This window comes from Taudactylus pleione, unplaced genomic scaffold, assembly GCF_031769625.1.
Source record: "Taudactylus pleione unplaced genomic scaffold, aTauple2 ptg000138l, whole genome shotgun sequence".
NCBI classification, from domain to species: domain Eukaryota; kingdom Metazoa; phylum Chordata; class Amphibia; order Anura; family Myobatrachidae; genus Taudactylus; species Taudactylus pleione.
This window is the reverse complement of record NW_028284540.1, coordinates 9202485-9274573: the sequence shown is the minus strand read 5'-3', so window position 1 is coordinate 9274573 and position 72089 is coordinate 9202485. Positions and strand designations below refer to the sequence as shown.

At 46.2% G+C, this 72089-nt stretch overlaps 1 pseudogene; it reads right to left on the bottom strand.

Annotated features, from left to right (window-relative positions):
* Positions 1–55059: 55059 nt before the first annotated feature.
* Positions 55060–56140, bottom strand: LOC148522827 (uncharacterized; annotated as a pseudogene).
* Between the last annotated feature and the right edge of the window lie 15949 nt (positions 56141–72089).

Here is a 72089-nt window from a genome sequence, read left to right as displayed (position 1 = left end):
ACACACAAATCCCTTATTTACTATCATTCGATGTGAAATCAAACTTCAAATCGAACTTCAAATCCCCAAATGAATAGACCTGCTTCATGTTTTCGATTAGAGCATAAGCAGGTCGAATTGACACAGATACATGCAGGATTTGAAGGGATTTGAAGTGAGGGATCTGAAGTGAGATGCCTGCATGTATCTGACTGTAAAAAGGAAATAAAGAGTTAAATGTAGAAAAAAAAATACGTGAGGTACCCCCCCAAAACAGGACCAGCCCCATACTTTGTAAAGCCAGTCCTGGTTGTTTAAGTACAGGGAAAAAAATACATAGGCTTCCATTGAACTTAATACAACCAGTACTGGGCTCTGGGAACCAGTCCTGGTTCTGGAATTACAGGGAAAAAATTGTGTAGGATCTCCCTGTAATTCCCAGAACCAGCACTGGGCCCTTTCTAGCGGGGGACTGATGCCACAGCCAGGGGAGCCCCCAGCCTCAGCATCAGCCCTGACCACTAGTCAGCCCAGGCCAGGGATCCCTGGGTAGTTGGGGATCCCCCAATAAAGGGGTCCCCCTCTCCAGGGCACCCCTAGCCTAGGCTGATAGCCCGGGGCTATCCCCGCCACCCCTGGGCGGTGGGTGGCGGGGTTGATTGTATAAATGTAGTGTAAAAATAGAAGAATAAAAACATTGTCTTTACGCTGCAGGTCCCAGCAAGCCTCCTCTGCATGCTGGTACTTGGAGAACCACAAGTACCAGCATGCGGGGCATTAAGGGCCCACTGGGACCTGTAGTTCATCTGTAAAGAATTGTTGAAATAAACACACACCATGACAGTAAAGTTTTAATCCATACATACATACATACACTCACACCTACTCACCTACATTACCTGGAGTGGTCCACTTGTCCAGAAGGCATCCAAGGTCTTCTTAAAATAAAAAAACTAATAAAACCAACCCATGCACAAGATAACAACCAGGTTGGTTGTTATATCCCTAATGAAGCGCTCAGACGCAGCTTCCTCCTTTGAAGGTCCGTGTCTGAGCGTTCATTGGCTGAGAGAGGTCAGCCCCCGCCTCTTAGCCAATGGACGGCTTCCTCCATTGAACTCAATGATGGGAACCGCAGTATAAACTTTAGTTACCCTGTGGCTCTCCATTGAGTTCAATGGAGGGAGCCATTCATTGGCTGAGAGAGGCAGGGGCTGACCTCTCTCAGCCAATGAACGCTCAGGCATGGAACTTCAAAGGAGAAAGCCACATTTGAGCGCTTCAGTAGTGAAGTAATAACCATCCTTGTTAAGGATGATATTACTTAGTGCGTGGTTTACGCCTTTTTTATTTTAAGAAGACCGTGGATGCCTACTTTGGACCGAAGAGGACCGAACCACGCATAGGAGATGGTGAGTATGTTTTTGTTCCCACAGGTACCCTATGGAATTTCTACTGGAGAAGGGGTCCGATACTGCAGGGATACGTAGGTGAGTATGTGTACATGTGTGTGTATGTGTGAGTGCATGTATGTTTATTAAAATTATACTGTGTACGGTGTGTGTGTATGTTTTTTTCAACATCTCTTTACAGGTGAACTACAGGTCCCAGTGGGCCCTTAAAGCTCTGCATGCTGGTACTTGTGGTTCTCCAAGTACCAGCATGCTGGGGTGGCTTGCTGGGACCTGCAGTTCTACTGTAAAGACAATGTTTTACATATTCTATTATTACACTACACCTACACTATCAACTCGCCACCCAACCACGCAGGGGTGGCAGGGATAGCCCCGGGCTATCAACCTAGGCTAGGGGTGCCCTGGAGAGAGGGACCCCTTTATTGGGGGGATCCCCAACTCCCCAGTTGGGGATCCCCTGGCTGTGGCATCAGCCCCACTGTTAAAAAGGGTCTGGTGCTGGTTCTGGAACTTAACGTGGAACCCTACGCAATTTTTTCCCTGTAAGTCCAGAACCAGGACTGGTTCCCAGAGCCCGGTGCTTGTTGTATTAAGTACAGTACAGTGGAACCCTACGCAATTTTTCCCTGTACTTAAACAACCAGCACTGGCTATGAAAAGTCCGGGGCTCGTTGTGTTTTGGGGGGATACCTCACGTAATTTTTTTTAACATTTAATTCTTTATTTCCTTGTTAGAGTCAGATACATGCAGGCATCTCACTGATGTCTGCACATGTATCTGTGTGCATAGAACTGCTCATGCTGAAAGAGAAAGCATGAAGCAGTTCTATGCTATCGGGGATTTGCAGTTCATTTTGAAGTGGGATTTGCCGTTTGATTTGTACATGAACATGTCAAATCGAACAGCAAATCACTGTTCAAAACCAAACCAAATTGAATTCGATTTGAGAAATGCTTCTCAAATTGAATATTAGTAAATGAGGGATTTGAAGAGAGATTTGAACTTTCGATTTGAGGCAGTTTGAGGTGAGCTAAATCGACATTCAAAACGAAAGTAAATTTACCCCTAGGTATTAAAAGGCCACATAACAAAAGTTTGTAAAGGCCCCTATGTACCACCTAATGGTGAAAAATGTATATAACATGTAACTTCAGAAAGATGGGCCCCCCTTAGCTGTGGGCCCCATACCAGCTGCACCCTTTGCACCTATGGTAGTTACGCCCATGCTGACTAATATAAAAAACTCAAACCACCTTAAACACCTTTTAATAAAGAGCTGAAAGAAGTGTGTTAACCAAAAAGCATTTCTCTTGTCTTATACAAATTTTTCCAGATAACTTGTGTAGAGAATTAAGTCACCCTTCCCCCTATTCCACCCATTTAGCTTAGAAGTGGTGGTGTGCGGGACATGACCCACTGTTAAGGGGGTGCGTGGGGACTCGCTGAAATTCTGGAATCTCAGGAACAATTTGAGAAGGTATGTAGGTCATACTTGCCTACTCTTCCAATTCAGCCGGAAGCCTCCCAAAAATTGGGTGGCGCTCCCGCCCCCGGAAAAGCAGGCAAGCCGCCAGGCCAACCACAAGCACCTCCGAAACACCATGCAATTACAACACAAACCTCCACAGAGGGGAGGGGGGCTGGCACACCATCCCCTGCTCTGCCCCCATTGCTGGGTAATATTCCCAGCCACTACCAATGCTATGCCGACCTGGCTGCTCCCTCCTGTAGGGGGCAGCCAGAATGTTGGCAAGCATGATGTAAGTATATGTAAGATATGACTGAATCTGCATATGGTTTATGTGTTTGCATTTTTGTGCACATGTGCAGTAAGGAAGCTCATTCAGACCAGCTCGCTAGATGCGTCGGCTCGCACTCAACGTATGCATATCCTGTACATGCCCAGCAAGGCAGGCAATCGCACGGCAAGGCATTAGCACACCCACTATGTCTTGGCGTGTGATCACTTTGTGTATGCAGACGCCCACCAGCCATTCATTAGACGCCCACTTGTGCACGTCATCTCCTGGAAGTGCATGAAACCATTGGTTCATCGATCACCATCATATGAGATCACAGCGCTTGAGGTTGACTATACCCTGCAACAAGCACTGCGATCACTTCAGTGTGAAATTCAACAAGGTGACGTGTACAATGACGCTGCCTGTTAATTATGCACGCCTCTGAAATGGCATTGAGATGCTCAGGCATGCCTGCATTCACACCCCCTATCCCCCATTTCTAGTGGCCTGCCCCTGTTACAACCCACAAACGGCCTCTCCTGTCACTCATTCAGATGGGCGGTCTATGCTGGGCGACCGAACGCTTCCTGATCTTTCGCAGTGGTACTTGATAATTGGTGAAGCCACTGGCTGAAGTAATAAGAGTTGATACTTGATAATTGGTGCAGCCACTGGCTGAAGTATGAAGAGTTGATACTTGATAATTGGTGCAGCCACTGGCTGAAGTAAGAAGAGTTGATACTTGATAATTGGTGAAGCCACTGGCTGAAGTTAGAAGAGTTGATACTTGATACTTGGTGCAGCCACTGGCTGAAGTAAGAATTGATAGTTGATAGTTACTTGACTGGGGAACTGGATACTCGACTTGAACAGGAGACTCACAGCAGAATCGGCGGAAATACATGTGAACACTATCACCGGCACCTGAGTAACACATCAGCAAGGTACATAAAGGAGGACGCACCAATCCTGTTCCAGCAGAGGTGATATCAGCCAGATGGCCACCCCATCAATTTGGTGGTTCAGAATTTTCTTTAAAAAAAATGAAAGGGGCATGCAGAAGATGCTCTCTGTGGCCATTACAATTTCTGGACATTCATAAACCATAAAATTAAAAATGTCAGGCAGTAATGCCCCAAAAACCACATAATGTAAAGAAAAGAGGTGCAAGATGGAATTGTCCTTGGGCCCTCCCACCAATCCTTATGTAGTATATATGAAACAGGACATCCAGTTTAACAAACCAATGAAATGTACAGCAACTACTTCCAGTTCCTTGTTCAGCTGTTTACGGCATTCAGGGTCTCCATGGTGTATAAAATTCAGGGGCTGACAAAGGAATAAACCGGAAGTAGCCTCTGTGCGTTACACGTGCGGTCCAGCAACCAAGGAGGTAGACAAAAAAGTTTGGCGCCACTGTTGACACCATCTAGTTGTGTAAGCTCATGCATGAGCAAGTATAAATTAAAATTTGTTCTGCAGAGTTGTGTTTTTGCATCCCAGTATAGTCGCCATCTTTATGGACCTGATTCTAAATCAGATGAATCTCTCCTCATGGATGCAGATAGCAATTTTTACCATATTCAGACTAATAAGAAGCCTGGCTTAATATCAATAGTAGAGATGTGCGGGGGTGCTGGCAGTATCCTTAGTGCAGGGTGTCAGCAAAGCAGGGGTGCCAGCGGTGTCCTCATTGCATGTGTGGTGACAGTGTCAGCAGTGCAGGGGTGCTGGTGGTGTCCTCAGTGTGGGAGTGCTGGCAGTGTCAGCAGTGTGGGGGTGTCGTCAGTACATGGGATGGCAGTGCTGCGGTGCTGGTAGTGTCCTCAGTGAAGGGTACCAGTGATGTCAGCAGTGCGGGGGTGCCAGCGGTGTCTTTAGTGCAGGTTTGCTGGCTGTGTCGACAGTGCAGGGGTTGCTGACGGTGTCCTCAGTACATGGAATGGCAGTGCTGCTGTGCTGGCAGTGTCCTCAGTGTAGAGTACTGCCAATGTCAGCAGTGCGGGGGTGCCAGCGATGTCCTCATTGCATGTGTGCTGACAGTGTCAGCAATGCCGGGGTGCTGGTGGTGTCCTCAGTGTGGGAGTGCCGGCAGTGCAGGGGTTGCTGGCGGTGTCCTCAGTACATGGAATGGCAGTGCTGTGGTGCTGGCAGTGTCCTCAGTGAAGTGTACCAGCAATGTTGGCAGTGCAGGGATGCCAGCGGTGTCTTTAATGCAGGTTTGCTGGCTGTGTCGGCAGTGCAGCGGTTGCTGACGGTGTCCTCAGCATGTGGAATGGCAGTGCTGTAGTGCTAGCAGTGTCCACAGTGAAGGGTACCGGCGATGTCGGCAGAGCGGGGGTGCTAGCGGTGTCCTCAGTGCATGTGTGCTGACAGTGTTGGCAGTGGAGGGGTGCAGGTGGTGTCCTCAGTGTGGGAGTGCTGGCAGTGTCGGCAGTGTGGGGGGTCACTGACAGTGTCCTCAGTACATGGGGCAGCAGTGCAGGGGTGCCGGCTGTGTCAGCAGCAGGGGATGCTGCCAGTGGGGGTGCCAGCGGTGTCGGCAGCGGGGGGTGCCGGCACTGTCAGGCAGCGGGGGATGGTGGGCGCCATCTTCTTTTGCTTCCTGTGTGCATATTAAATGGCCTTAATGCTGATTGGCTGAGAGTCGTGACAGACGGCTATCTCAGCCAATCAGCGTTAAGCCTGCTCAATAAAAAACATCACGACCTGTCAGCTGGATCGCAAGGTTTTGCCTCGGGTGAGGGATCCGGGGCAGGCAGGGAGATCCAAGCTTGGCTCGGATCGCCCCGGATCCCCGAAATTCTGTTTGGTTCGGTTCTGCTGAAAACCAAACCCGCTCATCCCTAATCAATAGTGGTTATAAATTCATACAGCATTTAAAAGGTACTGTAAACTCCACGCGAGAGCCATAGTAAATGATGTTCAGAGACTTAGATTATATGCTACATAATAAAATTCCATAATTCCTTAGTATGTAGCAAAATGTGTGTTATAAAATCAAATTATTGACCTTGCAGATGGCCCAAGAAGAATGGTGTCCAAATCTGCATCTAACAATAAACCAAACAGGACAATGCTTTTATTCTTCTTTGGTGTTTTAGGTGTAGAACCATGAGAGATCTTGGCTTGTAAATTGTGGCTTGTAAAGTGTGGATTTGTATAGAAAGACAGAACAGAAGGAAAAATTTTCGCTTTTATATAGTAGATAGTAGAGATAGAAAATAAAAAATATTAGATAAGCTAAATCCTTTTATAATTTTGTACATGACCTGTAGAGGGCAAATGTTATGCAAAAATTGTGTTTTTTAATTAATTAAAAATGAACAGCAATTAATTTCGATTTAAAATTTTAGTTGCCTCCGCTGTGTTTTAATACGCTCGTATGTAAAATTCACGATCTTGGCTTGTAAACTGTGGATTTGTATAGAAAGACAGAGGGACAAATTTTCACTTTTATATAGTAGATATAATCATATATCTTTTTGGTATTGATGAAATTATAAAAGCTTACCAAAGGGAAATCACTAAACATATGTACACTTTGACAGTTATTTAAAATATGCACATAGTGATAATCATCACAAGAGTAATCACGAGAGAACTACACTCAAACTCATGAACATCTGAGAGCAGTTCCTAAGCATATTGAATTATTAGTAACTGGCTGAAGTACCCAGCGTTGCCCAGGTTTAAATCTTCAATATATTTTTATTATATTATATATTAAGTTTTATTCTAATAAAACTTCTATCCAGTGGAAGGCTCAGAACAGGCTCCCTGGGTCAAAGTTCTTTTCGGTGCAGTCTGCCTTGAGGTCCAACCGGGACACCAACCACTCCATTAGGCATCCCAGACCAATTGCCACCCCTCTGTGAAGGTTTCCTCCAAATCCATTAAGTGGAAGGCTCCGAACAGGCTCACAAAGTCAAAGTTCTGGCCAGCATCCCTGGGTCATAGTTCTGCCCAATGTACACCAATGGGAGGTCCAGCCTCCCAGCAGAGTGTGCCGGGCAGTTACCCAGCAGAGTGACCCAGGGCCTTCCACTGGATGGATTTGGACAACATAACATCATAAAACTAAATAACTTCAAGATTTAAACATGGCCAATGCCAGGTACTTTAGCTAGTATATGCTAGTATATGTACTGTATATTTTACTGTACATATATTTTACTCTATTATACTATTACTCTATTTACTATATGCTCTATTCTATTTTACTCTACTATATGCTGGTGTGATTGTTTACATTAAACTTGGTCACTGGGATGTTGCTTATAGTTTAGGACGATCACTGGGATGCTGTCTTTGCTGTATGGCATTATTGTGGCTGCTATTTTCAATGTTTAGTGTTCACCTGAATACTGTTTGTACTGTGTAACATTCACGTGAATGCTGTTCGTACTGTAGGGCGGTCACTTGGATACTGTTTGCAATGTATGGCATTCATTTGAATTTTCTCTTTATTGCATGTCGGTCATGTGGATTCTGGCCCTCATTCAGAGCCGTACGCTCTGAGCAGAGCGCACGCTCTGAATGAGGGCCGCCCTCCCTAAAAATGGAGCGTCCTCCTGCACGCTCGTATAGCTGTGGGTCACCACCCACAGCCTATACGAGCGTGCAGTTTGATGGCCGCGATGGTCGTGACCATCGCGACCATCGAAACTGCGAGCCGGAGCCTGCGGTTGAGGTTTTCAACCGCAAGCTCCGGAGTGATTTTGGCTCTATCAGAGCCAAAATCACTCCCACTGACATCACTAGTGATGTCAGTGGGCCGGCTTCTGACGGGAGGCGTTCCCATGGGAACGCCCCCATCAGGGAGGCACACCCCCGACACGCCCACCAAAGGGGGCGTGCTGTCAATCAACATCGACAGCACGCCCCCTTTGATCAGACACAACGAGCGAAGGACTTTCCTTCGCTCGTCGCGTCTGGTGCATGCGCACGACGGAGCTCCCTCCGTCGTGCGCATGCTCAGTGCAGAACATCGACCCACTTGCGAGCGGACAGCCGCTCGCGAGTGGGTCTGAATCAGGGCCTCTATCTATATTGTATTGTGGCAAGAGCTAAAAGTTGTTAACCCTGCCTATATTTGTGTTGACCCACCGATATTTGATTTGGTCCTGCCTACATGAGGCCACTTTCACATTTTTAATCCACTTTTCAGTTCCCACCCCCTGCATACTAACACGACAGATCATAATTGAATGCAGTAACTTATATTCTATATAGCTCTAATCATGCATGTGTTCTCATACAGTATGTGATATACCAACCTTATACTCCCCATAGATGACATAGAATTTGTGTATTCCATGCACTTTTGCACCAAAAGCATGTAACCCCCAATACTACACCAGTGGCCTGTTACCCTACACTATTGCACCAGCAGAATGAGACCACACACTATTACACCAACATAATGAGACCCCACACTATTGTACCAGAAGATTGTGTGACCCCCATTCCCTTTGACCATACAATGTACCAACTTTCCACCCAAAATGTATACAAACATGCAATCAGCACTGTCAAGCACAACATTCCATAATGTCATTATTCCCAGCAGGCTACAATGTTATTAAAGTTTACAGTAAAGGTCACAGCTGCTGTAATTACACAATGTACTGTAGTAAATACTGCCTAGAAGCACTAAATGCTGGTATCAAGTTGTAATGTTTCTTAAATGTTAATTCAAACTATTTTAAAAGCTCTAAAATTTACTCCTGCCACCATTACTAGTAGGAGGCACCTTATAGTCAGTATCAGTTTGGAAAATAGTTTTTTTCACTGATATCTGCTTGTACTTTGCAGGTTTTTTTTGTGTAAAAGTTAGGCGAGAGCTTTGTACTGACTTTGTACAAATGTATACAGAGTATTTAAGTCTGTAACCTGTAAGTGGCCTTTCCTCTATGCTACTGTAAGTAATTGATGCTGTCCATGAACGCTGTAATATTGCAGAGATATGGGGCAATTCACCCAATATGATGAATACATGGTCCCAAATCATGCCCAAATAGAGAAGTTATAGAAATTAACAAGCAAATTGAAAAATAAGGTCAGAAAATAACTGCAGCAGGCCTGAGTGTGTAATCCTCTTCTGACTGCACTAATTATAAGTTAACATGATCAGGCACAGCATGTACCAAATATCCCTATCTCAGTGGTCAGGGAATAGGGGTAAATTACCCCACATGGGGTAAAAATGAAATTCCTGGGGGTAATGGATGAACAGCCGGGCACGCATATGAATCATTCTATAATATAGAATGATTCATATGCATGCCCGGCTGTGCCGCAGGGAGGCTCTAAGCCGGACACCCGCTGTGATGTTATTACCAGCGGGCGCCCGGCTCCTTTCCTGCAGCGCGCGTTAACCGGAGGCTGGAGTTCTCTTCTGAACTCCAGCTTCCGGCTCTCTCCATGCGCACTATGGGAGAGACGTCATGATGTTTCTCCCATAGCTCCGAGGAGCAGCCGGGCGGACAGGACGGCGGCGAATGCAGGAGCGGGGAATAAGGTAAGTGTTTTTTTTGTACAAGCGGCACTACAGGGGCATTATATGGGGGCACTACTACAGGGGCACTACTACAGGGGCATTATATGGGGGCACTACTACAGGGGCATTATATGGGGGCACTACTACAGGGGCATTATATGGGGGCACTACTATATGATTTCCTTCCTTTCAAATCAAGGGGTAAGGTCGGCGTATCTAAATATATTTTGGGGTAAAAGGTAAAAAAGTTCCCTGACCCCTGCCCTATCTTATCTGTTTTGGTTTTCAAAATTGTCAAGTGGTAAAATTGTCAAGTGATCCTGTGGTTTGGCCAAGAATTAAATTATGTGAATGATCACAGATTATCAGTTGAATATAAATCATTCTTAATTTGGACTTTACACATAAATCCATTATGAGGGTTGTGCTTTGATTGACTTTTTGTTTACAGGAATACAACACAACGGACACACGTGGTTAGCTTAAACTTTACCTGTTGTCAGGGGCGGCTTGAGGACTAAACGTGGCTTGGAAAAATGTCTGGAATTGGCATCATGTGGGCATCACCATATCAAATGTAGGTGGAGCCGAAACCAAAGTAGGCAAGATTACTACATCACTATACCTGGAGAATATTAATAGCTGTGGGTAACCCCTTTAGCACTGGTGCCCTAGGCTTTAGGGCAGGAGTAGTCAACATACAGCCCTTCAGCTATTGTGGAACTACATATCCCTGAATGCTCTGACACCATTTTTCTATTACTGTATGCTAAAACTGTGGTACGGCCAGGGCTGTAACTAGGGTAGTGTGTACCATGGCACAGGGCACCGCATTTCAGGGGGCGCTGTTTGGGCCTGTCAATTTTCCTATTTATTATCATTCTCACTTGTAGCTTCCTCTTCTTTTATCCCCAGCATCTCCTGGCCTACCCTATCTCTTCCCTGGCCCTTCCCCATGAGGCCATGGCCCTTTTTCAGGTGCACTATCTTATGTCCCTATTTAAAAAATGGAGGCGGGGGAGGGCGCCAATGCTCTCTCTGGCACAGGGCACCAAAAAGTCTAGTTACGTTTCTGGGTAGGGCATGCTGGGATGTGTAGTTCCACAACAGCTGCAGGGCCACATGTTGCATACCCTTGCTTTAGGACATTGCTAGAGCAGAGCAGGAGTGTCTCATTATTCATTTCCAAATCTTTAAACTCCAGATACTCACAGATCCCATAGGAGGGTGACTGCAGGACTGTCCCAAGGTTGACAAAAATAACAATGCGCAATATTCAGTTTTATTACAGATTATTTTGACACTGTATAGGTAACCAGACAATGACACCCCTCGCTCAGCTAAATAAAATGAGCCACTCATATTATCACGATTCACCGAGATAATGTCATCTATCTTCCATATGACCCAGCAGCACTGTTCACCACACCACCCCTTCACAAACGTGCCCAACTTCTAAACTTCCATCTCTGCAGGGCAAATAGACAGCATAAGGATTGTGCAGCCAGAATAAAGAACACATTACTCATACCTCACCCTGCTCCAGCAGTACATAGTTACTAAAAAAAACTGTATTCTGTGTAGAGGTGAGCGGGTTCGGATCTCACAGGTCTGAACCCACCCGCCTGACTCGGATCTCAAAATGAGGCAAAATGTCATCACCCCGCTGTCGGATTCTCTCGGGTATTAAAGGTCCTGCGATCGCTGCCATTTTCATTCTGGCTGTGGAGAGTGAAGAGGAAGGAGGGGGCTGTGATCGCTGTGCTGTGCTGTTGTTGTGTGTGCATAAGGGCACATTTGTCACTTGTCAGCGGCTGGCTGCTTAATGTCCATACTGCATAGGGGCTGGCTGTTGTCACTTGTCATAGAAGCTGGCTGTTGTCCACTAGTCCATACTAGGCCTGGCTGCTGTGCTGGGCTGTGCCTGTTGCCCATAAGAGCTGTGTTACTAGGAGCTGTGCTGCAGACAGAAGAGGGGGGCTTCAGGGACTCCTGTGTCACAGCAGTCCATAAGGAGTGCTGCTGTGTTGTTCAGGGGGTGCTTTCTCCATCAGGGTTGCTTTTCACCCCCAGTGTGTGTGCGCACATAAACCTACACTTATCAGCAACGTAGCTGCACAGGGGTGCTGCCTGTATTGTTTATCAAGGGGCTGCTGCTTCATTCAGGGGTGCTCTCCACCCCCCCAAGTGCAAAAATAAAAATAAAAATTGTGTGTGTGTGTGTGTTAGCCACACTTATCTGCAACGTAGCTATGCAGGAGTGCTGCCTGTGTCATTTATCAAGGGGCTGCTGCCTCGTTCAGGGGTGTTCTTCCCTCCAAGTGCAAAAAAAAAATTGTGTGTGTGTGTGTGCGCATTGACCAATGCAGCTGCACAGGGGTGCTGTCTGTGTCATTTCTCAAGTGGGTCCTCTTCCCCAGTTTTTAAAATATATATATTTTTTGTGTGGTTGTGTGCATTAGCAGCAACTTAGCTGCACTATAATTGCTTGGTGACACTGCTGTAAGACCACAGTGAGTATGGAGGATAGTCACATGACAGGAGAGCAGGATCCACATACCAGTCTTGCAACTGCTGGCAGCAGTCATGATGACGATGCAAGGCCGTCAACAACATCTATGAAGGCCGATGCCCTGGGGCTTAATTCAAGCCATGTAAAATCAACTTTTACCCTGTTAAAAAATAAAAAATCTAAAGCTATGTCAGCTTTAGAGAAACAAAAAATTGGCAATATGTCATTCACTACACGAAGTGGCAAGGAAAGGATAAGGCCTTGGCCTTTATGGCTGGTGGTTCTAGTTGTGATGATTTAAGCCCTTCTGCTTGTAGGAGAGGTACAAAAAAAATTAAAATGGTCTCCGAAAAGTCACAGATCACTGAGAAGAGTCCAAGTGTGTCCGTGGTTGCCATGTGTGAGCCTGACCTTTCTAATACTGTACTTGAAGAGGATCCTCCTTCCGCCATTTGTTGGCCTCTGCAAATGTGGGGATGTGCAGCACAAGTCAACATGCTGATAAAGAAATCAAGGATACTTCTGTGGAATTGCACCAGGAGGATGAGGAGGATATTTACATAGTTGGCGATAACAACAAGGATGATGAGGATGTTGATGGTGATGAGGATGTTGATGCAGAGGATGTTTGTGTAAAAACTTTAAATCGGGCAACAGTTGTTGCCCATGGTGGGAAAAATCCCATTGTTGCCATGCCTGGGCAAAGGACCAAAAAATCCACTTCTCATGTGTGGAATTATTTCCACCCAAATCCAGACAACCTTTGCCTAGCCATTTGTAACCGTTGCCTTGTAACAGTGAGTAGAGGTAAGGACCTTAACCATCTAGGAGCCTCCTCCCAGTTTCGTCACTTGCAGTGCATTCATCAAATTGGAAAGGGTATTTCAAATTCTGAAACTTTGGTGACAAAAAACTGAACAACAATCAGTCCAGTGTCACCTAGCTGCTCCCTTCTATCTGGATCCAAGTGCCTGTAATCTCCACCACCCACACCTGCATCATCATCAACATCCTCATTCATGATTGGAAGTAGTCCTGCATCCAATTTCATAAGAATGACTGACTCCTCTCCTAACCGTGGTTCCTCAGAAGGATCCTTGAGAGCTATGCCTGCTGCTGCTGTTGCTGTGAGTGGATCTTCATCCCAGAAGGGGACCAGGAGGAAGACTACTTGTAGTACTGTAACCAAACTATTAACTGTCAAACAATCCTTTGCAAGGGCAAACAAGTATGACAGCAGTCACCTAGTTGCACAGCGGATTACTGACGCCATAACAGCTATGCTGGTATTAGATGTGCATCCAATATCCACCATTAATGCAGGGGGTTTTACACAGTTAATGGAGGTTCTGTGTCCCATCTATATTCCACTTCTCTAGAATAGCAATTCCCAATCTATACAAGGACGGTAAAAAAAACCTTATTAATGTCCTCCGAAATGCCATTGTGCCCACTGTCCACTTATACACAGATATGTGGACAAGTGGGACAGGGAAAACTAAAGATTACATGACTGTGACAGCCTACTGGGTAGGTGTATTTTCTCCAACAGTGCAAACAGCAGCATCTAATAAATGCCAGCTCATTCAGAGGCTACTCTGTGTATCACCGGTTTCACTAAGAGACATACCGCTGAGAATCCCTTAGAAAAACTCAGGGAAATCATTGCAAAATGGCATTTGTGATTTCTGACAATGCCAGCAATATTGTGTGAGGATTACATGTGGGCGAATTTGAACACTGGCCCTGATTCAGAGCCGGACGCTCTGACAGAGCGCTCGCTCTGAATCAGGGCCGTCCCTCCTCCTTTTTGGAGCAGCCTCCTGGCCGCTCACATAGCTATAGCTAGCGGCCAAAATGATGGTCGCGATGGTCAAGACCATCGCGACCATCGGGCTTGCGACGAGACCCTTGCGGTAGGGTCTCGCTGCCACAAGCCCTGGAGTGCTTTTGGCTCTATCAGAGCCAAAAGCACTCCCACTAACATCACTAGTGATGTCAGTGGGGCCGGTCCCAGATGGTAGGCGTTCCCATGGGAATGCCTCCATCTGGGCAGCCACACCCCCGGCACGCCCTCCAAAGGGGGCGTGCTGTCAATCACCATCGACAGCACGCCCCCTTTGGTGCGAGACCCATAACGATGGCTTGGCTGTCGTTATTCGGGTCTCGTGCATGCGCACGACAGAGCAGCCTCCGTCATGTGCATGCGCACTTGGGCAACATCGACCTGCTTGTGAGCGCTCAGCGCTCGCGAGCGGGTCTGAATCAAGCCCACTATCCCATGATTTTCTCACACATTTTGGTAGTGCAACATTTTTGAAAAAATGACAGAGGCCTGCAGGAGATGCTCTCGGTTGCCTGAAAGATTTCTGGACATTTCCGACATTCTGCAACTGCGTGTTGAAGATTGCAGAACCAACAAGTACTGTTCAATTTGCCCTGCCATAAGCTGAAGCAAGTAACTAGGTGAAATTCTACCCTCTATAGGCTTCAGCGGATGGAGGAGCAGAAAATGGCCATCCAAGGCTACACTACGGCCCATGACATAGGGAGAGGATCGAGAATGCACCTTAGTCAAGCGCAGTGGAAAATAATTTCTGTCTTGTGCAAAGTTCTCAAACCCTTTGAACTTGCCACATGTGAAGTTAGTTCAGACACTGCCAGTCAGGTCATTCCCCTAATCAGACTTTTGCAAAAGCAGCTGGAGAAACTGAAGGAGGAGCTGAAATGGAGTGATTCCGCTAAGTATGTTGGACTGGTAGATCAAGCCCTTCATTTGCTTCACCAGGATCCAAGGGTCCTCAATCTCTTGAAATCAGATCACTATATTTTGGCGCCCATACTTGATCCTAAGTTTAAGTCATACCTTGTGTCTTTCTTTCCAAAGTTTGCTTTACACCATTACAGGTCCTACTTCCTTCGAAGAGATTAGGACTGTGGATGGGGAAGTTTGTCACACTTTTTGCGAGGCCTGCTCAAGGAGAGGTTAGTTGGAGGATGATGTGTGAACAAACATTATTAAAATCCCGGGCAATTCCGGGTACTCCAGCTAGTATATACAGTATATATATATATATATTATATATATATATATATATATATATATTAGGGATGTGTGCCGACCCCGGTATTTTGGTTTTGGGTTTATCTCCTTCATAATTTGGATCTGGATTTGGTTTTGCCAAAACCGCCTTTGTGTGTTTTGGTTTTGGAACTGTATATTTTCTTTCAAAATGTTATTAAAACTGCTAAAATCACATAATTTGGCCTCTTTTTTTGTTTCTATAGTATTATTAACCTCAACATTAATTTTCACTTGTTTCCAGTCAATTTTGACAACCTCACAACTCACAATATAGTTTTCATCCAGTTTAGGCCCAAAAGTTGTACAAAGCTAGCTCGCTGACTAAGCTAAGCGACAGCAGTGGTCAGCACAAACATGTGGCAGTTTAACACCCAACTTGGCACATAAGGAAACATATGTTTTTATTAATCAAGAGGCCTGAGGGAGATGGCGTATGTATGTAGTTGAAGGCAGGGAAATGAAGGGTTGATTCCTAGTAGAGATGTGCGGTATGGTTTTCCAGGAATCCAAATCCACCCGAATTTCATGAATCCGGGCAAATCAGAGTTGCTGTTCTAATCTCCTGAGGAGATCCAGGTAAATCCAGGTCACAGCTCTGATCTTTTTGCGGTTCGGAATTCGGATTTTAAATCTGAATTTCAGGTTTTGGATTGCATAAATTAGATGATTTTAGCTGTTTTTAAAACTTTTTAAATATTTTTTACTTAAAAAATCCAGATCCAAAACCAAAACCAAAAATCCAGATCCAAAACGTTGAAGGAGATACAGATCCAAAACTAAAACCAAAACATGGGGGTCAGCGCACATTCCTAATTCGTAGTTAATTTTATTTAATTTTTTTATTCCAATTTATGAGGGAGGAGGGGAGAGCATGGGTGAACAATATGTCCCTTGTTTTGCCCACAAAATCAACTTGGTGGTTCAGAATATTTTTAAACTTAAAGGGGCATGCAGGAGATGCTGTCTGTGGCTATAAACATTTCTCGACATTTTTGGCATTCAGCAACTGCATGTGAAAGATTGCAGCAGCTGTGGCAGTTCAACTTCCAACATGGCACATCAGGAAACAAATGTTTTTATTATCCAAGAGGCCTGGGGGAGTTGGGCTATGTATTTATGTAGTGGAAGGCAGGGAAAGGAAGATTTAAATAGTAGTAAATTTAATAAAAAAATGTATTCCTAAGCAAATTTATGAGGGTGGAGGGGAGGCATTTATGAAAAAAATACAAAAAATATTGAAATCATTCATCCAGTCCTTGCCCCAGAAGAATCCTTGAACTCTACACCTGCTGCTCCTGCTGGGAGTGGAACTTCATACCAGAAGGGAACAAGGAAGACTACTAGTACTACTTTAAAAAAATTGACTGTTAAACAATCCTTTGCAAGGGGTAGCAAGTATGACAGCAGTCACCTAGTTGCACAGCAGATCACTGATGCCATAACATCTATACTGGTATTAGATGTGCATCCAATATCCACCAATAATGCAGTGGTTTTAGTTTTAGACAGGTAATTGAGGTCCTGTGTCCCCGCTACCAAATCCCATCTAGATTCCACTTCACTAGAAAAGCAATTCCCAGCCTGTACAAGGACATTAAAAAAAAATAATTAGTGTCCTGAAAAATGCCATTGTACCTACTTAACCACAGTTATGTGGACATGCGGAACAGAGAAAATGCAAGATTACATGACTGTAACAGCCCACTGGGTGGGTGCATTGCCAACAGCAGCAGCAGTGACTAAGAAACAGCAGCTCATTCAGAGGCAGGCTACTCTAGGATCACCGATTTCACTAAGAGGCATACCGCTGAGAACCTTTTAGAAAAACTCAGGGAAGTCATTGCAAAATGGCTTACTCTGCTTAGACTCTCCTCAGGATTTGTGATTTCTAACAATGCCACCAATATTGTGAGAGCATTACAGCTGGGTGAATTCCAACATGTCCTATGTTTTTCTCATGCAATCAACTTGGTGGTGCAAATGTTTTTATTTTATATGACAGGGCCCTGCAGGAGATGTTCTCTCTAGCCTGAAAAATTTCTGGACATTTTTGCGATTCAGCAGGTGATTATATAGAACATTGTAGCAACTGCAAGAAATGTTGAATTTGCCCTGCCACCAGCTGAAGCAAGAGGTAGTTACAAGGTGGAATGCCACCCTTTAGTGGATGGAAGAACAGAAAAAAGCCTTCCAAAGCTACACAGCGAACTATGATATAGGAAGAGGAGAGGGAATGCATAGTGGAAAATACTTTCCGTGTTGTGCAAAGTGCTGAAACCCTTCGAAGTAGTCATCTGTGACGTGGGTTCAGATACTGCCAGCTTGAGTCAGGTAATTCCCCTAATTAGACTGTTGGAAAAGCAACTTGAGAAACTGAAGGAGGAGCTGAAATGAAGCGATTCTGCAAAGTACGTTGGACTTGTAGATAAAAGGCCTGATTCAGACCCACTCGCGAGCGGCTGTCCGCTCGCAAGTGGGTCGATGGTGTGCACTGCGCATGCGCACGATGGAGGGAGCTCCGTCGTGCGCATGCGCGAGACACAATGAGCGAAGGACTTTCCTTCGCTCGTTGTGTCTGATCAAAAGGGGCGTGCTGTCGATGCTGATTGACAGCACGCCCCCTTTGGTGGGCGTGCCGGGGGCATGCCTGCCAGACGGAGGCGTTCCCAAGGGAACGCCTACCGTCAGAAGCCGGCCCCACTGACATCACTAGTGATGTCAGTGGGAGTGATTTTGGCTCTAAAATCACCCCAGGGCTTGCGGTTGAAAAACTCAACCGCAGGCTTCTGTTCGCACTGGCGATGGTCGCGATGGTCAAGACCATCGTGACCATCAACCTGCATGCTCGTATAGGCTGTGGGTGGTGACCCACAGCTATATGAGCGTCCAGGAGGACGCTCCATAGTTATGGAGGTGGGCCCTGATTCAGAGCGAGCGCTCTGGTCAGAGCGTCCGGCTCTGAATCAGGGCCAAAGTCCTTTATTTGCTTCACCAAGAACCAAGGGTTGTCAGGACCTTCCAATTGGATCAATACATTTTGGTGACCACGCTCGATCCTAGGTTTAAGTCATATGTTGTGTCTTTCTTCCCAATGGACACAGATCTGAAGAGATGCAAAGACCTATTGGTAAGCAACTTGTCAGCTCAAGTAGCACGTGATGCAGCAATGGCTCCTCCTTCAGTTTCTCCAGCAAGTGCGGCTGCCAAGGAAAAACTAAACTTTCCCAAAAGACCCAATAGTGATTAAGATGAGTCAACACAACTAACTTCTGACATTTGGTCAGGTCTAAAAGATTTGCCTACAATTAAATTAATGAGACCTCTATCGTGACTCCATTTGATACGGTCACCATTCAAAGATTCATGTTCCTGACGAAGGTGCTATCAGCACAGAAATGCATTGAGCTTTTTAATCATGGCTGACAGATTTTACAATCCCATATATTTCCAACAGATTTGCTGCCACAAGTTCAGTCAAGTTCAGGCATATTTGTAGTCAGGTTATTATATCTCCGGACAGTGACATTTCCGATTGCACCATACCATCTGCAGTGCACACACCAGTCGGTCAGTACAGTCCATTGAGCCCACTTAGTGGGCACTTAGTAGACTTGAGAATGACAATAAAACCGTCCTTTAATGATCCAACATTTCGGGGTCTCCCCCTTCGTCAGGGACAATAGCAGATACAATCACAACATGAAATACATACATATATAGCACAAGTAATCAAACAGTACATTACTCACCTGCAGAATGCCAGTGTCAGACCGCCCAAATCACACACCGGACATCCGCGTCGCAGGGCACGTGACGTCATCAGCTGGCGTCTGCCTGTGAGTATAGCTGCAGCATCACGTTGCAAAGCAACCACTAGTAATGCTGTGAACAAGAAAAGTAAACATATAAAACATGGTTGGTGATAGTGATTAATCACCCACGCATTAAATACATACTGTACAGACCAGTAGTAAGTTAAAAACATTGTATCAACACATAAATTTTGAAACACATCAAAGCTGCTGAGCAATAGTAGAACAATACATATCATGACCTCAATAGATCTAACATAATTACAGAAAACATTGTAATCCTAAGGTTTCATTTAATCCCTTAGGTGAAATGGTATTCAGAGTAAATATCCACTTACTCTCTTTCTGCATTAAAATCTTATTTCTGTTACCACCTCTAATCAATGGGGCACATGATCTATTATAATAGCTCTAATAGAAGCCACTCCATGTTTTAAATGAGCACAGTGGCGAGCCATTGGCTTCTCACTAGTGCCAGTCTCTAAAGCTTGTCATATAGCCGTCCTATGTAGGGCCATGCGCTCTTTGAACTGGCGCTGGATTTTCCCCACATAGGACAAGCCACAGGGGCAAGTCAGCATGTAAATCACATACATAGTGGAACAAGACAAAGCAAATTTGATTTTATACTTTTTCCCAGTGTGGGGATGATTGAAAGTACTACCTACCTGGAGGGTTCTACAAGTGACACACCCTAGACAACGGTGACAACCTACTTTAGCACTGTTTTTATCTTACTACTGCTCTGTACAATATGTTTTAACTCGTGGGTGATTAATCGCTATCACCAACCATGTTTTATGTGTTTACTTTTCTTGTTCACAGCATTACTAGATTTGCTTAGCAACGTGATGCTGCAGCTATACTCACAGGCAGATGCCGGCTGATGCCGTCATGTGCCCCGCGACACAGATGTCCGGTGTGTGATTTGGGCGGTCTGACGCTGGCGTTCTGCAGGTGAGTAATGTGCTGTTTGTTTACTTGTGCTATATATGTATGTTTTTCATGTTGTGATTGTATCTGCTATTGTCCCTGATGAAGGGGTAGACCCCGAAACGTTGGATCATTAAAGGATGGTTTTATTGTCATTAACAAGTCTACTGAGTGCCGCCTTTCTTCTCTAATATATATATATATATATATATATACTCCTCCAGGCGCTGCACTCAACGGACCTAGAAATAAAGTTTCCTTCACAAGCTCATAACTGCAACGTTTCGGGCTTTATTGCCCGTCGTCAGGCTGCACATATATAAACAAGATAAGTGTACTTGCTTACCTTAAATACCCGCTGTCATCCCTGGACTCGCGCCGGGTCCCATCGGCCGCGTCCCGTCCCGTGTGCAGGACTTCCGGTCACGCCGGAAGCGTGTCTGCACAACAATGACATCACCGTAACCATGGAGACCCGACGCCTGCCGAGGGAGACATAAACAAAACACCACGTGATTGTTCATAATAGATACAGACAATACAAAAACATTAAAAGACATACAAATAGACACATTATAAAACTAACAGTACATATATTCAAATAGATCCAATCAGAGTGTACCTAAGATCCAAATGTTCACTATTATTTAGACCTCTACTGCTGGAATATAACTAATATTTATTGTATATCTAATTATATCAAAACTACATTTTAATGAAAGATACCATAATTTAACTGATCATTAAGACCCTTGGGTCTAACAGTATCTAAAAAATGAATCCATTTCGATTCCAACCTTAATAACCTCTTGTTTCTATCGCCCCTTCTGCCATCATCTAAGGCTTGATCTATTACCATATATTTTAAACTGGAGAGATTGTGCCTGGCTTCCAGGAAGTGCCTGGCTACAGGCTGTTCAGACCCCTTCCCACTAATAGCTGATCTGATAGCCGATGATGTCATTGCTGTGCAGACACGCTTCCAGCGTGACCGGAAGTCCTGCACACGGGACGGGACGCGGCCGATGGGACCCGGCGCGAGTCCAGGGATGACAGTGGGTATTTAAGGTAAGCATGTACACTTATCTTGTTTATATATGTGCAGCCTGACGACGGGCAATAAAGCCCGAAACGTTGCAGTTATGAGCTTGTGAAGGAAACTTTATTTCTAAGTCCGTTGAGTGCAGCGCCTGGAGGAGTATATTATTTTTTGCAGCTGGCACGGCGGCAGTTGATCTTCAAGGGAAGGAGTGTGCTGAACCCGGTCGGTGATATATATATATATATAATACAGTCAGGTCCATAAATATTGGAACATTGACAGAATTTTCAGATTTTGGCCTCTATTCACCACTACAATGGTTTTGAAATGAAACAAACAAGATGTGCTTTAACTGGAGACTTTCAGATTTAATTTGAGGGTAATTACATCCAAATCGGGTGAACGGTGTAGGAATTACAACAGTTTCAATATGTGCCTCCCACTTTTTAAGGGGCCAAAAGTAATGGGACTATCAACTCAAAAGCTATTTCATGGACAGGTGTGGGCTATTCCCTCGTTATTTCATTATCAATTAAGCAGGCAAAAGGTCTGGAGTTGATTCTAGGTGTGCCATTTGCATTTGGAATCAGTTGCTGTCAACTCTCAATATGAGATCCAAAGAGCTGTCACTATCAGTGAAGCAAGCCATCATTAGGCTGAAAAATCAAAACAAACCCATCAGAGAGATAGCAAAAACATTAGGTGTGGCCAAATCAACTGTTTGGAACATTCTTAAAAAGAAAGAATGCAACGGAGAGTTCAGCAACACCAAAAGATCCGGAAGACCACGGAAAACAACTCTGGTGGATGACAAAAGAATTATTTCCCTGGTGAAGAAAAACCACTTCATAACAGTTGGCCAAATCAAGAACACTCTCCAGGAGGTAGATGTATATGTGTCAAAGTCAACAATCAAGAGAAGACGTCACAAGAGTGAATATAGAGGGTTCACCACAAGATGCAAACCATTGGTGAGCCACAAAAACAGGAAGACCAGATTAGAGTTTGCCAAACAACATCTAAAAAAGCCATTACAGTTCTGGAACAACATCCTATTGACAGATGAGACAAAGATCAACTTGTACCAGAGTGATGGGAAGAGAAGGAAAGGAACTGCTCATGATCCAAAACATACCACCTCATCAGTGAAGCATGGTGGTGGTAGTGTCATGGCGTGGGCATGTATGGCTGCCAATGGAACTGGTTCCCTTGTATTTATTGATGATGTGACTGCTGACAAAAGCAGCAGAATGAATTCTGAAGTGTTTCGGGCAATATTATATGCTCATATTCAGTCAAATGCTTCAGAACTCATTGGACAGCGCTTCACAGTACAGATGGACAATGACCCGAAGCACCAGGCAAAAGCAACCAAAGAGTTTTTTAAGGCTAAAAGTGGAATGTTATGCAATGGCCAAGTCAATCCCCTGACCTGAATCCGATTGAGCATGCATTTCACTTGATGAAGACAAAACTGAAGGGAAAATGCCCCAAGAACAAGCAGGAATTGAAGACATTTGCAGTAGAGGCCTGGCAGAGCATCACCAGGGATGAAACCCAGCGTCTGGTGATGTCTATGAGTTCCAGACTTCAGGCTGTAATTGCCTGCAAAGGATTTGCAACAAAGTATTAAAAAGTGAAAGTTAGATTTAGGATTGTTTAGTTTGTCCCATTACTTTTGGCCCCTTAAAAAGTGTGAGGCACATATAGAAACCGTTGTAATTCCTAAACCGTTCACCTGATTTGGATGTAATTACCCTCCAATTAAATCTGAAAGTCTGCAGTTAAATCACATCTTGTTTGTTTCATTTCAAAGCCTTTGTGGTGGTGAATAGAGGACAAAATATGAAAATTCTGTCAATGTCCCAATATTTATGGACCTGACTGTGTATATATATATATATATATATATATATATATATATATAAAAAAAAGAAGTAGCGAGGGCACTCACCTTTATTTGCACAATAAAATCCTGTTCCTTCACATACCACCAGTATCATATAGCTGTATAGTTCGACGTTTCGGTCCCCATACGAGACCTTTGTCAAGGTGCATCCATAGCCATATATTAATCAAGCCATAAGGAAAGTGTAACAACAGTCACCACAGTACACCACATATATAACACACATAATGCTTACCAGGTGGGAGGCCAATCGATCAGTGTGAGACTGCACATGCTGCACTGACACACACGGCCACATGGCCACGCCCACTAGCACAAGCTAACTCCAAGCCGCATGTTGGAGAACCAATAGTATGGCAGTAAACATCTGTGACATCATACAATAAAGTCACATGTGGTAGGGCTGTATTCTGCAGCATCAGCACACATATCTCAATGTTGTCTTAGTTAAACCACAACAATAAGTTGCTAGGCAACACCACGCAATGTGCGGTGTAAAACATCCACAATGCGTGTCATAAATTTTAAATGGACCATAATAATGCCACTCTGTTGTGAAGTGTAAAAAAACTCACATAATCAATATGGCACTCCCTATAGATAAGCAAAATACACAAAAACATACATAATCGTATAAAGACAAAAATACAAAAATTAAAACATTCATGTTATATATCAGCAATCCCTAAAAATGAGAGAAACACATTAAATAGGATTTGTTCGTTCAGGCCACGAGGTGATACTGTGTCCAGTTCATATATCCATTTCGCTTCACGCCATTTAAGTGCCAATTCTCTGTCGCCGCCTCTAATAAGCGAGGGCTGCCAGTCAATGACCATACACCGTAAACTAGACAGTGCATGTCCTTGTGCCAAAAAATGTTTTGCCACTGGTTTGTTGGTAGTTCCCATAGTTAATGCTTGTCGCACTGAACTTCTGTGGTTAGCCATCCGTTCACGGAAGGATCTTGTCGTAATACCAATATACACCAGGGAACAAGGACAAATAAGCATGTAAAACACAAACTCACTAGTGCGTGTGAGTCTGTGTTTAATTTTTATCGTCCTGCCAGTATGTGGATGCTTAAATGAATTTCCAGTATTCATACTGCGACACGTATATAGTGGAAGTACGCCAGAGATGGCACTGGTGAGCAGCAGATTCTGTGTGGGGCAGGAGAGATCCACCCACACAGAGGAGAAAAGGATTCTGGGAAGATGTGTAGTTGCTGCCTTGTGGAGAGAGCTCAGGTGTGGGCTGATGAGAAGGCAGACCAGTCAGGCTGCCGTTGGAGACAGTCTATGTGGGACTGTGGCATCCAGAGAGCCCAGTGAAGCTAAACCAAACAATTGGGAGCCAGGAGGCCTGAATTCGGACCTGCAGGAGGCAGGGAGGACCACAAACCTCTCAGACTGTGTGACACTAAAGCAGCTTAGCTGCAGGATGAGGAAGCCAGGGCCTATACCTGTGGGATACAGGGAAGGCCACCAAGATTGACTGTGTTTGTATAGCTGTGGCAGCCAAGCCAGACTGGAGCTGGTGATAGACCTGCAGAGAAGCAGGCTGAGACTTTATTGGCAGACAAGCTGCACCCTTATAGAGAGGGTTCAAGAAGTGAGCTAGTATCCTAAGAGAGGGCTAGGTTGTTTTTTATATTCTATTAATGTTTCCTGGTTTCCAAGCTGGAAAGTAAAGCATCATTGAACTTATTTACTTGAAAGTTGTGTGTGGACCCTCATTAACCACCTAAACACTGCACCAATCCACCCTCTTCCATGCTAATTACCCCAAGTTATCACAATATAATATATATATATATACATACATACATACCTCTGATGATTGTATTCTCTAATGGGTTATTTTAGACAATATATTTTATATTAATACACTGCATTTGGGTGTTTCCAGTATGCAGTGGTTAGTACCTACCAAAAGTGGTTCATGGAAGAACAACTGGTGAACCTGCAACAGTGTTATGTGAGCCCAAGGCTGAATATCCTCAGGAAGGTTTCTGTGCAAACCGAAATGTTGATAAAGATGGTATGACATTTGTTTTAATAAATGTTCTTTATTTCATCAATACTGTAAGTCTGGAGAGTGCACTTAACACTGAAACTGCACAAAACAAAAACTTACTTACAAAAACTTCTGAAACTGAATCAGCATCACGGAGATTTTCAGAAACTTCAGTGAGTCACCCCTTATTCAGAGAGTCTCCCTGACCTTCAGGGAGATTAAGCAAGTATGGTTATGCCACACTTTGGTGCCCCAGTTTCTAGCATGTACTGCGAATGCCCGCATTGTAGTACCACATATTCCTTCCCTAAGGTTGCATAGGCCCACAGCAGTGTCCTTAAGCCCCCAAAATGGTGCCTCAAAAGCAGTGGTGGATTTTGCCTAGGAGCCCCCCCCAGTAAAATCTGCCACCTCATTGTAGTCAATGCAGTCCGTGACTGCACTCTCTACATTGTGACTGGCAGTGGCTTCCTATTTGAAGCTCCATCTGCCAGTCAGATACAGGAAGCTCCATCTGCCAGTCAGACAACAGGAAGGTGTCTCCTCCCCCTGGGACTGCCAGTCTGGTCTGCTATTGCAGAGAGCGGCTTCCGGGAGGAAGCCAGACCTACCCGGCTCCTAGGGGCTGCAGACGATGCAGCCCTTTGGAAGCCAGTGAAAATGCGCTTGCACTGCTCCCTGCCGCTAATATGCATGCGTCAGTCCCGACACATGTCACAATGATTTTGCAGGCACTAGGACCTGGCCAGTAGCTACGCTGGTGGGGAGTCCCCCTCGGGGTGAGTTTGCTCGGCGGCGGCAGCCCCCCTCCTCTAAGAGGTTAGGAGCCGATGCTGCTGAAAAGTGTGTCTACAGTCACTCTCCCCCACCTCTTCAAACATGAGACTCAATTTTCACTTCTTAGGTGTTCCTCCCGCCTCTTAGGTGTTCCTCCCTTTTCATTCCTCCCTTAGGAGTCTGGCAGAGGGCACAAAATTTTGATTTATTTGCCCACATTTTAACATATTTATTATTTACTACATCACTCATTCTCTCTCTATATAAACGCATGCACGCACACACACAATAAGATATATAGCCACATATACACACACACACTGTATATATACAGTATACAACACACTAACCCAGTTACTGCCCATCTCACAGCACTCACTGACTCTCCTCACAGCATCACATACCGACCCATTCACTGCCCATCCAGCACCCTTTTCCCAGCACAGCACCCCTCTCCCGGCATAGCACACCTGGCCTCATTCAGCACCCCTCTCCCAGCACAGCACCCCTCATCTAGCACAGCACCCCTGGCCTCATCCAGCACCCCTTTCCCAGCACAGCATCCCTGGCTTCATCGAGTACTCCTTCCCAGCACAGCACACCTTATCCAGCATCCATCTCCCAGCTGACTTACTGAAGACAAGAGTCAGGGCCAGGCAGCCGCACTTGCCCCGCTTGTTTTTTCTTGTTGGACTTGGTGAGTGTCTGCTGGAGTCGTGAGATGTGACTCATGAGCTCTGCAAAGGCCCATGGGAGGAGCAACTGCGGCTGGGCGTGCACCATTTTACTTGTAGACAGACGGCTTGATTCAGAGCCGGACGCTCTGAAAGAGCGCTCGCTCTGAATCAGGGCCGGCCTTCTGGATTTTTAGAGCAGCCTCCTGGCCGCTCGTATAGCTGTGGGTGACCACCCACAGCTATAGCGAGCAGCAAGGAAGATGGTCGCGATGGTCAAGACCATTGCGACCATCAGGTTTGCGATGAAACCCTTGTGGTAGGCTCTGTTGTGCGCATGCACACTGTGCCAACATCGACACGCTTGCGAGCGCTCACGAGCGGGTCTCAATCAGGCCCAGAGTAAACTTCTGTGCATTCATGCCTAGGGCCGGCTCTGGTTAGGTCTGAATGTTAAGGCGCACCCCAGCTATTACTACTGATGCGGATGAGAGTGCAGAACTTTATATACGTATATACAGTATAAACTAGATAAATATTGTGAAATTACTTTTCCGATATGCCGTGAAAAGCGACGATATTGGAAAAGCAATTTCGCCTAGTCTATATAAATAGAGCTCAAATCACTTTCATTTAAACACAGGTCTCTGTATTACATTGCCCTGTTCCATCTTTGCTCTGGCTAGTCATGCTATATTTTTGGCATTTTGGTTTTTGTTGAACATTATTATACTTTTAGTTGCACCTGTTCTTGCAGAAGCATTTAGTTTATGTGGTCCATAAAATTATAGATACATAGCAAATGACTTTTATAAAATCTGCAAGTTCTTTCATTAGGTGTATAAACATCTGGCCTGCGGTGCAGTGAGCACCCAACGGATATGAAATTCTCTTTTGTTTATGAGACAGGAAATATAGTCTGCAGAGTAAAAGCTGTAATCTGTAAATCGGCTAAATGAGAGATCTGAAGCATTAACAAATACAATGAGCTCACAGTCTGTGGGGAGCACCGGGAAACTGCTTAGTGAAGGGATTTCAGCTCTTACATAACTTAATGTGCTCCCAGTACTGAGACAATAACTTCAGATGAAAAACAGGCATTGCCAGGAAGACGTCATTTGTGATTGCATCTCCCTCCGCCTCTCTCCAAGAAACAGATAGATCCACCTTAAGGCCTTTTACATGAAAAAGGGATTGTTCATCAAATGAGAAATAAAAATGCAATGAGCTTTTTATCCTTAAAAATAAGTATAAAATAAAAAAATAAAACAAACAAAATAAATCCCTGATTTGGTATAAAATACAGCAGATGAACTATTATTTTATTTAGAGAAAAATATAATAAATTGTTTTCTCTGCGATTGTTCTGCAAACCTCCAAACATACTAAAGACCAAACCGCTGGCTTTCAAATTGCCACATTAGACATCACTGTCCCAAGTTTTTTTTTTAATGTTAAGAATGCAAAACATTAAATGTATGAACCTGCGGTTTATCCAACAGCAGGAAAACACAACATGAATACAGATGGAAAAAAGAGCTAGTTTGGGTACACATCTGAAAGATATATCAGCAGGTGATGGTTGTTCATACACACTGAACAACCATCACTGCCATCTGTATCTGGCTGGGGATCCCGCTGGCCGGGGGATGCATCTCGACCCTCTCCCCGTCAGCCTGTGCAGCAAGTGTATGGGGGGGGGAGGTCATCTGGCCATCTGTACACACAGCACGATGCACCAATATATCTGCAGATATATTGGGAATCGTCTGTGCAGCAAGGTTGACACGATATGTCTGCGAGCGACATCGTTAACAGACATATTGATGTACACACAGGGCGACACACACACAATTTTGATTGGCCAATATATCTGTCAGTGTGTACCCAGCATTAGAGTGAAAAAGGTTGAAATTGCATGTTGCCTAATGCTGGGTACACATTGGCCGATATATCGTCCGATCACTTGAACACCCGATATATTGTGTGTACGCCGGCTAGTGTGTACCAGCGATATGTCTGTGAACGACGTAATTCAGACATATGGTGTGTCGGCTGTGCTGCACACCAGATGCCCAATATATCTGCAGTGATTGACAGCTCAACTGGGCGGGCGCATGTAAATGCCCGCCCAGTTGTGATGTCAGTCACAACAGATTGTGCAAACTGTATGCAGAACATATGTTTTGCACAGTCTGCAGATATATCTGCAGATCAGTTGATCTCCAGATATATCTATCAAGTGTGTACCCACCCAGGGCCGCAACTAGGGGGGGGCTAGAGGTGCACGTGCACCGGGTGGGTATTGCGGGGGGGTGAAAAATCTGTCTCGGCCATCTGAAAATGTCCGCCACCAAAGAGGAGACAAATGCTAGAGGTCCTTACTGGACCTGTAGTGTCTGTCTCCTCCTTGGCGGCGGCCATTTTTGGATGGCCGTTTTCAGCAGATTCCATGCGGACTAGCCATCCGCATGGACTCTGCTGAAAACGGCCATCCAAAAATGGCCACCGCCAAAGAAGAGACAGATGCTAGAGTTCCTACTGGACCTCTAGTGTCTGTTAGCAGAGCGCAATGCGCACAGCGTTCCCGGAAGTGCCGGGAACGCTGGCACTGCAGGGAGAGGATGCCGAGAGCTGCATCTTCTCCCTTCAAACCGCCCTGGAAACGAGCATAAACCCCATGACAACGAGCATGTTACTCCTGGCAACGAGCATGAAACCCCTGGCAACGAGCATGGAACCCCTGGTAACAAGCATGAAATCCCCTGGCAACGAGCATAAACCCCATGGCAATGAGCATGTAACTCCTGGCAACGAGCATGAAACCCCATGGCAACGAGCATATAACCCCTGGTAACAAGCATAAATACCCTGACAATAAGCATGAAACCCCCTGGCAACAAGCATGTAACCCCTGGCAACGAGCATAAACCCCCTGGCAACGAGCAGGTAATTTTAAAGTAATTAGAAGCATTACTGTGGGGAATAAAATGGTGTCGGGCAAATATGTAAGTGGCACTTTGGTAATAGGCATTGCAGTGTGTGGCATAATGTGTAATGGGTATTATGATGTGTGGAATAATGTCAGTCACTATACCAGGGATGTCTGAGTAGTGCACTGCCTTATCGAGGAGCAAGGACAAAATCCAGGTACGGGAAGGAAGGGGGCGCAAAATTGCTGCCTTGCACTGGGTGACAGATATCCTAGTTTCGGCCCTGTACCCACCTTAAGCTATCTTGCCTGTCAGAACATGGTAAAATAAAGAACTAAATAAAGATCAAAGAAAGACCTGGCTGCCTATCTACTAAATAGGCAACCTTACAGGACATTACTGAACCTCATTTCACGTTAGGAGTTCCTCAGGAGCATCTGCTTCATTATGAGGGTTTCTTATTTTCTAACATGGATTATGTCAGTAGAAGACTAGAAGAATATTCCAAGTAAGTACTTATCAGCGACACTGCACAAGAAATAATATTTTTGTGGCATAATTAATTAAGTAATTTATGATGACCATATTATTTCTTACTTATCTATGGTGTGTGATGGACCTGGATAATCTGTACCCACCTGCCCTCCAGGGGGAAACGCAGGATAATTAAAGGGGGGTTTCCGAATCTTTCCGAATCTCCAAAATCAGAAAAAAAACATATTTTAATAAACATTATATATATATATATATATATATATATATATATATATATATATATATATATTAGGGGTGTGCACCGGCCACTTTTCGTGTTTTGTGTTTTGGTTTTGGATCTGGATCTTTCTTCGTGTTTTGGATCTGGATTGGTTTTGCCAAAACCACCCTTCCGTGTTTTGGGTTCTGGGTTTTGTGTTTTGGATCTGTATTTTTTTAAAAAAAAGCATAAAAACAGCTAAAATCACAGAATTTGTTGGTTTCTCTGCTCCTATGCTATTATTAACCTCAATAACCTTAATTTCCACTCATTTCCAGTCTATTCTGAACACCTCACACCTCACAATAGTGTTTTCATGTACAAAAGGTTGCACCGAGGTAGCTGGATGACTATGCTAAGCGACACGAGTGGGCGGCACAAACACGTGACCCATCTAGGAGTGACACTGCAGTGGCAGACAGGATGGCAGTTAGAAAAACTAGGCCCCAAACTGTACATAATGCAAAGAAAAAAAAGAAGTGCAAGATGGAATTGTCCTTGGGCCCTCCCACCCACCCTTATGTTGTATAAACAGGACATGCACACTTTAACAAATCAATCATTTCAGCGCCAGGGTCTGCCACACAACTGTGGCTGAAATGATTGGTTCGTTTGGGCCCCCACAAAACAAGCTGGCAATTAATGTGTCCCTGCACAAACTGGCTCTACGGAGGCAAGATGTCATCCTCATCCTCCTCATCCACCGATTCCTCACCCTCTTCAGTGTGTACATCCTCATCCTCACAAAGTATTAACTCGTCCCCACTTGAATCCACCACCACAGGTCCCTCTGTACCTTCTGGAGGCTGGTCTCCCTGGAAGAGCTGATAATTCATTTTGATGAACATCATCTTCTCCACATTCTGTGGAAGCAACCTCCTACGCCTTTCGCTGACAAGGTTCCCGGCTGCACTAAACACTCTTTCGGAGTACACACTGGAGGGGGGGCAACTCAGGTAAAATAGAGCCAGCTTGTACAGGGGCCTCCAAATTGCCTCTTTTTCCTGCCAGTACAGGTATGGACTGTCTGACATGCCTACTTGGATGCTGTCACCGATGTAATCCTCCACCATTCTGTCAATGGTGACAGTATCGTATGCAGTGACAGTAGACATGTCAGAAATTGCTGCCAGGTCCTTCAGCCGGACCAGATGTCCAAACTTGGTCCTGCCTGCCCTGCATCACCGCCAGCGGGTTGCTTAGGATACCTAAGTTTTTTCCTGGCAGCCCCAGTTGCGGGAGAAAATGAAGAAGGAGCCGTTGACGTGTCACGTTCCGCTTCAGCTGACAGTGTGTTCACCAGCAGGTCTTTGCACCTCTGCAGGCTTGTGTCGGCCGGAAAGAGAGACACCACATAGGCTTTAAACCTAGGATCAAGCACGGTGGCCAAAATGTAGTGGTCTGATTTCAACAGATTGACCACCCTGGAATCCTGGCAAAGCGAATGAAGGGCTTCATCCACAAGTCCCACATGCCGAGCGGAATCGCTCCGTCTTAGCTCCTCCTTCACTTTCTCCAGCTGCTTCTGCAAAAGCCTGATGAGGGGAATGACCTGACTCAAGCTGGCTGTGTCTGAACTGACTTCACGTGTGGCAAGTTCGAAGGGCTGGAGAACCTTGCACAACACGGAAATCATTCTCCACTGCGCTTGAGTCAGGTGCATACCCCCTCCTTTGCCTATGTCATAGGTGGATGTATAGGCTTGTATGGCCTTTTGCTGCTCCTCCATCCTCTGAAGCATATAGAGGGTTGAGTTCCACCGCGTCACAACCTCTTGCTTCAGGTGATGGCGGGGCAGGTTCAAGAGTGTTTGCTGGCGCTCCAGTCTTCGGCACGCAGTCGCTGAATGGCGAAAGTGGCCAGAAATTTTTCGGGCCACCCAAAGCGTCTCCTGCACGCCCCTGTCGCTTTTCAGAAAATTCTGCACCACCAAGTTTATTGTGTGAGCAAAACATGGGACGTGCTGGAATTTGCCCAGATGTAATGCCCGCACAATATTGGTGGCGTTATCAGATATCACAAATCCCCAGGAGAGTCTAAGTGGGGTAAGCCACTGGGCGATGATTTCCCTCAGTTTCTCTAAGAGGTTGTCGGCGGTGTGCCTCTTACTGAAACCGGTGATACACAGCGTAGCCTGCCTTGTAACGAGCTGGCGTTTCTGAGATGCTGCTACTGGTGACGCTGCTGCTGTTGCTGCGTAAGGTGATACATCTACCCAGTGGGCTGTCACAGTCATATAGTCCTTAGTCTGCCCTGTTCCACTTGTCCACATGTCCGTGGTTAAGTGGACATTGTGTACAACGGCATTTTTCAGGACACTGAGGACACTTTTTCTGACGTTTCTGTACAGTCTCGGTATCGCCTGCCTAGTGAAGTGGAATCTAGACGGGATTTGGAACCGGGGACACACTACCTCCATCAATTGTCTAAATCCCACTGCACTAATGGCGGATACCGGACGCACGTCTAACACCAACATAGCAGTCAAGGCCTCAGTTATACGTTTTGCTTCAGGATGACTGCTGTCGTACTTCATCCTCCTCGCTAAGGACTGTTGGAGGGTCAATTGTTTAGTAAAAGTAGTGGTGTTCCTACTTCCTCTCTGGGATGATGAACGACTCCCAGCAGCAGCAACAGCAGCAGCGGCAGCAGTAGGCGTAGCAATGCAGGATCCTCCAGAGGAATCCCGGATAGGAGAGTCAGTCATGCCAGTGACATGGCCTGCAGGACTACTTCCGATCCTGACTAAGGAGGAAATTGACGAGGAGGGAGTTGACGGTGTGGTTTGCAGGCGCTTGGATACAACAGGACAACGGGATTTAGGTGTCCCTGGACTGCTTACGGTCTTAGCCAAAGTTTCTGAACTTGACAGTAACTTTTTATGAACGCGCTGCAGGTGCCGTATAAGGGAGGATGTTCCTAGGTGGTTGACGTCCCTACCCCTACTTATTTCACCTTTACATATGGTACATATGGCAAGACAGTTGTTGTCCGGATTTGGATAGAAATATTGCCAGACCAAAGAGGTGGAATGTTTGGTCTTCTGCCCAGGCATGACCGTGATGGGCTTTTTCATCCCACGGACAACAACTGTCTCCCCCGGAGCCTGATTTAAACAAACCACATCACCATCAGAATCCTCCTCGCCAACTTCCTCCTCAGCGCCAGCTACACCAGTATCCTCATCCTGTTGTACTTCAACAGTGACATCTTCAATTTGCATATCAGCAAGTGGACTGTGGGTGCTCCTTTCAGCACTTGCAGGGGGCGTGCAAATGGTGGAAAGAGCCACCTCTTCCCGTCCAGTGCTGGGAAGGTCAGGCATCGCAACCACCACCACACTTGGACTCTCTTCAGCTGATTTAAATGTCTTTTTCAAGGTCATTTTCCTGAACTTTGCCATTTGGGATTGTATGTGCCCTCTACTATGACATTGGGCATCAGCCTTGGCAGACGACGTTGATGGCATGTTATCGTCTATGTCATGACTAGTGGCAGCAGCTTCAGCACTAGGAGGAAGTGGTTCTTGATCTTTCTCTATTTTATTTTTTATGGAGAAAGTTTGGTCCTCCATTTATGTTATATCGATTTGATATATACGTGCGGCTAAACACAGAAAATAATTTTTTTTTTGGTTTGGACTGGAGTGTACTTTGGGGGTTACAGCACCCTTTAACGGTCAAGCCAGCCGGCCCTTATGACACAGGCGCACTCTTGGCACTACTTTGTTGATGCACGTGCGGCTACTGCGCACACAATTCACAAACACAGAAAATAATTTTTTTTTTGGTTTGGACTGGAGTGTACTTTGGGGGTTACAGCACCCTTTAATTGTCAAGCCAGCCGGCCCTTTACTTATGACACAGGCGCACGCTTGGCACTACTTTGTTGATGCACGTGCGGCTACTGCGCACACAATTCACAAACACAGAAAATATTTTTTTTTTGGTTTGGACTGGAGTGTTCTTTCGGGGGTTACAGCACCCTTAACGGTCAAGCCAGCCAGCCCTTTACTTATGACACAGGCGCACGCTTGGCACTACTTTGTTGATGCACGTGCGGCTACTGCGCACACAATTCACAAACACAGAAAATAATTTTTTTTTTGGTTTGGACTGGAGTGTACTTTCGGGGGTTACAGCACCCTTAACGGTCAAGCCAGCCGGCCCTTTACTTATGACACAGGCGCACGCTTGGCACTACTTTGTTGATGCACGTGCGGCTACTGCGCACACAATTCACAAACACAGAAAATAATTTTTTTTTTGGTTTGGACTGGAGTGTACTTTCGGGGGTTACAGCACCCTTAACGGTCAAGCCAGCCGGCCCTTTACTTATGACACAGGCGCACGCTTGGCACTACTTTGTTGATGCACGTGCGGCTACTGCGCACACAATTCACAAACACAGAAAATAATTTTTTTTTTGGTTTGGACTGGAGTGTACTTTCGGGGGTTACAGCACCCTTTAACGGTCAAGCCAGCCGGCCCTTTACTTATGACACAGGCGCACGCTTGGCACTACTTTGTTGAAGCACGTGCGGCTACTGCGCACACAATTCACAAACACAGAAAATAATTTTTTTTTTGGTTTGGACTGGAGTGTTCTTTCGGGGGTTACAGCACCCTTAACGGTCAAGCCAGCCAGCCCTTTACTTATGACACAGGCGCACGCTTGGCACTACTTTGTTGATGCACGTGCGGCTACTGCGCACACAATTCACAAACACAGAAAATATTTTTTTTTTTGGTTTGGACTGGAGTGTACTTTCGGGGGTTACAGCACCCTTAACGGTCAAGCCAGCCGGCCCTTTACTTATGACACAGGCGCACGCTTGGCACTACTTTGTTGATGCACGTGCGGCTTCTGCGCACACAATTCACAAACACAGAAAATTATTTTTTTTTTGGTTTGGACTGGAGTGTACTCTCGGGGGTTACAGCACCCTTAACGGTCAAGCCAGCCGACCCTTTACTTATGACACAGGCGCACGCTTGGCACTACTTTGTTGATGCACGTGCGGCTACTGCGCACACAATTCACAAACACAGAAAATAATTTTTTTTTTGGTTTGGACTGGAGTGTACTTTCGGGGGTTACAGCACCCTTAACGGTCAAGCCAGCCGGCCCTTTACTTATGACACAGGCGCACGCTTGGCACTACTTTGTTGATGCACGTGCGGCTACTGCGCACACAATTCACAAACACAGAAAATAATTTTTTTTTTGGTTTGGACTGGAGTGTACTTTCGGGGGTTACAGCACCCTTAACGGTCAAGCCAGCCGGCCCTTTACTTATGACACAGGCGCACGCTTGGCACTACTTTGTTGATGCACGTGCGGCTACTGCGCACACAATTCACAAACACAGAAAATAATTTTTTTTTTGGTTTGGACTGGAGTGTACTTTCGGGGGTTACAGCCCCCTTAACGGTCAAGCCAGCCGGCCCTTTACTTATGACACAGGCGCACGCTTGGCACTACTTTGTTGATGCACGTGCGGCTACTGCGCACACAATTCACAAACACAGAAAATAATTTTTTTTTTGGTTTGGACTGGAGTGTACTTTCGGGGGTTACAGCACCCTTAACGGTCAAGCCAGCCGGCCCTTTACTTAAGACACAGGCGCACGCTTGGCACTACTTTGTTGATGCACGTGCGGCTACTGCGCACACAATTCACAAACACAGAAAATAATTTTTTTTTTGGTTTGGACTGGAGTGTACTTTCGGGGGTTACAGCACCCTTAACGGTCAAGCCAGCCGGCCCTTTACTTATGACACAGGCGCACGCTTGGCACTACTTTGTTGATGCACGTGCGGCTACTGCGCACACAATTCACAAACACAGAAAATATATTATTTTTTTAGCACTTGGGGGGAGCACCCCTGATGGACAGAGCACCCCCTGGACAACACTGCAGCACTCCTTTAGGACTGGGACACTGCACAGGACTTTGGAGTGGACACAGCCCCTATGGAGAACTGACTGCACAACACAGTCCAGCCAGCCCCTATGGACTTTGAAGTAGTGGACACAGCCCCTATTAACAACAGCAGCACAGCACAACACAGCCAGCCCCTATGGACTTTGAAGTAGTGGACAACAGCAGCACTACACTACACTACACTACACAGCCCTAACTCCCACCCTCCCTCTTCACTGTCCACAGCCGAGTGAGAAAATGGCGCCGACGTGGGTACCTTATATAGGATCCAAAACCCGCGAGACTCGGAAGGCGGGATGATGACGTTTTGCCTCGATTTCAGATCCGAGTCAGGCGGGAAAAGTCGAGCCTGATTCGGATCGGACTCGGATCGGGGGGGCTCGGGGGGGTTCGGATTTCAGAAATCCGAACCCGCTCACCCCTAATATATATTAGGGGTGTGCACCGGCCACTTTTCGTGTTTTGTGTTTTGGTTTTGGATCTGGATCTTTCTTCGTGTTTTGGATCTGGATTGGTTTTGCCAAAACCACCCTTCCGTGTTTTGGGTTCTGGGTTTTGTGTTTTGGATCTGGATTTTTTCTTAAAAAATAAAAAAAAACACTAAAATCACATAAAATGGGCCTTTTTTTGTTCCTACGCTATTAATAACCCCAATAACATTAATTTCCACTCATTTCCACTCTATTCTGAACACCTCACACCTCACAATATTGTTTTTAGGCCAAAAGGTTGCACCGAGGTAGCTGGATGACTATGCTAAGCGACACAAGTGGGCGGCACAAACACGTGGCCCATCTAGGAGTGGCACTGCAGTGGCAGACAGGAAGCCAATCAGCGTTATGGTGCCCATTTGCATGTAGCACGAACCCGGGAGATCCGTGCTACATGCATCTGTGTGATTGGCACAGAGCAATGACAGGTCCGTGAGACCCGTCTGTGCTGCTGTGGTAAAAAAAAAAAAAAAAAACCTGTGTAAAAAAAGAAAAAAATGGCGTGCACCCCCCCAAAAAAGAGCAACCAGCCCCAGGCATTAGTAACCCAGTGCTGGGTGTGCTTAAATACAGGGGACAAACGACGTAGGGGTCCCCTGTACTTAAGCACAACCAGCACTGGGCTAGTCAGAACCAGCGCTGGTTGCCAAAATACGGGGGACAAACGACGTAGGGATCCCCTGTATTCTGCGCAACCAGCTCTGGGCTCTGATCCGGTCCTGGTTCTGGAAATACAGGGGAAAAAAAATTTGTAGGGTTCCCCTGTATGTTCCAGAACCAGCACTGGACTTTTTCTAGCGGGGGGCTGATGCCACAGCCAGGGGAGCCCTTTCACCGGGCCCCCCAGCCGCAGCATCAGCCCTGACCGCTAGTCAGCCCAGGCCAGGGATCCCTGGAGAGCTGGGGACCCCCACAATAAAGGGGTCACCCTCTCCAGGGCACCCCAGGCCCAGGCTGATAGCCCGGGGCTATCCCCGCCACCCCTGGTGGCGGTGGGTGGCGGGTTGATTGTGTGGTGTAAATAAAGAATATCAAACATTGTCTTTACAAGTAGAACTGCAAGTCCCAGCTAGCCTGCCCCGCATGCTGGTACTTGGAGAACCACAAGTACCAGCATGCAGGGCATTAAGGGCCCACTAGTACCTGTAATTCACCTGTAAAAAAAATGTTTAAAAAAACACAGCACACACACACCGTGACAGTATAAGTTTATTTAACATACATACACACACACACACACATACATGTACACATACTCACCTATGTAACCTGTAGCATCGGTCCACTTGTCCGGTAAAGTATCCGTAGGGGACCTGTGAAAAAAAACATACTCACCATCTCCTATGCGAGGTTCTGTCCTCTTCGTTCCAAAGTAGGCATCCCCGGACTTGGCAAAAAAAAAAACGAAAACGCGATCCACGAACTTAGTACCGTTCTATAGAACGGTACTTCCCGAATGAGAGCTTAGCGGCGGGGTATCACCATGGAAACCCCGCTGCTAAGCGTTCATTGGCTGAGAGAGGCCATCTCCCGTCTCTCTCAGCCAATGAACGGCTCCCTCCATTGTAGTCAATGGTGGGAACCGCAGGGTAAACTTTAATAACCTTGCGGCTCCCACCATTGACTACAATGGAGGGAGCCGTTCATTGGCTGAGAGACGGGAGATGACCTCTCTCAGCCAATGAACGCTTAGCAGCGGGGTTTCCATGGTGATACCCCGCCGCTAAGCTCTCATTCGGGAAATACCGTTCTATAGAACGGTACTAAGTTCGTGGATCGCGTTTTCGTTTTTTTTTTTTTTGCCAAGTCCGGGGATGCCTACTTTGGAACGAAGAGGACAGAACCTCGCATAGGAGATGGTGAGTATGTTTTTTTTCACAGGTCCCCTATGGATACTTTACCGGACAAGTGGACCGATGCTACAGGTTACATAGGTGAGTATGTGTACATGTGTGTGTGTGTGTATGTATGTTTAATAAACTTATACTGTCACGGTGTGTGTGTCCTGTGTTTTTTTTAAACATTTTTTTACAGGTGAACTACAGGTACTAGTGGGCCCTTAATGCCCTGCATGCTGGTACTTGTGGTTCTCCAAGTACCAGCATGCGGGGCAGGCTTGCTGGGACTTGCAGTTCTACTTGTAAAGACAATGTTTGATATTCTTTATTTACACCACACCACACAATCAACCCGCCACCCACAGCTACCAGGGGTGGCGGGGATAGCCCCGGGCTATCAGCCTGGGCCTGGGGTGCCCTGGAGAGGGTGACCCCTTTATTGGGGGGGTCCCCAGCTCTCCAGGGATCCCTGGCCTGGGCTGACTAGCGGTCAGGGCTGGTGCTGCGGCTGGGGGGCCCGGTGAAAGGGCTCCCCTGGCTGTGGCATCAGCCCCCCGCTAGAAAAAGTCCAGTGCTGGTTCTGGAACATACAGGGGAACCCTACTCATTTTTTTCCCCTGTATTTCCAGAACCAGGACTGGATCAGAGCCCAGAGCTGGTTGCGCAGAATACGGGGGACCCCTACGTCGTTTGTCCCCCGTATTTTGGCAACCAGCGCTGGTTCTGACTAGCCCGGTGCTGGTTGTGTTTAAGTACAGGGGACCCCTACGTTATTTGTCCCCTGTATTTAAGCACACCCAGCACTGGGTCACTAATGCCCGGGGCTGGTTGCTCTTTTTTTGGGGGGGGGGCACGCCATTTTTTTCTTTTTTTACACATGTTTTTTTTTTTTTTTTTTACCACAGCAGCACAGACGGGTCTCACGGACCCGTCAGTGCTCTGTGTCAATGACACAGATGCAAGTAGCACGGATCTCCTGGTCCGTGCGTGCATCTGTGTCATTGAAATACACAGCAGCACAGATGGGTCTCACTGACCCATCTGTGCTCTGTGTCACTGTCAATCACACAGATGCATGTAGGACGGATCTCACGAGTGCTGATTGGCTGAGAGCCGTGACAGACGGCTCTGTCAGCCAATCAGCACTTTGCCCATTAAAGGCAAAGGCATTTTTTTCAAAATGGCCGCTCGAGGCAAAACCTCGAGATCCGACAGCAGATCTCGAGGTTTTGCCTCGGGAGAGGGATCCGGGGCAGACAGGGAGATCCGAGCTTGGGCTCAGATCGCCCCGGATCCCCGAAGTTCGGGTGGGTTCGGTTCTCAGGGAACCGAACCAGCTCATCCCTAATATATATATATAAATAATACACACACATACTGTATATATATATATACATATATATATATATATATATGTATATATAGATAGATATAATACACACACACATACTGTACATATATATATATATATACATATATATATACTTATATATATATATTGTGACACAGTTAGGTTAGGGTGGTCCCTCTCCTGGGTAGAGGACTCCTTCCTTACACACACACACACAGCCGCAGGGAAGCAGCACACCAGTCTGGATGCAAGTAAAAGCTGGTCGGCGCCAGACTTTATTGTACAATGTCAGAAACAAACATAAAGAAAACATAAACATAAATCCTAGCCCTGTCGGGCACTAACTTCACAGGTAGTTCCCTCACTACCAGAACCTGGCAGGGCCTAATGCCCTCGCCAGCAACAAAAGCACAGCACAACACTCACAGATAGGTTTTCCAAGTGTCTCTGAGCAAACTCCCTGTCTGCTCTCCCAGGTGAGACAATCAGCCCTAAACACACTAGACTTATATTGGCCACTCTCAGGTGGAAACCCTAACAACCTGTTACCAGGCTGCGAGAACCAAAACCTGGAGTGGCCTTGGGTGGAGCCCTCCCTCTCCTCTCACCCTCAACCCCCAGGTCCCAAACCGGCTTTTCAAAAAGCTGAAACTCAAGCCTGCTACACTGCAGACTTTCTCCTGGGGATTTTAAACACATAGGACAGGAATCTGGGATAAATGTCCCTGCCACAGACCATTTTACCAATGATCCTATGGGGCGGAACAACTGAAGCCCCCAAACAATGAACGCGTGACAACGCGTCTGCTTTAAACAACAGGCCCCCTGGCCTGTGTTCCACCAAAAATTTAAAAGTTTGTAACGCCCACTTTATGGCCAACGCTTCCTTCTCCACTGTGGCACCGGGTAGGCATCGAATTTTGAAACACTGTTCAACTTTCGGAAGTCATTGCAGAAACGCACACTCCCGTCGGGCTTTGGAATCAACACAATGGGACTTCACCATTCACTATGTGATACTTCAATAACCCCTAACTCTAGCATATTTTTAATTTCTTTCGACACCGATTCTCTTTGTGCTTCTGGTAACCTATAGGGCTTTAGATTAACTTTAACCCCTGGGTCAGTGATGATGTCATGTTTAACGACCGAGGTTTTCCCAGGTACGTCAGAGAACAGCACCCTATTTCTAACCAGAAACTCCTTGACCTCTCGTTGTTGAATTGCCGACAGGGTTTTTGCCACTGTCACTTCGGGAACTAAGGGCCCTGGTTTTACTAGAGGGATTCGGACGGCCGACAGTACCGTTCTATCTTTCCAGGGCTTTAACCGATTTATATGGTATATCTGTTCCGGCTTTCTTTTCCCCGGCTGGTAAACTTTGTAATTGACCTGTCCCACTCTTTCTAAGATTTCAAAGGGCCCTTGCCATTTAGCCAAAAGTTTATTTTTCCCCGTGGGAACCAATACTAACACTCTGTCCCCAGGAGCAAAGCTGCGTAACCGAGCATTGCGGTTGTATACCCTCTGCTGCGCCTGTTGAGCCTGTTTCAGGTGCTCTCTCACTATTGGCACCTCTACAATAGGCAATGGAACTAGTGGACCCTTAAAACGTAGTCTGGGAGCGTGATACTGACACTCAGGGCAGGATAAATCCTGACACATTGCCATGTGGGAATAGGACAAAGGACTATCAGGGTCTATGGGTTTACCATCAACTACCTTTACCTTCTCCCTGGCTTTTACCTAAGTAGGGTCATTCAACTGCTCCACGGCAAAGACCTCTCTTCTGACTTCTAAATCAGGCAGATGATTCACTGGCCCAACAACACTTCCCACCTCAATGGGAGGCACATCAGTTGGCGGGCCACCGTCACGCTCCGCATTCTCTAGTTCGCCAACCATAGTAGGAAAAGGGAATAACTCTGACTCAGAAGAAACTCCCTCTTCCACTATATCGACAACCTTCTCAAGTGGACCGCGGTTGTTCACTTCTGGAACAAAACGGCTTTCCCACAATTTCCAGAAGTGAGCAAAGTCTCTCCCCAATATCGCATCGTACATCAGACCAGGCACCAAACCCACAGAAACTATAGCAGAGCCACATGGTGTCTCGATGTTCACCTCGGCAGTAACATAATATCGATTATCGATTATCCCCATGTATGCAGGTCACATCAACAGTTTTCCCCTCACGCCGCAAGGGGTTCACCAGCTCAGCTTTTATAAGTGTCACCAAGCTACCAGAGTCTAACAGTGCTTCTACTCGGTTGCCATCTACAGTGAGTACACACATGTGCTTATCAGTCACAGTCTGCCGGTCAGCCGTACAGGCTGTCTGTGCAAAGAAAGACCCCCTGTGGTAGACATGAGCAGTATCACATTGCATAGGTTCAGTTGTAAGTGAACAATTAGCGGAAATATGGCCGAAGTCACCACACCGGAAACACTGAATCATATTAATGTCTAGTCGTTTACGGGGCAAGAACCTTCCTGGCCTGGCAGGCCTGTCTCCAGGTTCTACACCCTCAGTCTTAGGTACATCCCACCGCCCAGCACCCTTCTCCCCTGGAACAGTCTTACCAGTGTCTGTGGGAGTTCGCCGGTGCGCCATCGGGGCTTGGTGGGGCATAATCCTCAGCTCCTCAGCTGCCACGTATCTCTCCACCAGCTCGACCAACTGGTCCACGGACTTAGGGTCTGCATGGCTCACCCACTTGCGCAGAGTCGCAGGTAACGATCGCAGGTACCGGTCCATCATGACCCTTTCCACGATCTGTGGTCCAGTCAGCGTCTCGGGCTGTAGCCATTTTGAGGACAGATGGACGAGGTCATGCATCTGCGAACGTGGAGGCTTGTCCATATGGAACTCCCAGCGGTGGACACGTTGGGCACGAACAAAGGTGGTGACCCCCAAGCGAGTTAGGATCTCCTGTTTTAGTTTTTTATAGTCCTTGGCATCAGCCAGGCATAAGTCGAAATAGGCCTTTTGTGGCTCCCCAGACAAAAAAGGTGCCACCAGACTTGCCCACTGCTCCTGGGGCCAACTCTCCCTTTCGGCAGTTCTTTCAAATGCGGCGAGATAGGCCTCCACATCATCGCTCGAAGTCATCTTTTGGAGGAAGTGACTGGCTCGCACGGAGTGAGTGGTGGTGGGAGGACCAGTATTAACATCTCTGGGCCGTGCGACCAGGTGCTGTACCACCTCTCTTATGGCCTGGCTGTTTTCCGCTAAGGCCTGGCGGGTTTCCTCAATGGCGACCTGTTGAAGTCTGTTAGTCTCCTGCTGAGCTCTGGTAGATTCCTGCTGAGCTGCTGTAGCTTGGAGCAAGGCCTTAATCATGTCCTCCATTTTGTCCTGGGGTGTAGGTTGGAAGCTGAACCTTGCCTCTCTGAGCATTGGCTGACGCCTCCTCTATGGGACTCCAAGGACACAGTGTTATTTCCACACTCACAAATTGGGTGTCTGTCCCTTTAATTTTTAAACGGAAAGTTTTCCTCTTGCTGCAACTTCAGTGTGTGTGGTTGCCCGCATTCTCCACCATATTGTGACACAGTTAGGTTGTCCCTCTCCTGGGTAGAGGACTCCTTCCTTACACACACACACAGCAGCAGGGAAGCAGCACACCAGTCTGGATGCAAGTACAAGCTGGTCGGCGCCAGTCTTTATTGTACAATGTCAGAAACAAACATAAAGAAAACATAAACATAAATCCTAGCCCTGTCGGGGCACTAACTTCACAGGTAGTTCCCTCACTACCAGAACCTGGCAGGGCCTAATGCCCTCGCCAGCAACAAAAGCACAGCACAACACTCACAGATAGGTTTTCCAAGTGTCTCTGAGCAAACTCCCTGTCTGCTCTCCCAGGTGAGACAATCAGCCCTAAACACACTAGGCTTATATTGGCCACTCTCAGGTGGAAACCCTAACAACCTGTTACCAGGCTGCGAGAACCAAAACCTGGAGTGGCCGTGGGTGGAGCCCTCCCTCTCCTCTCACCCACAACCCCCAGGTCCCAAACCGGCTTTTCAAAAAGCCGAAACTCAAGCCTGCTACACTGCAGACTTTCTCCTGGGGATTTTAAACACATAGGACAGGAATCTGGGATAAATGTCCCTGCCACAGACCATTTTACCAGTGATCCTATCACAATATATATATAATACACACACACATACTGTATATATATATATATATATATATATACACACAATTACATGTATATAGCTAGCACTGGTAAAAATAAAAAAAATAACAACATTGAATATAAAAAATACAAACTTCCTTTATTTGTAATTATGCCAGGGCTACTGATGTATTGGAAGAGCATCCATGTAGAAGTACTATTCATAAGCAATGACTCTAGAAAACATCAAGGTTTTCAAAGAGTTAACTCACCATTGTGACTGTCCGGGTTGTGGAGAGAGCAAGCGTGTGTAGAGGGGGAAGGTTCAGAAACCCGAGTGCAGAGAGAAGGTTCCCTGTTCTGCCTCAGCGATAGCTACAGTTAACAGAGGTGCTAGGTTTTTTGACAGCCCGTGCGGAGGAAGGCTCGGGCTGTCTGTATGTGCACAGGGGGGGTTTCTAGGTACTCAGAAACCCCCCCTGCGTGCGCTACTGCCCTCTCAGCACCCTGAGTGAGATAGCTGCAATGACTGTGTTAGTTGAATCTGAAGGGATATTAAAATGAGCTTCAAGATATGACCACCTTTCAGGTTCTGCTTCTTAACTTCCACGGGTGGTCTGGCCTTAGCGGCATCTGACCCCAGGCCAGGCTAATATTGACCTAGAACCTACAGTATCTATATTAGATGCAAAAAATTATAAAAACAGATGTTTATCCATATTGCAGTTCCCAATTAGTATCCTGGAAATACTAACTAACAATCAAAGAAACTACATATAAGCACAAGTAAAGCACTTAGGAAGTGCTAATGAGAATAATTGCATATTCATTTAATAATTAAACATACATAAAAACAAATAACATTGTTATAGAAAAGCCATATAATTAAGCTAGATAATTAAAATAAATACATAAAAAATATATATAAAATATCTCAGCTACTATGCTCAGATACGATCAAGATAATCCTCTTTATATTGAAGTGTAGATGAGTCCCAGTGTTTAGGCACTAATACCAGTATATGCATCCAAGTACTGGTGAAATGCTCTGGGTACTACTACTTAGTGGTAAGGAAAAAGTCTCTTTAGACCGTCTGATAGAAAGAAATTGTTTTCCAATAATGGAGCAATGTAGCAAGAAAGTGTCTTTAAGTAAGATGTTATACTTAACCTTCCCACTGTCGATTGAGCTTTTGATGCCAGTATAGAGAGTCAATCACACATTCCAATCATGGTACAGCGGTGATAAGATGGTAATTCCTCAGTGGATTACACTCCACGTGGATATGGTAAGCACCCACCTGTAGTAATAGTGGGGCAGCGTCCTTGGGAGCAACACTGCGTCCATTCCCAATACAGTGATTATGAAATGGCTGTTTCACAGTGAATTACACTCCCCCTGGATGTAGTAGGAGCTCACCTTGTGTAATGGCAGAGCTTTGTCCGTGGGAGTAGCACTGCGTTAAGATGGTGAACGGAGGAAGACGCTAACCGGTACTTCATTATGAGACTTGATAATCCAAAGTCCAAATCGATCACCGGAGCATTTAGCGATTTGTGGAGAAGCCTGTCAGAAGTCCCTTAACGCGTTTCTCCGTTGTGGCAGTATAACGGATTTAATCAGAAATGCAGTGTTGCTCCCATGGACGAACCTCTGCCATCACACCAGGTGGGCTCCAGTACTTGGACTCATATACTGGTATTAGTGCCTAAACACTGGGACTCATTTACACTGCAATATAAAGAGGATTATCTTGATCGTATCCGAGCAGCATAGTAGCTTACGTGGAGATTATCTTACAACTGAGATATTTTATATTTTTCATGTATTTATTTTAATTATCTAGCTTAATTATATGGTTTTTCTATTACAGTGTTATTTGTTTATATGTATGTTTAATTATTAAATGAATATGCAATAATTCTCTTAGCGCTCCCTAAGTACCTTATTTGTGCTTATATGTGGTTTCTTTAATATTGAGCTGCCTTGGGTCATTGATCCAATTGAGTTACCTTTTCCTCAAAGGCTGTACTATTCAGCAGCGCTCATGGGTACTGGAAGCCCTTTTAACAAGGTTTGTTCTAAGCACCAACTTTTAGATATGACTTTTCAACAAACTAAGGGCCTGATTCTATAAGGATCGTAAATGCAAAGCTGCACGCAGGCAGTTTTGCAATTGCGATCCTTGCAGATATGGTAATGCAGCAGGAGGCATCACGCCTCCTGTGCATTTCTTAACCGAGCTGTGTTGTTCAATGCAGCATCGGTTATTCTGCGTATCATCGGCCAGCTGCAGTGACCCATAGGGTCCCACAGCCGGCCGCCGCAGTTTACAGGAAGAGACCAGGAAATCTTCGTCACCCGACGGAGATCCTGGCCTCTTCCCTCCCCCCATCGGCGGCAACACGCCTCTTTCGGGTAATGGAGGTTGTCGCCCCCCCCCTCCCTTCCCCCAAATGGCAGCAGACTGTCAATCACTGACAGTCTGCTGCCAGTTTGCAAGCGTACTCGCAGACCCGTTCTGCACATATGCAGAACGGGTCTGACACCTGCGCAGATTCCCAAACATCGGGAATCTGCGTTCAGTAGTGCACTAGTGTGCATTGCTGAATCAGGCCCCAAATCTGCATTCACAATACCTATAAAAGGCATGTGTGTTTATAGGGGGGGGGGTAATTAAGTGAGACAACAGTAGAAACATGGTAGCTATTATTAGTCATAGGATTTAAGATCTTTTTACAATATCAAAATGAAGCATCAGTGTGATACTCGGTGTGTGTCTATTAGCGTGTGTGTGGGGGATAACAATACTTCCTTTATAGCCAGCGCTGCATAACTAGTCTAGGAGTGGTGTGCGAATGGAGACTGAAGAGTAAAGGAGTTAGTCTAGTACTATGCACGGGTTGGGTATTATATACTGGCGGCTGAAAAGTCCGCTGTTCAGAATCCCGACTATCGATGGTAAGTACCCTAAAAATCCCCCTCTCCGCACCCTAACCCTCCCTTGGGGTGCCTAACCCTTACCTACCCGGGGAGGTGCCTAACCCTGACCTCCCCCCCGGTGGTGCCTAACCCTAACACACCCTTCCCACACCCTAAACCTTCCCAGGGGGTGCCTAACCATAACCTCCTCCTCTGTGGTGCCTAAACTCCCCTGTCTGTAGCCCAACCCTAACCTCCCCCATCCCGCAGCCTAAGCCTAAGTCCCCCCGGGGCACCTAAGACTAACCGTCCCCCCCACGGCTAACAGACCCGTTGTACTTACGTTCAGGATGTTGGCTATCAGTATTATGGCGTCAGCATCTCCAGCTGATTGGGATTCCGGGCATCGCCATCTCCACGTGATCATGATTCCGGTGGCCGAATCCTGGCAGTCAGTCAATTGACTGCATCGCCTAAGCACACCCCCAAGGTAGCCACATGCTTGGACTATCCTCACAACTGAGAGATGCCAGCGAGTCCCTACCTTCTGTAGCAGTTGGATGAGTGGAAGCATTTTATGCTCCTTTGCGACAGGTGTGTGGTCCTGGGTAGTGACATCTTAGCCATATATATATATATATATATATATATGTATATATATATATATATATATATATAAAAAATAAAATACGCCCCCTTCTCGTACGCATTGCACGCCATCTCCGGGCATATAAGGATTAATCGAGACCATCGGGAACCATCGAAACTGGTCGTAGAGCTTAAGGTTGACCATACCCTCTCTTAAGCTCTACGATCATGTCAGTGTGAAACCTCCCATGTCACATGTTCCATGACGCTACTTTGTTAATTATGCACTCCCATAAACCGTATGCACTCCCATAAAACGCCATTAGCATAATTAGTAGGGGTGAGCGGGTTCGGATATCTGAAATCCGAGCCCCGCCGAGCCCCCCCGATCCGAGTCAGGCTCGACTTTTCCCTCCTGACTCGGATCTGAAATCGAGGCAAAACGTCATCATCCCGCCTTCCGGGTCTCGCGGGTTTTGGATCCTATATAAGGTACCCGCGTCGGCGCCATTTTCTCACTCGGCTGTGGACAGTGAAGAGGGAGGGTGGGAGATAGGGCTGGCTGGGCTGTGTAGTGTAATGTAGTGTAGTGCAGAGTAGTGTTGTGCTGTGCTGTACTGTGCTGCGCTGTGCTGCTGTTGTCCATAGGGGCTGTGTCCACTACTTCAAAGTCCATAGGGGCTGGCTGTGTTGTGCTGCTGTTGTCCATAGGGGCTGTGTCCACTACTTCAAAGTCCATAGGGGCTGGCTGGACTGTGTTGTGCAGTCAGTTGTCCATAGGGGCTGTGTCCACTCCAAAGTCCTGTGCAGTGTCCCAGCCATAAAGGGGTGCTGTAGTGTTGTCCAGGGGGTGCTCTGTCCGTCAGGGGTGCTCCCCCCAAGTGCTAAAAAAATATATATTTTTTCTGTGTTTGTGAATTGTGTGCGCAGTAGCCGCACGTGCATCAATAAAGTAGTGCCAAGCGTGCGCCTGTGTCATAAGTAAAGGGCCAGGTCGCTTGACCGTTAAAGGGTGCTGTAACCCCCAAAGTACACTCCAAACCAAATAAAAAAATATTTTCTGTGTTTGTGAATTGTGTGCGCAGTAGCTGCACGTGCATCAACAAAGTAGTGCCAAGCGTGCGCCTGTGTCCCATAAATAAAGGGCTGGCTGGATTGACCGCTAAAGGGTGCTGTATCCCCCAAAGGGCACTCCAAACAAAATAAAATTTTTTTTTCTGTGTTTGTGAATTGTGTGCACTGTGGCTGCACGTGCATCAACGAAGGAGCAGCGCCAAGCGTGCGCCTGTGTCCCATAAGTAAAAGGCCAGCTGGCTTGTCCGTTAAAGGGTGCTGTAACCCCCAAAGGGCACTCCAAACAAAATAAAAAAATATATTTGTTTGTGTTTGTGAATTGTGTGCGCAGTAGCCACACGTGCATCAACAAAGTAGTGCCAAGAGTGCGCCTGTGTCATAAGTAAAGGGCCGGCTGGCTTGACCATTAAAGGGTGCTGTAACCCCCAAAGTACACTCCAAACAAAGTAAAAAAATATTTTCTGTGTTTGTGAATTGTGTGCGTAGTAGCCGCACGTGCATCAACAAAGGAGCAGCGCCAAGCGTGCGCCTGTGTCATAAGTAAAGGGCCGGCTGGCTTGACCGTTAAAGGGTGCTGTAACCCCCAAAGTACACTCCAAACCAAATAAAAAATTATTTTCTGTGTTTGTGAATTGTGTGCGCAGTAGCCGCACGTGCATCAACAAAGTAGTGCCAAGCGTGCACCTGTGTCATAAGTAAAGGGCCGGCTGGCTTGACCGTTAAAGGGTGCTGTAACCCCCAAAGTACACTCCAAACAAAATTAAAAAATATTTTCTGTGTTTGTGAATTGTGTGCGCAGTAGCCGCAAGTGCATCAACAAAGTAGTGCCAAGCGTGCGCCTGTGTCCCATAAATAAAGGGCCGGCTGGATTGACCGCTAAAGGGTGCTGTAACCCCAAAGGGCACTCCAAACAAAATAATTTTTTTTTCTGTGTTTGTGAATTGTGTGCACTGTGGCTGCATGTGCATCAACGAAGGAGCAGCGCCAAGCGTGCACCTGTGTCCCATAAGTAAAAGGCCGGCTGGCTTGTCCGTTAAAGGGTGCTGTAACCCCCAAAGGGCGCTCCAAACAAAATAAATAATATATTTTTTTGTGTTTGTGAATTGTGTGCGCAGTAGCCACACGTGCATCAACAAAGTAGTGCCAAGCGTGCGCCTGTGTCATAAGTAAAGGGGCGGCTGGCTTGACCATTAAAGGGTGCTGTAACCCCCAAAGTACACTCCAAACCAAATAAAAAAATATTTTCTGTGTTTGTGTGCGCCTTAGCCGCACGTATATATCAAATCGATATAACATAAATGGAGGACCAAACTTTCTCCGATAAAAATAAAATAGCTGCTGCCACTAGTCATGACATAGACAATAACATGCCATCAATGTCGTCTGCCAAGGCCGATGCCCAATGTCATAGTAGAGGCCACATACAATCCCAAATGACAAAGTTCAGGAAAATTACCTTAAAAAAAACATTTAAATCATCTGAAGAGAAACGTAAACTTGCCAATATGCCATTTTTGACACGGAGTGGCAAGGAACGGCTAAGGTCTTTCCCTATGACTAGTGTGTGTCATACTAGTATGACTAGTATGTTCATGACTAGTGGTTCAGCTTCACATGACGATGGAAGCCCTCCTCCCGCTAAAAAAATCAAATGAGTTAAGCTGGCAAAAGCACAGCAAAGAACTGTGCGTTCTAAGAAGATATCACAAATCCCCAAGGAGAGTCCAAGTGTGGTGGCGGTTGCGATGCCTGACCTTCCCAGCACTGGATGGGAAGAGGTGGCTCTTTCCACCATTTGCACGCCCCCTGCAAGTGCTGAAAGGAGCACCCACAGTCCACTTGCTGATATGCAAATTGAAGATGTCACTGTTGAAGTACAACAGGATGAGGATACTGGTGTAGCTGGCGCTGAGGAGGAAGTTGGCGAGGAGGATTCTGATGCTGATGTATTTTGTTTAAATCAGGCTCCGGGGGAGACAGTTGTTGTCCGTGGGATGAAATAGCCCATCACGGTCATGCCTGGGCAGAAGACCAAACAGTCCACCTCTTTGGTCTAGCAATATTTCTATCCAAATCCGGACAACAACTGTCTTGCCTTATGTAAAGGTGAAATAAGTAGGGGTAGGGACGTTAACCACCTAGGAACATCCTCCCTTATACGGCACCTGCAGCGTGTTCATAAAAAGTTACTGTCAAGTTCAGAAACTTTGGCTAAGACCGTAAGCAGTCCAGGGACACCTAAATCCCGTTGTCCTGTTGTATCCAAGCGCCTGCAAACCATACCATCAACTCCCTCCTCGTCAATTTCCTCCTTAGTCAGGATCGGAAGTAGTCCTGCAGGCCATGTCACTGGCATGACTGACTCTCCTATCCGGGATTCCTCCGGAGGATCCTGCATTGCTATGCCTCCTGCTGCCGCTGCTGCTGTTGCTGCTGCTGGGAGTCGTCATCATCCCAGAGAGGAAGTAGGAACACCACTACTTTTACTAAACAATTGACCCTCCAACAGTCCTTAGCAAGGAGGATGAAGTACGACAGCAGTCATCCTGATGCAAAACGTATAACTGAGGCCTTGACTGCTATGTTGGTGTTAGACGTGCGTCCGGTATCCGCCATTAGTGCAGTGGGATTTAGACAATTGATGGAGGTAGTGTGTCCCCGGTTCCAAATCCCATCTAGGTTCCACTTCACTAGGCAGGCGATACCGAGACTGTACAAAAATGTCAGAAAAAGTGTCCTCAGTATCCTGAAAAATGCAGTTGTACCCAATGTCCACTTAACCACGGACATGTGGACAAGTGGAACAGGGCAGACTAAGGACTATATGACTGTGACAGCCCACTGGGTAGATGTATCACCTTACGCAGCAACAGCAGCAGCGTCACCAGTAGCAGCATCTCAGAAACGCCAGCTCGTTCCAAGGCAGGCTACGCTGTGTATCACCAGTTTCAGTAAGAGGCACACCGCCGACAACTTCTTAGAGAAACTGAGGGAAATCATCGCCCAGTGGCTTACCCCACTTAGACTCTCCTGGGGATTTGTGATATCTGACAATGCCACCAATATTGTGCGGGCATTACATCTGGGCAAATTCCAGCACATCCCATGTTTTGCTCACACAATAAAGTTGGTGGTGCCGAATTTTCTGAAAAGCGACAGGGGCGTGCAGGAGACGCTTTGGGTGGCCCGAAAAATTTCTGGCCACTTTTGCCATTCAGCGACTGCGTGCAGAAGACTGGAGCGCCAGCAAACACTCTTGAACCTGCCCCGCCATCACCTGAAGCAAGAGGTTGTGACGCGGTGGAACTCAACCCTCTATATGCTTCAGTGGATGGAGGAGCAGCAAAAGGCCATTCAAGCCTATACATCCACCTATGACATAGGCAAAGGAGGGGGTATGCACCTGACTCAAGCACAGTGGAGAATGATTTCCGTGTTGTGCAAGGTTCTCCAGCCCTTCGAACTTGCCACACGTGAAGTCAGTTCAGACACTGCCAGCTTGAGTCAGATCATTCCCCTCATCAGGCTTTTGCAGAAGCAGCTGGAGAAAGTGAAAGAGGAGCTAAGACGGAGCGATTCTGCTCGGGATGTGGGACTTGTGGATGAAGCCCTTCATTCGCTTTGCCAGGATTCCAGGGTGGTCAATCTGTTGAAATCAGACCACTACATTTTGGCCACCGTGCTCGATCCTAGGTTTAAAGCCTATGTGGTGTCTCTCTTTCCGGCCGACACAAGCCTGCAGAGGTGCAAAGACCTGCTGGTGAACACACTGTCAGCTGAAGCGGAACGTGACACGTCAACAGCTCCTTCTTCATTTTCTCCAGCAACTGGGGCTGCCAGGAAAAAACTTAGGTATCCTAAGCAACCCGCTGGCGGTGATGCAGGGCAGGCAGGACCAAGTTTGGACATCTGGTCCGGACTGAAGGACCTGGCAACAATTTCTGACATGTCTACTGTCACTACATATGATACTGTCACCATTGACAGAATGCGAGCTCAGGGAGGACAGAAACCTCCCGTGGAGCAGAAGGGCAAAGCAGAAGGATTACATCGGTGACAGCATCCAAGTAGGCATGTCAGACAGTCCATTGGTACTGGCAGGAAAAAGAGGCAATTTGGAGGCCCCTGTACAAACTGGCTCTATTTTACCTGAGTTGCCCCCCCTCCAGTGTGTACTCCGAAAGAGTGTTTAGTGCAGCCGGGAACCTTGTCAGCGAAAGGCGTAGGAGGTTGCTTCCACAAAATGTGGAGAAGATGATGTTCCTAAAAATGAATTATCAACTCTTCCAGGGAGACCAGCCTCCAGAACGTACAGAGGGATCTGTGGTGGTGGATTCCAGTGGGGACGGAGTTAATACTCTGTGAGGATGAGGATGTACACATAACTGAAGAGGGTGAGGAATCGGTGGATGAGGAGGATGAGGATGACATCTTGCCTCCGTAGAGCCAGGTTGTGCAGGGACAGATTAATTGCCAGCTTGTTTTGTGGGGGCCCAAATGAACCAATCATATCAGCCACAGTTGTGTGGAAGACCCTGGCGCTGAAATGATTGCTTTGTTATAGTGTGCATGTCCTGTTTATACAACAAAAAGGTGGGTGGGAGGGCCCAAGGACAATTCCATCTTGCACCTCTTTTTTTTCTTTGCATTATGTACAGTTTGGGACCAAGTTTTTCAAACTGCCATCCTGTCTGCCACTGCAGTATCACTCCTAGATGGGTCACGTGTTTGTGCCGCCCACTCGTGTCGCTTAGCATAGTCATCCAGCTACCTCGGTGCAACCTTTTGGACATAAAAACACTATTGTGAGGTGTGAAGTGTTCAGAATAGACTGGAAATTAGTGGAAATTAAGGTTATTGAGGTTAATAATAGCATAGGAGCAGAAAAACCCAGAAATTCTGTGATTTTAGCTGTTTTAATGCTATTTTAAAAAAAATTACAGATCCAAAACACAAAACCCAGAACCCAAAACACGGAAGGGTGGTTTTGGCAAAACCAATCCAGATCCAATACACGAAGAAAGATCCAGATCCAAAACCAAAACCAAAACACAAAACACGAAAAGTGGCCGGTGCACACCCCTAATAATTAGGCACGCCTGCGTTCGGATCTCCACAACCCCGTTTTCAATCACCTTCCCCTGTTACCACCCACAAACGCCTCATTCTGTCACTCAAACTAATGACCTGGCTGTGTTCAAGGAGAGAGAAATTTCTGATCGTAGTGAACTTTACGCATGCGCAGTATAGCGAACATCGGTGGCGTACGACCGTGTGGCAGCTTCGACCGACTCTGAATGAGGTCCATAATACACTGATAGGCACAAACACTTGTATATAGAGTTTACCTACATAAGATATTACACACAGTAACCCAACATGGTCAGGACCCATTTATATAATGTCCCATATGCAGTTCAGGCCCCAGCACAGTATGTGATGCACACACACTCCCTCTGCATTATAATGGGCCACATTTCCCTCACACAAAGAGTGAGCTGCCTTATCTGGGCCCTCTCCTGCTTACAGTATATGTCCTTCCTGCCCTTATACACTGGAAAGCAGGAACAGGCTGTAAAAAGTACACAATTTTTGGGACGGGCTGAGTAGCAGGGTTGTAAGATGCTAGGGAGGGTCACCAGACAGTCACACACCACCCCTAATTTTTCCAGCTGCTGCTTGTAAGTGTCCCTAACCTTACACTACCCAATTGGCACGGGCAGAGGTCACACCCTGTCCACCTGGGTCAAACAATTGCTGGCTCAATTTGCCATCTGAACCCACAGGCCCTTTCTCTGGATCTGGGGCAGCTGGGCTCAGCAGTTCACAGTTTTTCCAACTCCATCCAGAGTCCCAGGCCCTGGGTTCAATCACCCTCCCCAGTGGGATGCATTTCCCCTCAGAGATTCGTCCCTTCTCCCCCTCCTCTTTCTGGGGTCTCACTCCCATCGCCTCTGGCGCATCAGGGAGGAGAATTATCTGTGGCATCTGGCCCACGTCAGGGAGCATGCCAGGGGTAGGCCTGGCTGGCGGTCTCACTCTGCATCCAATAATAGGGCTGAATTTGGCTGCAGGGGAGCAGGGAGTTTCTGCACTTTATCTCCCTGGGCTCCCCCCTCAAAAGCTTCGGCCCCCTCCCCTGGGCCTATTACCTCTGCTACTCCCTCAGGGAATAATAACTGGGCCTTACCTGGGGTTCTCCCTCTTGGTCACTGTTGCTCTCTCCTCCCCAAGCCTGGCTGACTGAGGGACTGGTGGGATGTTACCGTGGGGCTGGACTGCTGGCGTCTCCATCACAGCCCTGATGCTTCATCCCTTTTACTCAGTTGCACAGAGCTGGGAAGCGATGATTCTTCCTGGGCATCTTGTGGCTGGTCCTGAACCAACTCCTCATTCAGTATACTGCCCGTGGGATCCTCCTGATCCCCAAACAGGGCAGAGTCTCCTGTAATCCCCACTCCAGTTGCATTTTCCTCTGAGTCTGCTTCACTGATCTGCTCAGGGATTTAAACAGAGCTGAGGGGAGAAGTGCCACATTGTACTTCCTTCTCCTCTGCCTCTTGCATTGGAACTTCAGGAATAGTCTGCTATGGGGGTATTTCCTGATACAGCACTTACCCCTTTCTCTGGTTATGCTCCATGCTCAAGCTGCATCTGCCCTTCAGAACTGCACGGGACCACTGCATTAGGATTCCCCACTGCATAATGGGAATATATATCCTCTTCCACGTTCTGCTCTGCCAGAATTACAGTCTATGATGTCAGGGGCCTTTGTGAGTCACAGAACCCTGGTGTCATATTGTACTGACACTCTGCAGCAAACTCCCCATCTTCCAACTCAGTAAATGGGAACAGTTCTGATAATTCTTCTGGGGTCAGTGGGGTGACTGGTTCTGCAACTTTCTCAATGGACATAAACTGCTGCAGGCGACGCACTTCCGCCTCCACTCTGAGATGCTGGTCCAGCCAACTCAGGGAATTCAGCTGTCCATGCGCTACTGCTTCATCCTCAAAGCATTGTAGGAGACATTGCAGCTGCTCCGGGACACTGTTCAGCTCTCCTGGACTAAGGACCCATTTCCTATACACACTGAAAGCATTGATTGGGTTGTCCTGCTGATCATGCACCCATCGGATAAGAGTGCGGTGTGTGCAGCTTTGGATGGGGATGTGGCTGCGGAGCTGCCACTCTGCAATTAGGTCCTCCAGACTCATTTTTGCTAATGGATTTCTGGATTCGGCCATCAGCATTTCTTCCACCTCCCCACCTTGTAACCCTGCAGTGAACCCCTCGGTCATCCACCCAGGTGGCAAAATAATCTCCTCTTCCCTCTGGGTTCTCTTCACTGGTTCCTTCCCATTGAACCCTTTTAGCCAGTACTCGGACCACAGCGCCCTGGCTTCTCTGCCATATCTGGCAAGTGGAGCTACTTACTTCTGTCATGAACTGTGTCTACTCCAACGTATCCAGCAGATTTTCTTCTGCAGCATAACTTTTACACTGCATGAACTCATCTATCACGTTTTCCATTTTCTCCTCTGTAGTAGCTCCTGTCCACAAGTGAGTCCACTGACACACTTCATCCCAATATTCCCATTCCTCAGCCAAACGACACTACGAGGATTCCTCAACCACAACCTTTACAGTCCTGGGAGGCTTGAGGCACTTCCGGCCTCTCTTTGCACACTTCTTTCCCCTCCTTGGGGCCATTTTTCCAAACGGGATATGACAGTAGGGCTCCGCTCTGCGTCACTTTGCTGGACCCACCTCACTGCATCCTCCATTTCTGGGACATGGCACACTCCTCCGTTCCCTCGCTTGCTGGGTATGTCCCCTCCAGACAAGCCGACACTCACGTGGCTTTGGTCTGCGTCACTTACGGGACCCCCTCACTCCATCTTCTGTTTCTGGGACACGGCACACTCCTCCATTCCGTCGCTTGCAGGGTATATCCCCCTGGACAAGCCGACACTCAAATGGAACTTCGCTCCTGCTTAGTGTCCTCACACATGTTCCCCTTTCACTAACTCTGGGCACCCCTGCTAGGAATTATGGTTTCTGGTTAGCTCTAAAGTGAGCTAATACTGGCCAGTTACTGGCTATTGTGTATTCAGAGCCTGGTCGTACCACGGTACGAACCCCTAGCTCTCCCGCCTTCAGGCTGTGCGATCCCACCGCTTGGCACCAAATGTGAGGATCCCGGGTTTATGCGTGCATTATTAACGCCCTCTCGACCGTTCACAGCCTTGAGAAAGGCAGAAAGGTTATAACTCTGTCTTGCACAGTACCCCGGGTCCTTTATGAGTCCCTTTAGATCGCACAGGAAATGACACAATAGCAAAGGTATAACGATACCTTTATTTTACACATACACTTTACTGCTACATGTAAAATCAGCAACTAAATCTATGTACAATATATATACAGAAATGCCAGTAGTATTAGTTAAACCTTGGGGACCCCAAACACATGTCCCTATAGCAGAGGTACCTTTAGTATTAGAAAGCTGGACAGCTACTCAGCTACTAGGTCTGGCTTACCCACCTGGGCTGGGGGCACCACACTTGTGCGAGGCTGCTGTGTGGCTCCACGCTTCTCCGGGAAATGGCTTCTCCGTTCCTGACTTGCTGTTCCAGGCCACTTGGCCTGATGGTCCTCTGCTTGCCTTGAGCAGGGCGTGCCGACCAGTCACCTAGCTCCAGCTAGCGCACCAGTCGCAGGCCACGGGACTGCTCCAGTGGGTGCATACGGTTGGGCTCCATGGATAGCAGGCTGGCAGGATCTCCTGCCTGCTTTGCCCAGCCTGGGGTCCTGCCTCTCAGGCTAGGAACCTCCACACCACCCAGATCTCAGCCCAGAGCTCACTAAAAACCTTTGCACTTGCCATTATGAAAACTCTCATTTTCCCACGATTAGGTGACACCCCTGAGCCCTGCTATTAGGGGATTTGAATGCTCTGTACAGTCAGTAAACATATCATTCCCTGCTTCCCCCCTGTGGATATCGGTGCCGACCAGTCTCACAATGTCAACTTTGGTACAAAGGAAACTTAATCAGGTTGATAAGAGGGCCGGCTCCCCTGGGGCTATCGAAGGAGTCCCTGTTAACCCCTCATTGTCCTTTGTGATGTCACATGCTATTCACCTGGCTATAGCTTCCTGTCTTTAGCTTAGAGAGAGGGGGCTGTGGGAATATCAGCAGGCATACACAGATACCAGGCTGCCTGTACATATCAGTGGGAGGGGGGATGTCTCCCCCTGCATACTTAGGGCCTGATTCAGAGCCGCTCGTAAGCGTCCGCTCGTTCGCTCCGAGCGATGTTCGCACATCTGCGCATGCGTATGGGTTTTAGTATGCAATCGCGAACCAGTCAGTGCGGTCGAAAATCGTGTGCTCGCAAAATAGCGAATGCCTGCTAATTTGAGTGACAGGATGAGGTGTTTTTGGGTGGTAACGGGGGAAGGTGCTTGAAAACGGGGAGTGGAGATCCGAACGCAGGCGTGCCAAAAGGTCAAAACGGGCGTTTTAAGGGTGTGCATAATTAACAAAGCAGTGTCATCGACCACGTCAGTTGGGTGTCTTTTAGCCAGAACTGCTCGCATGATTGCGGTAGGAAAATGCAACCACAAGAATAGCGCCTTTCGATGTACTCGATTAATCTAATAAATAGCGGAGATGACGTATAATGTGAGCGGCCAGGGGGCGTTTTTTAAAAAAAAAAGTCCATATGTTTTGTTCGCTCGTTCAGACATAGAGGCGTCAACAGACCGCAAAGAGCGAGCGCTCAATTTAAATAGCCAGCCGCTTTTTCTGGACGAGCGAGCGCAAATAGCGTCCGTCTCTGAATCAGGCCCTTAACACACATTACAAAATCATTACATATGTCATATACATATTATACGTAACATATCAGGCCTTAGAGATATAATACACTGATAGGCACAAACACTTGTATATAGAGTTTATCTACATAAGATATTACACATAGTAACACAACATGGTCAGCACTCATTTATATAAGGTCACATTAATGTCTCATATGCATACCCTCCAACTATACCGTTTTAGCCGGTACAGTACCGTTTTTTAATGGTCTGCACCGGCAACAGGGGCTGTACCGTTTTGTACCGGGTTGGTACAATCACCTGATTTCTTAAGCAGCGCTGCTGGGACACAGGACTCCCGCAACGATGCTGAGTGACAGCCGGCTATTCTCAGTCCTCCTTCCTCCTCTAAAGTTTGCCCGGACCGTCGCTAGCGCCTGTATATAGAACTTGCAGTATAACACTTATAATGCAAGTTTTAAACCAGCCAGCGTCGATGCCTCCAGCCCCGTGGACACGCCCCTTTTTCTGTGGCCACGCCCCCATGTACCGGGTTCATACACTAAAATGTTGGAGGGTATGCATATGCAGTTCAGGCCCCAGCACAGTATGTGATGCACACACACTCCCTCTGCATTATAATGGGCCACGTTTCCCTTGCACCAAGAGTGAGCTGCCTTATCTGGGCCCTCTCCTGCTTACAGTATATGTCCTTCCTGCCCTTATACACTGGAAAGCAGGAACAGGCTGTAAAAAGTACCCAATTTTGGGACGGGCTGAGTAGCAGGGTTGTAAGATGCTAGGGGGGATCACCAGACCGTCACAAATATTATTATCGGCCTTAATTGAATACATGGTTCTTCGGGAATATGAGACTCAATGTACGATCTCATTAATAAAGCTTTGAGTCTTGTACATCCTCATGTGAAATTCCATGTTGTTGTATCATCTTCAATGGTCCCACAGGCAGAGCTGTAAATAGACATGTTGGTGCCCTGTGTCAGAAAGAGCATTGGCACCATATTTTTTATAAGGGAGGCACGTGCTCACTAAAATAGGCATGGTCTAACGGAAGGGGTGTGACCACACAATAGTGCCCCCAATTGAAATTTCAATACTGCAACTGTGTTACGCCACACAGTAGTGTCACTTATTTGCATTACTCTACGCAGTAGTGCCGCTTATTCACATCATGCCACATAGTAGTGCCCGTTACACAGTATGCTACACAGTAATGCCCCTTACACATTACACATTATGCCACACTGTGGTGCCCCTTACCAGTGTGCGGCCAGAGTCTATAGACTCTGGACACTAGAGTGCACCCAGAGTCTATAGAGTATACGCTGGTCACCGGGAAAATGGCCATTTCGGCCATTTTTCCTGTACTGCGCATGCGCAAACAATGGGAAAATGGCCACGGTGGCCATTTTCCAGTCGTTTTTACAGTGCCGGACCCCCGCGCCGACGTAGGACTCTGGAGAGGTAAGTAATACTATGGGTGCAGGGTGTGCAGTGCAGGGCCCCCCTGGACAGAGGGGCCCGTGTGTCCCGCACACCCTGCACCCATTATTGATACGCCCCTGCCCCTTACACATTATGCCACACAGTATAAGTGAGGTTCTTATTACAAGTTTGGCCAAATTTGTTTGCCCCACCACCACGTCAAGGTGAACCCCATAACATCTGTCCCTAACATCCCTAATACTAACACATTTTGTCAATTTATCCAGGACTTACCTATCATAATGCCCATTCTAATAGGTAGACAGCAAATGTAGGAACCTGTGCAGATTATTAAAAGCACATAAGGGCAGATGGGTGGGGTGCAAATACCAAGCAGAAGGAGTCTCAGCTTTCAAGTGAACAAATATAGTGGAAAGGGGGAGGGGGCTTGGACTGCACACCATCATTTTAAACATAATAAAAGGTGTTACCATGCTGAGACTTGCAATGCTGTCTACATATTAGAATAGGCCTGATTCAGCAGTGATCACAACTGTGATTACGCAGGCAATCAGGTGGTTGTTGCGTTCTGCGCATGCATATGCATCAGAGTGCGCGAACACTCCACTGCTATCAGGACTGCGATCGCAGTAACTACGCAGACCCATTGCAGAGGGATTGACAGGAAGTCAGTGTTTGGGGGTGGTGATGGGAGGGTGGTCGGCGAAATGCAGGCGTGCCAGTGCGTTTGAATGCCGTTGCAGGGGAGTGCATGAATTAGCCACTGCGATGCCATACGCAGCTTGGGCTTGCACTGCGTGCGATGAGGTTAGCAATTCAGAAGTGTGCATGAGGCCGCAATTGTACTCGATGTTACCAATAGTTTCGCAGTGGTGCTAAGTATTACAGAAGTGTGAAAGGCAAGGTGGGCTTCCTTATGTTATGCTGTGTATGGCACAGTGATCGCAGACATTAGCATATCTTCACAGTGAGACTGCATGCATAATTGCTATTGCGATCGCAGTTGTGATCCATACTGAATCAGGCCCTATGATAGGTAAGTTCTGGATAAAGAACCTCACTTATACTCCATTTTATTTGTAGAGTTTATCAGGATTATTTTGGCTATCATTGTTCTTAGTACTCAGAGGACCTGATTGATCGCGTGTGAGGGTGCAGAATGGGTTCTGCGTAGTCGCATGCAGACCCTTTAATGCCTCTGCCTGATTGACAGGCAGAGGCATTTAAGGGACGGGGGCAGCCAGCGATGGGGGCGTGTCTGTCCCATTTTCTGGGAGTGGCCAGTGGAGGATCTGCGTTGATCAATGCAGTGTCCTGGGCTCGCACGCCGGCCAGCCTGAGTAAGCTGAGGCTTACTCAGTTGGCCGGAGGCCCAGCACCATCCACCATCGCAACCATCGACCATCGATGGTCGCAATGGTGATTCCAGCCTGCAACCTCTGTCGCAGTGCTGGGATCGCAAATGCAGCAGGGGGTGTCGTACACCTCTTGCTGCATTTGCTTAATAGCAAGAATTGCAATAGCAAAGTGGCCTTTGCTGAACCAGGCCCAGAGTGTGCACCTGTGTTCTTTGTCCCCTGCATTGTAATACATGTCTCAGCATGGTAGCACCTCTTATTATGTTTAAAATTAGGGTGCGCAGTCCAAACCCCCTCCCCCTTTCCCCATTATTTGTGTATTTTGTACACTCGAAGGCTGAGACTCCTTCTGTTTGGTATTTAGGGCCTGATTCAGACCCGTTTGCTAACTGCATAAGCTCGCTAGATGCATATGCAAATTTTTCAAAGTGACGCCAAGGGAAGCGATCGTTCGCCAAGGCATAAGCAAGCCCACCATGTCTTAGCGAGCAGCCACTTTGTGTAAGCGTATGCCCAATCGCACAGGCAGAGATGCCCACCAGCAACACGTCATCTCCAGGAAGTGTATTAAAGCATTGGTACATCGAACACTATCGGATGCGAATGCAGTGCTTGAGGTAGCTTTACCCTACCGCAAGCTTTGCGAGGAAATCAGTGTAAAAAAATGGCAAGTGACGTGTACTATGATGCTGCCTGTTAATTATGCACACATCTCAGATAGCGTTGAAACACCCAGGCACGCCTGCTTTCGCATCTCCAACCCCCCATTATTAGTGTCCTACCTCTGTTACCACCCACAAACGGCCTCTCCTGTCACTTATTGCGAACGCAGTATGTAGTTCGCGCATGCGCAGAATTAAGCGTGTGCATGTGTGTACGCAGAACATCGGGCCGCTTGCGAACGTACAGCACGAGCAAGCACTCAGAATCAGACCCTTTGTTCTTACATTTGCTGTCTACATATTAGAATGGACACTATGATACTGTAGGTAATTCCTATATAAATTGACATAATGTGTTAGTATTCAAGTGCCTATACACATGATCCGACATCGTGTACGTTTTCCCCTGAACTCTCTTCGGGAGCTCCCCGGCAGTCGTGAGCACGATTAGGTCAAAAAAGCTTCCAATTTGATTCACGATCCCACAATCTATCCTGCAACGTGTCGGAAGTCCAAATCATGAGATCGTGCACGACAGATCGTGAGTTTACCAAACAACACACGAGGATCCTCACGAATGGTGGGAAATTTAAATAGGCGGGGCTAGCTAGGGGAATTAAAAAGCAGGTGCCATTTTAACCCTGTGCACATTCTGCTCTGCTACTAGTGAGGCTGGGTGTATACTTGCTGAACCCTGTACATTACTACTGTGCTCTGCTTTGTATTTGGCTTGCATTTTACAAAGTGTGTTCTACTTGCAAGTGTGTGCTACCTGTATTCTATCCTGTTCCTGAATTCTGTGCTGATGCATCCCTATCAGTATAAAGTGTTGGTCGCCCAAGCTGGGGTCAAGGTGATCCAGGAGAGGGCCCAACGATGGAGGAGGAGAGCATGCTGGACCAAGGAGTGGCTGCTGCAAAGGGATACTCGCTCTCACATGTCCCTGCTGATGGAGATCAAGGAGAACAACCCAGACGACTACCGCAACTACCTGCGCATAGATGACGCCACTTTCCAGGAGTTGCTGAGTATGGTGACCCCCCACATCCGGAGGCAGGACACAAAGTGGTGGAGGGCAATCCCTGCTGAAGAAATATTGGTGGCTACCCTGAGTTACCTGGCTACAGGAAGGTCACTGGAAGACCTGAAGTTTGGGACCCTCATATCCCCTCAGTCCTTTAGCGTCATCATCCTGGAGACCTGCAAGGCTATCGTTAAAGTGCTACAGTACCAGTAGTGCAAGGTAAGAAAAAAAAAACACACTACACATTTGTTTCTTGTGAAAGAAAAAAAGTTTTTATTTTTTTGTGTTTTTTTTTAACTCTTTATATAACTGTGTTGACAGCCAGTAAGGCTGCACTAACAAGACTGTGCCAACAACACTGCACAGTAGTAAATAAAAAATTTTTGAGGTTTTTTTTTAATATATCTAGTTTGCATTATGTATATAAAATGTAGAAAACAGCATTATCACCAAATGTTATTAATCCCTATAGGTAGGCTGCTGTATGTTATATGGTGGATCAGAAGCCAGTTTGAACAAGGAAATACACACGGCACAAGTACAGATTGTGACCCTGACTTCCATCAATCTATACTTGCTCCATGTGTGTAGTGACCTTGTCCATTCAGCGTCATCACCACCGTGTACCATACAGCACCTATTGGTAGTGATAAAATTTGGTGATAGGTATTTTTTTTATTATTATTGTTGCCTGTACTATCACCAAATTTTATCAATCCCTATAGGTAGGCTGCTGTATGTTATTTGGTGGGTCAGGAGCCAGTTAGAACAGGCCAATACACACATGGCACAAGTACAGATTGTGACCCTGACTTCCATCAATCTATACTTGCTCCATGTGTGTAGTGACCTTGTCCATTCAGCATCATCACCACCGTGTACCATACAGCACCTATTGGTAGTGATAAAATTTGGTGATAGGTATTTTTTTTATTATTATTGTTGCCTGTACTATCACCAAATTTTATCAATCCCTATAGGTAGGCTGCTGTATGTTATTTGGTGGGTCAGAAGCCAGTTAGAACAGGCCAATACATACATGGCACAAGTACAGATTGTGGCCCCGGCTTCCTTTAATCTGTACTTGCGCCATGTGTGTAGTGACCTTGTCCAATCAGCATCATCACCCCTGTATAGCATACAGCACCTATTGGGAGTGATAAAATTTGGTGATAGTATAGTACAGGCAACAATAATAATAAAAAAAACCCTAACATTTATGAATAATGAGGCAAATCATCCGCTACTTCCAGCAGAGAAACCTTCAACTGGGCTGGAGTGGGCCTCACATAGGCGGTTGGGGCAGGCGAATACAGAAGTGGGTCTGCAATGTAAGTTGACTCATGTAAATTACTATTTAGTGACCTTATTAATAGGTCATACACAAGCCTTTGGAAATTTATCTTTGTTGGGTCATCCATTTTATGCATTCTACTGTTGATATGCGCTGAAAAATCATCAATGTAATCTGGCTGTTTTTGAAGGTTGCGTTCTGCTTGTTGCAGAAATATGTCCTCCTGCTCTGTATACTGCTGCCGCTTTTTCCCCTGCTTTTTCTTTTTTCGTTTGGGGAGGTGCGGAACATGATGGGGGAGGTGGTTAGAATGGTTGTTGGCACTGTGGAAGAAGTTTCCACCTCACTGTCCCCGATCAAACTTAGGTCCAGCGTGGAGGACATATTAGGCTTTTGGGTGGGAGTCTATATAGGAAAAAAAATGGAGAAACAATATTATAGTCATGTTTTAACCCATTTTTTACTATTTTTCTAGTTTCCATGGAGGAGTGGAAGAGCATCGCTGAAGAGTTTGAACAACGTTGGAATTTCCCTAACTGTGGAGGAGCCATCGATGGAAAACACATACGCATCAACCCACCTGCCAACACCGGATCATATTACTACAACTATAAAGGCTTCTTCAGCATCATTCTCATGGCAGTGGTGAATGCCAACTACAAATTTTTGTTTGTGGATGTTGGCCGGAATGGCCGTGCTTCAGATTGTGGGTCCTTTAAACAGATGGCATTCTACCAGAGACTCAACAACAAAACCCTCAACTTGCCGTCACTGGACGAGACACAGCACAGCCTAAATTATGTTTTCGTTACAGATGAGGCTTTTGCTTTACATGAACATTTGATGAAGCCATTTGCACAGAGGGGCCTGACCAGACAGAAGAGGATCTACAACTATCGGTTATCCCGTGCATGGCGCATTGAGGAAAATGCGTTTGGAATACTCAGCAACCGGTTCCGCACTTTCCACACCACCATAAACCTATGTGTGGACAAGATAGACTGGGTCGTGATGGCATGCTGTGTGCTGCATAACTTTCTGCAAAGAAAAATGACACGAGGACCAATCACAGTTAGGTGACTGGGTCACGGCTGGCGGTGGCTGGGTCATGCATTTATAGGTGGGTGGCACACATTGGTGGGTAGGTGGGTGGTGCACATTGGTGGACATGGGAGGTTAATGCATGACCCAGCCACCACCCTCCTCATTTCAGCAGGCGGTGGCTGGGTCATGCATTTATAGGTGGGTGGCACACATTGGTGGGTAGGTGGATGGCGCACATTGGTGGACATGGGAGGTTAATGCATGACCCAGCCACTGCCTGACTCATTTCGGCGGGCGGTGGCTGGGTCATTCATTTATAGGTGGGTGGCACACATTGGTGGGCAGTGGGATTGCATCAATACAGTACCAATACTCACCAAAGTATAGAAATCCAGACTTCAGGTGTGCAGGCTCAACCGTGCGTCCTTCTCCTTCTATCCACGATGCTGCACAAGATAGCGATTGGGCGTGTACAGGGTCCTGTCAGTCAAATTCTGATCTGAAGATGCAATATACGACGAGCGGGGACACGCATTGGCATTGTGATCGTGAGTGGACACTCACAATTGGGGTATATTTTACACGATTTGTCATCACGATTCGTCGAAGTTGGCCAAATTGGGTAAAATATCGCTATGTGTGTAGGCACCTTTAGGGATGTTAGGGACCCATCTTATGGGGTTCACCTTGATGTGGTGGATGGCAAACAAATTTGGCCAAACTTTTACTAAGAACCTCTCTTTATGCCACACAGTAGTGCTCCTTACACATTATGCAATACAGTAGTGCTCCTTACACATTATGCTACACTGTAATGCCTCTAACACATTATAACACACAGTAATGCCCCTTACACAATTATGCCATGCAATAGTGCCCCTTACACATTATGCCACACAGTAGTGCCCCTTACACATTATGTCACACAGGGCCTGATTCAGAGATGGACGCAAATGCAAATCCACTGCTATTGCATACACAGTTCTACATATCAGAAGAGCACCCAAGGCTGCGGCAAGTCAGACCTGCTGCAAGGATAAGGTGGCCGCCGATGTGCTTCAATGTTACCAATATTTGCACAGGTATTCGTAGTCGCACGCAGGTAAAAAGGCAGCAGTGTGCATCTTTATACTCGGGTGATCTTTGCTAACAGATCGCATTAGTGTCCATCTCTGAATTAAGCCCACAGTTGTGCCCCTTACACAATATGTCACACAGTAGTGAACCTTACACATTATGCCACACAGTAATGCCCCATACACATTATGCTACACAGTAGTGCCTTTTTACACATTATGTCACATAGAATCCACCGAAATGCCCCTTATACATTATGCCACACAGTAATACAACCTTCCATAGGGTCACAGCACCCACCTTCCGCCAATCTCTGAGCTTTTGTCACTGATACTGTGCAACCGTGTTGCTCTAGCCATTCAATCACTCCTCTCTCAACATGTCTCTTACACATTATGCCTCACAGTAGTGCCCATTACACATTATGCCACACAGTAATACGTCAAACATATTATGCCACACAGTATTGCCTTTTTACATATTATATCACACATATGCCACCCAGGAATGCACCTTAAACATTATCCCACACATATGCAACCCAGTAATTCCCCTTGCAATTTTGCCAATCAGTAATGCCCCTTACACATTATGTCACACAGTAATGCTCTTTACACATTATGCCGCACAATGCTCCTTACACATTATGACACACAGTAATGATCCTTACACATTATACCATATCGTAGTGCCCCAGAGACATTATGTCACACAGTAATGCTCTTTACACATTATGCTACACAGTAGTGCTCCTTACACTTTATGCCACACATTAGTGCCCCTTACATATTATGTCACATAGTAGTGCCCCTTACATATTATGTCACACAGTAGTGCTTTTTTACACATTATGCCACACATATGCCAACCAGAAATGCCCCTTACAAAATATGACACACATTAGTGACATTTACACATTGTGCCACACAGTAATGCTTCTTACACATTATGCCACACAGTAATGCTTCTTTACACATTACGCCACACAGTAATGCCCCTTATAGATTATGACACACAGTGATGCCTTTTTACACATTATTTCACACATATGCCTCCAGTAATGACACATAAACATTATGCCACACATATGCCACCCAGAAATGCACCTTACATATTATGACACACTTTAGTGCTATTTACACATTATTCCACATAGTAGTGCCCCTTACACAGTATGCCACACAGTAGTGCCCCTTACACATTTTGAAACAGTAGTGCCCCTTTTACATTATGCCACTTAGTAATGCCCTTGCACATTATGCCACTCAGTAATGCCCCTTGCACATTATGCCACACAGTAGTGCTTTTTTATACATTATGTCACACATATGCCACCCAGTAATGCCGTTACCAATTATGCCACACAGTAATGCTTCTTACATATTATGCCACACAGTAGTGCCCCTTACACTTTATGCAACACAGTAGTGCCCCTTGCACATTATGCCACACAGTAGTGCCCCTTACCCATTATGTCACACAGTAGTGCTCTTACACAGTATGCCACCCAGTTATACCCCTTACACATTATGCCACCTAGTAATACCCTTTACACATTAAGCCACACATTTGTCCCTTTTTATACTTTGCCCCACATATGCCACCCAGTAATGTCACTTACACATTATGCCAGTAATGCCCCTTACACATTATGCTACACAGTTCATTTTTACACAATGACACACACATGCCACCCAGTAATCCACCTTACACTTTATGCTACACAGTAGTGCACCTTACACATTATGCCACACATTTGTCCTTTTTTACACATTATGTCACACATATGCCACCCAGTAAAGCCACTTAAACATGTCACACATATGCCACCCAGTAATGCCCCTGACACATTATGCCACACAGTAAAGCCCCTTACACATTATGCCACACAGTAATGCTTCTTACATATTATGCCACACAGAAGTGCCCCTTTCACATTATGCAATACAGTAGTGCATATAGATTGATTTGAGATAGGTTTCAAAGGTGCAAACAAAGACAAGCTGCCACATTTAGTATGGAAGAGAGCCACCTAATCCTCAAAATATCACAGAACAATAAATAAATATACTAAACCGTTGGTGCTCAGTTTGTTTCTTACACATAAACAAATTTCAAAATTGATGAGTAGAGATCCTTAATGTTTGGTTGTAGGTCTGACTTCTTTATAATCTCCAACGTGATACCTTAGGAGAAAACCCAAGAAAACAAACTTATTGGTATAATGGAAATAATACAATGTAGATCACCATTCAGGGCAAGTTCCTGGTATACAGATAAGTGCGTATAGGGAAAACCACCACCGTATAAGATGATATTTCCCTTACATGTATGCTTACATATAACACACTGGTGGTAATCCCATAAAGGTATCTTGTAAATCCCAAAACTAAAGGTACTGGATATTTCACAATACTCCAAAAAATCCAATAGGCTCACATGTATGAGAAAGTTATATGTATGGTCCTGCGCGCTCTTTAACTGTAAGCTAGTTATGGAATGGTTTTTAAGTTTTAATCTTATTCCTAGTGCTGCCTCAAATACCTGTGGTTTTCCTTTGCCACTTTGATTCAAATAGTAATGTAAACTGTTCAGGGACAAAACAGGATAACTGAATTTATTTAAGTCATTAAAAAGATATTATAAAGATAGTATAGAAAATGTTAGTAAAATTGCAGAATAAGATTAAAATGTATATATTTATATTTATATATTTATTTTAATTTTAGTCTGCATAGTAGTTTACATTACTATTAGGCTCACATGTATGCTTACACATAAAATGCAGGATAAAGCTTATCAAAGTGTCTCTATATTCTGGACAACACCGTCCCCAATAGGGTTTCAAAGATCACAGTAATCCAAGATAGTGGGGATCCTTGCACAAAGCTTACTTGTATCATGCTGTATTCATGCATATCAAGGTTTCTTTAAATGGTAAGTGGTTAGCACCTCACACAATACACAATACGCATCTCAGAACTCCAGGGACGCATTCAATTCCATATGTAAAAAGACATAGGAACACTCCATAGTGTCATAAAAAAGGGGATTTTAATAAAATACTTGCACAAAAATAAATAAATAAAAATACTGGGCACTTGTACCAGAGCTGGAGGGTGTCCTTTCCGATCCTCATGCTGGTATAAAGAGAGGCAGTCCTCCTGCAAAAGTCCCAGTGATAAGGTGCCAGCCAATCAGCTACCAACTGCCATCTCACAGGCTGTATTTGAAAAATGACAGTTGGGAGCTGATTGGCTGGCACCTTATCACTTTCTTATCACTTTTCACTTTGTCTCCTAACACTGCTTAGTAAATAGACCCCTTATCCACACAGTAGTGCCCCTTCCAAATTATGCCACACAGTAATGTCCATTACACATTATGCCACCCAGTAGTGCCCTTTACATATTATGTCCCACAGTAATGCTCCTTACACATTATGCCACAGAGTGGTGCCCCTTTACATTTTGCTACACAGTAGTGCCCCTTATACTTTATGCAATACAGTAATACCCCATACACATTATGCTACCCAGTAATGCCCTTACACATTATGTCACACATATGCCACCCAGTAATGCCATGTAATCATTATCCCACGCATATGCCATCCAGTAATGCCCCTTAAACATTATGCCACACAGTAATGCTCCTTACACATTATGCTACACAGTAGTTAATTTTTATACATTGTCAAATATACAGTATGCCAACCAGTAATGCTACTTAAACATTATGCCACACATATGTCACCCAGTAATGTCCCTTACACATTATGACTCACAATAGTGTCCTTTACACATTATAGCCACAGAGTAGTGCCTATTACACATTATGGCACATAGTAGTGCCCCTTATACATTATGCCACACTGTAGTGTACCTTTCACATTATGACACACAGTAGTGCCCCTTACACCTTATGCCACACAGTAGTGCCCATTACACATTATGCCACACAGTAGTGCCTCTTATACTTTATGCAACACAGTAATACCCCATACACATTATACCACCCAGTAATGCTCTTACACATTAAGCCACATAGTAGTGCCTTTTTACACATTATGCCACACACAAGCCACCAACTAATGCCCGTATGCATTATGTCACACAGTAGTGCCTTTTTACACATTATGCCACACAATAGGGCCTTTTTACACATTAAGCCACACATAAGTAACATAGTAATACCCCCTTCCATGGGATCACAGCACTCACCCATCTGTCAATCTCTGAGCTGCTGTCACTGACACTACACTAGTATGATTAGCCACTGTGCTGTGCTAATCATCCCATGGCTTCTTGCCCAGCATGTCTATTACACAATATGCCACACAATAGTGCCCCTTACACATTATGCCACACACTAATACCTCATACACATTGTCAGACAGTATTACCTTTTTACACATCATGTCACACATATGCCTTCCCAGTAATGCCCTTTACACATTATTCCACACATATGCCTCCCAGTAATGCCCCTTACACATTATGACACACAATAATTTCCCTTACACTTTATGCCACACAGTAGTGCCTTACATATTATGCCGCACAGTAAGGTCCCCTACCATAGAGTTGCAGCACTAACCCATCCACCAATCTCTGAGCAACTGTCACTGACACTGTGAGAGAGACAGCATGACATCTCACTCTACAAGCAGTGCAGAATCCAAAAGGCGGAGCTCTGGAGAGTGCAGAGAAGGAGTTGGGCATACCACTAGCATCAATATTGCAGCAATTACCCAGCAAATGGAGAATGCGGCAGTGGCTGGTTCTGCCCCCTAGGACTTCTCTGTGTGACGGCACCTGCTGCACCACTCTATTTATGGCCCTGCCCACAGGTCTCTGTTTCTCAGGTTCATTATTTTACCTGTATGTTGATATGGACAAATGGAGGTCAAACACAGAACTATATGTTGTCGCCAATAAAGGTTAAATGTACACCTAGTGCACTTTCCACATTATTTTCATTTTTATTTGAGGATCTCCCAATAATATTTTTTAAGGTGGGATGTTGGCACGCTCATGGAAAGGTGATGTCACATGGGGGCATGCCATGTTCCTCCTAGACAGTACCTGTCTGTTTCAAGGTTTTTTGGCTGCCCCAGGCCCCTTCTCATCTATCATAAAAAAAAGGGAAGGGAGAAGAGGGGAAAAAAATCACCGCACTGATCCTGAATAGATTTATTATAGGCAAAATATGAAAAAGATGAATGAAAAAATTCTATAATATTTATTGTTATGGCCACCTCTGATATAAATTGCGGTATTGTAGTACAATTAGTAATACAGGGTGGTGGTGCTACCCAGAGTTAAATATAGGATTATGAAAAACTAGGGGTATCAGTTCATGGAGAACTTCAACCAAAGAGCTCTGTATGGGTGCACTCTAATAGTTAGAATTGCATCAATTAAAACATAACTTTTATTAATTCATATAACTCAAAGTAAAAAGACTTAGGGGGTCATTCAGACCCACTCGCAAGCGGCATTACGCTCACAAGTGGGTCGATGTTCCCCACTGCGCATGCGCACGACGGAGGGAGCTCCGTCATGCGCATGCGCGAGACTCGGACTGCGACAGTCAAGCTGTCGCTCTGGGTCTCGCACCAAAGGGGGCGTGCTGTCGATGGTGACTGACAGCACGCCCCCTTTGGTGAGCGTGCCGGGGGCATGCCTGCCAGATGGAGGCGTTCCCATGGGAACGCCTACCATCTGAAGCCAGCCCCACTGACATCACTAGTGATGTCAGTGGGAGTGATTTTGGCTCTGATAGAGCCAAAATCACTCCAGGGCTTGTGGCTGGGAGACCCTACCGCAGGGTCTCCGACGCAAGTCCGATGGTCGCGATGGTCAAGACCATTGCGACCATCTTTTTGGACGCTCGTATATGCTGTG